Below are 61,168 nucleotides of genomic sequence, written 5' to 3' on the forward strand. Positions count from 1 at the left end.
TTAATTGGGCAGGAACAAACCAGTTTCAACGTTCAATCAGTCATTGCTGCACACGTGATTGTAAGTATTATGATCTAGTATTAATTTCACGAAATATTCGATGCCACCACCTGGATAGTCTGCTTCCATGCTACGTCTTTTTAAAAATAACAATTATTATGCTATATGTTGATCACATTAACACTGTCGTTGTGATGATGAGGGTTATTAAATAATAGATATTTTTATTTAAATAACGGGCAGTTTGCTATAAAATAAGAAATAAATAGCTTCGTTTTCCCAAGAATGTTGCTTCACAAACCAAGACCTAACAAAAAATAAATACTCCATGGGATCACAATACATTATTAGCAATATATTAGTAACTACTAACTATTTTACTGTTCTAAAGGAATTAGAAAAGTCCTTAATCTCTTAAAAATTTATATATTTTTTCAATTTCTTAATAATAACAATTAAAATTCAATTGCATTATTTTTTTAAAAAAGATAATAAGTAAAGTAAGGGTATAGTTAAAAAAATAATTATAAAAATTATTTAATCTTTTATATTTTAAACCAAGTATGATTTTTAAAAGATATCATATATTGTAGTTTAGAAGAAGTATATGTAATATGTGAAAAGGCATTAAAAAAATTACACACAGCTTAGTTAAATGTGCAAACAAAATGGAAAAATAAAGAACTATAAAGAGTCTAAAAAAATACATTACAAATAATGTGATATCTTGTAATTTTTATATGTTGTATTAATTTCAATGAATCTCTCTACCTGAAAGAATGGCATTGTTGATATCACAATTTGTTTTTCTCAAGATAAAGTACTCTTATCCTCGAATTGTTATCTTTCACAGAAATTATTAAATAAAACAATAATATGTTTTTAGAAAATTAGATGTAGATCAGAGTCTAAAAAGTAAAAAGGTAATTGTATATTAAATATTTATTTCTCATAATTTTAATAAACTTCAATTTTTGTCTATAATATTCTCCCCATCATTTTGCAATGGAGTTGACTCATGGAGAAGGTGGCTGTTACGGGACAAAGTGGGTGGCTATGGCTAGCAGACGCCGCGGTGCAGCGCGTAGCAGAATCCAGCAGCTATTAAACAGTAAGGAAATTTAACCAAGTCCTAAAAAAAAAAAAAAAAAGCGGAAAATAACAATTTGTTTTTTTTGGCCTGAAGAAAGCAACATGTTGGTTTCCCGGTGAAGGACTGAAGGTGTGATGGTATTAGGCGGCGCACACAAAAATATATAGTATATATGCGCAAAGCATCGCTTATTCCAAAAAGCAGCAAAAGCCGGTCTCTGACCCTCCCAATCCAAGCGCTCGCTCCCTTGCATGCGCATAAATTCCACAAATAGAGATATCCCTCTCGGAGTTCGCTGTCTCCGTCGGCCCAAAAAAAAAAAAAAGTTGCAGTCTCCGGTCTTGGTTTCTTCGGGGAAACCAGAAGTTGCTTCTTTGACCCAGTCCCTCATGGAAGTTCAAACCCACACCGTGTCCGGTTTTGACCTTCAGTCTAAGTCGCCATTCTCGTACTCCCTCAACTCCATGGGCTTACCCACTCCCGACATTCATGCCGACGAACTCAAGCCCTCCGATATTCCCGATTCTTCATGTCCGATCCGTCCGCTAACTGATAACTCTGAGCTTAAAGCCTCCCCTGTGGTTTCTCCGGCGCTGGATGATCTTAAACCCGACCGCTCTGAAATGCCTTTCGCCCCCAATGGCGGGAAGGCTTCGCCGGTGCCTGACGGGAGAACAACGGCCCCTGACGGCGAAGATGGTGTGGGTTTGGGAACTGGACCCACTCAGCTGTCGGTGTCGCCAAATGCGCCGGCGGGCGCGTGTCCCCAGACTAGTGCTGTGGTGAAGTTGCAGAAGGTGTACAGGAGTTACCGCACCCGGCGAAGGCTGGCGGATTCTGCTGTTGTTGCTGAGGAATTATGGTGGGTGCCGGGAGATTATTTTCCTTGCGCTTTCTCTGTCTTCCTTATTTTATCATGTAGAAAGTTAAAACCGAGCTTATTATGATGAAGGTGGCAAGCGATAGACTTTGTTAGGCTCAATCGCAGCACGATTTCATTCTTCAGTTTACCTGAAACTGCTGCAGCACGGTGGAGTCGGGTTAGATTGAATGCTGCCAGGGTATCGTTGGAATCCTTCCTCTGCAACCTCTGGTTTTAGTCTGCTATTTGTGGTTGCTAGGGCCTGTAGGGTCGTTTTTGGTGATATGCTTGATTAGAATCAATAAAAAAACGACCTGAGTTTGAGTCGGTTCGATTTTGGACTGTTTGACCAGGTGGGCAAGGGTTTGTACAAAGACGCTAAAGCACAGAAGTTGGCCTTTCAGCATTGGATTGAAGCTGTAAGTACTGCTCCTTATCCCTTCAGTATTTTCTCCCAGTTAGTTCTTTCTTTTGGGATGCTTGAACCCCTGATTCTCATTTTTAGTGGTATTGTACTTTTTATTGTAGATTGATCCACGCCATCGGTATGGGCATAACTTACACAAGTATTATGACGAATGGTGTAAAACTGATGCTGGTCAGCCATTCTTTTATTGGTGAGACTAATTTGCTCTTCTTTTTCCCTGGAGGATGACTGAGGCTCGATGAGACAACATAATTAGTGCTGAATTTTTCTCTTAGACGTTCCAGTGGAAATAACAGAGGCTGTTGACTTGGCATCCTGTTACCTACTCATGGAAATATTTTTCTTTTTTCTTTCTAAAAAAAAAAAAAGGATTGTTGATTTACAAATTGATTTCGTCTGGGATTGGAAGGTGAAGATTGGGTTTATCCTTCCTGTATTACGCGGCTTGTTTTAAAGGAAGTTTTAGCTTGTTCTATTAGTTAGTGGGGGCAGAACTGATTCAAAAGTTCAAGTTTTGCCAACGTTCTGCAGGTTGGATGTTGGAGCAGGGAAGAATTTTGATCACCCGGAGTGTCCCCGATCAAAGCTTCGAAAGCAATGCATTAAGTACCTTGGACCTGTATGTGCTTCTCTGGACTGAGCTGGTTTTCCTTTTCTTGTAATTCTGACCGATTTAATTGCTTGTCTTGAGTGTCACTGCATTGCTCCGAAGGTTCTGGCCGTTCATGCTCTCTTGACATGACCCCTTTTTTTGGCTCTTTCACATTGTTTCTTCAGCGAGAAAGAAAACATTACGAATACACTGTGGAGGAGGGCAAGATCGTCCACAAGCAATCTGGAGATCTCCTTCATACAAAAAAAGATTCTGAAAGTGCCAAGTGGATATTCGTAATGAGCACCGCTAAGAAACTCTATGCAGGCGAGGTAACAGTTCAAGCTCAGCCATCTTTTCCAGTTTCCTATATTCTTCGGCAGACGTCTTTCCAGAACCACTAATACATTTTGATATCGTTCCAGAAAAAGAAAGGATTATTCCACCATTCTAGTTTCCTTGCTGGAGGAGCTACGTTAGCTGCTGGTAGGCTAGTTGCTGAGCATGGTATTCTCAAGGTAGAATAATAATAATAATAATAATATTCTTGTTCTATTAAACTGTTGTTCTAATGGAACCAGCCGTACGATGTCCTTGATTCCACTTTGTTGTGCCAAAACATGACATTTGATTCTCAACGGCTTTCCCTTTTGCAGTCCATCTCTCCTTATAGCGGACATTACCGGCCAACAGATGACACTCTTGACAGTTTCCAATCGTATCTCAAGGAAAAAGGCGTTAAGCTTGATGAAGTTGAGGTGAGTGATTAGGATAAGGATCGTTTACTTTATGTACTACTTAATCCTAGTTTCATATGTTAGTAAAATCTTGGTTGTAGGGCGCAATCCTCTGATTAGGATATGGACAGGGTTGGCCCCTGCAGTGAACTTCGTTATTCTGCATGCACATACATTTTATATTTGATTATTAATTGGCCTTGATCCATGGTTTCAGATACACAAGGCAAGTGAAGACTCTGATATGTACGAGGATGGGAAGCTTATTGAAGGAGTAACATCTGAAGCATCAAGCACTGCTGAAACACCGGAGACCGAAATTTCCGAGGAAGCCGAGCAAGGAAAGGAAGAGGCACGACCTCAATCTGGAGGTAGTTATCAAAGGACCCTGTCTGGTGGCCTTCAGAGCCCAAGAGCCGAAGTGCCCGAGATAGCTATATTGCAAAGAATCAATTCCAAGAAAGCTGCAAAGTCCTACCAGTTGGGGCACCAAGTTTCTCTCAAATGGTCAACGGGAGCTGGGCCCAGGATTGGTTGCGTGGCGGATTATCCTATGGAGCTCAGAGTTCAGGCCTTGGAGATGCTCAACCTTTCTCCCAAATGTCCACCCACCCCTTCGTCTTGCCGGCGTATTGGAGCGCTTCTATCACCGCCACCTTGTCCCACGCCTCGCAGCACTAGAGGCAGCGATGATGCGACTTGTGGCGTTGGAGCCACCACTAAAGAGTGAAAAGACCTCAGTCACGCTTCTTCTTAGCCTAATAACTAATAAGTGCTTTAGGTTCACTGCTGTGGGGCTGTGGTAGGCAGGTGCTTTATAAATGTAGCAGATATATATGTCCTTGAATGCCACCTCAACTTTTAATGACTTTGTAGCCTTGTTCAGTTGTTGTTATCTTCTCTGTCGACGCTTGCCTCCACTAAAGGCAATGCAAGAAGGTATTAAATGTGATCACCAACCAGCAAGGGAATGTGGATGGAGCGAGATTGTGTTGGTGCTCACTGAGTTACTGTACTCGAGCTATGACCGGGATGGTGTAAAATCCACTACTAGGTCTCGTACACATTGCCGGGTTGAGAATACTAATACGGAAAATTACAGTTGAGAATTGTGCACAAACAACCATGCTAGAACTTAAACTCAAGCGACAGGGAGCGCAAAAGGCCATGTGTACTGGTTTCTTATTTTTGTGATTCTCACAAAAAAAAAAAAAAATCTGTTTTACGTGATGTTTCCTTTTTGAGATTGGGGTTTGAAACACGGAAGACTGCCTCACAATTATTGGATATAGCCATATAGGGCAAATCGTTAAAAAATCAAACACACTCTCAAACTTCTTTTAAAGTCATTTTTAACTAATTCATTAAAATTAAAGCGAGTTAGCTCAAATAATAAAATTATCTTCAAAAAATATTTTTTAATTTTGCTATTAATTTTTTTTAAAAGAAGTTTTCAAGAAAAATTGAAATATTGCATTTTTATTAAGAATTTATCGGAGGATATTTGTAGAATTTTGTATTAAAGGTTAAAAAATAATAATAAGGGAAAGTGACTCAAATAAAAGATTAATAGAACTTTTTAAAATGTGACTAATGGAAAGGATGGGGGAATAAACAACATGGGTTACTTTCAATTTCTATTGAATACATAAAACATGTCTTTATTTTCGAAATAAAAAATCGTACAACTATTTACTGTTTTTAATTAAAATTAAATTATTTTTAGACTGATATGTACTGTTTAACAACAGAATAATTCACCCTAATTTTTTCCTTTATTCACTTTTAAATTCATAGGAAAATCTTTTAAAATAAAACAAAGTAATAAATAGCTTAACAGCAATTTTTCATTTTCTGCTCGGCATCCTCTTGTGCGAGATGATAATTGATAGCCGACCGCCGTTACCTTGAGTAGATCGGTGACATTTGCCCAGTCAAACCTCCCCAGACACAGGAACAAATAAAAAGTCTTGTGTGTTTGGATTAACTCTCTAAGATTAGGGTGACCCAAACCGCAGTTAGAGAGATTAAAAGTTTTTTACTTAAATTAAAATCTTGTTTGGATTAAAAAAAAAAAAATCAAACGTGCGTTAATGGCTAAATGAGCAAGTTCATGGAAGCTGGGGGAGTAGTTTTTTAACGCAACGTGGGGGTGGTGCGTTGGGATATTGCAGATTATTTTCTCTCCCCTTCTGCTCAGCATCCCCATCTACACAAGCTCTGTTTCACCTCCTCCTCGCTGCCGTCCCTTGCTGCCGTCACCGTCCGAGGAAAGTTGAGGGCGTCTTGACTGCTTGTGTAGGTTCTGTCAAGATTGCTTTGTCCTTTATTTTCTTTGACTGTTTTGCTTGCTGTCAGTCATCATGTTTGCTGTCTCTTTGTTGCTTTCCTTCCTTTGTTGGGGTAGAGAGGGAGACAACAGATATGCTGGTGGTGGGAGAGGGAGAAGAAGATGTAGGGCAGGAGCGTAGAAGGGAGATGATGTTAGTTTGTGAAGACTCCTCCTACAAGATAAAGAAGAAGCATAGGGCTTAGAGGAGAGGAGGAGGAGGAAGGTGCTTATTGTGCATGTTTTTAAACGTGTATGTGTGACGCTCTCACCTCTGAAGATGATTATGTTTCATTATTTTATATTTAATTATAATTTGTGAATTAAGACAAAGTAAAGGAAGAAAAAAAATTAAAATCTTATTTCATTATTTAATTAAAATACACTTCATTTAATATAACTTTATTTGTGAAATATTAAATAGAGAGAGAAAATATAATATAGTTAGAGTGAAATGAAGTTTACGAGACCAAACTGCAGATAATATGAATTAAATATTTTATAATTTATAAATTTATTTTAGTTTTTTTAAATATTTTAAATTTTATTATGTAATTCTACCATTTTAAAAATTATAATTTTAATCTTAATATTTTTTCTTTAAAATATTAAATTAATCACAATGACAAAACTTATATTTATTTTTATCATTATATATCTCAATTAATTTTTAAATCTAGTCATCTAAATAAATTTTAATTTATTCAACTGACTATTAAAAAAAATTTAAACAAAATCATGTTATAATTACAAACTTTTCTACCAACTTCAATTTCCTAACCTCAGTTACAAATTTTCTAATCCAAACACTCACTTATTCACAGCATTTCTTAGATAAATTGGATTTAATACTTGGTTCTTCAGTAATATTACAAAACAGGATTAATTCCAAGTCCATCATTCATAAGTAATTTCTAAATATTCAAATATTTGTATTTTTTTTTTAAATCCGAATATCACATGCGTTGGAAAGTGAAATGTTTTCTCAAATCCTGTACATGAAAATCCCTCCCAGTTTAGAGATGGAAACAACGGCAGTAACTATGAAAACGAAAAATCGGAGATGGACAACGCACAGCGGGCAACTGAGGAAATTACAGACTGTATCTCCGCATTTGTTGGCCCCCCCAAGAATGGACGTCTCTGAAAATCTTAATTTCTTGTACGGATGTAGGAAGCGGAAGGTTTGCCGTGGGCAAGAAAAGAACATCGAAGATGCAGAAGATGCCCACCTAACCAGCCTCGTAGACCTCCAAAGCAAGTATTAACCCACCACAGAATGTGCAGCTATACACAGATCATGAAGGATGTAATCACCTTAACTCCCCAATTATATAGGTTGATAACATTACTCATCTCTTGGTGGCATATTTCTTATCAATATCAGACAAAACAATTTCCTGGCATCGAACAACTCCGCCTGCTCCTCCATAGCACAACCACCTCTCACTACCCTTGTTCATGTTCCATCTCACCCTATGCAAAGCTACTATTTTGGGAGGAAAAGCTTCAGGCACACTCCCTCCGCTAATTTCATTATCACCTTCTAGATCACCTCCACTCTCACCATCTATACACACTAAAGCTTGTCTATCTAACGGTTTTTTCTTATTGCTACCACTTGATTTTGGTTTGTTGGGCCTTTGCGTAGCAGTCAGTGCTTCCTCAGGAGCCAATTCCAAACCCGAATTGTCACCATTATAGAGTACTGAAACAAATTGAAGATTCCGTAAATATTCAAGTGAAACTATACTAGCTAATCAATATTTGTATGGAACCAAAATTTGCCAGGGGCATACCTAAAGCTTGAGAATCAGGATTAGAATTACAATCTGTCATCATCTGAGTATTCACATTCCCATTTACATTTGACTCGTATAAAAATCCCCGGAAAGATGATGCAGCATGCCGACCCTTGTCAAAAGACTTCTTCACTGGGAAAGGGGCATTTGATACAGGAGTGATAACAGTGAGTGCCGATTCTTCCTCTGAGAGTGACCCGCAAAGAAAGTGGGGGACCCGATTGCGGGCATGATCTGTCTCCACTTCCTTAGCAGTAAGCTGAATACATGAAAGCAAAGCTCAGAAGAAAGAAATCGGGGAGAGGCAGGGAAACAGAATTTTAATTTCAGCTTCCCTTTTATTCCATGCCAACAAAACTGCTCTCATAATATTACTTCTAGCTAAAAATTTAGTTACAAACGATTTATTGAAAGCCGTGCAAAAGTTTTGGCAAAATAAAGAAGTATAAGTATAAGCCATCTAAAAATCTATAGCCCAAAAGATGGAGTAAGAATTAGGCTTATCCTGCACTAAAATCATGAGCCAAATTATCTCAACCTTTTTAAGAAAATGTTCAAGCCAAATACGAGACACAAGCAGCCCTGAACTTCAACAATTGCAATTTCAGTACTATCTATAGTTAAGATTGGCTGCTAGTTTCTTTATTTCCTTTTTCCCCCCAACCGGATATCCATTCATACAAAAATCAACAGTACAAAGGCACGAGGAGCCAGTCACAACAGGCCAACTAAGCCTATCCCAAATTTACAAATAGTTCCATCTTGAGATGGTACATAGAAGAGGGGGTGGGGGGACACCACAAACAAACAAGCACATCCCCTTATCAGATTGAGTAGCTAGATTAAACTAAATTTATATAAATTATACTCTAGTAGTTACAAGACCAAATCATATAAACATCATCATTTAAAGATCATGAAGAAATGATGGTGGTAATTACAGGTGGAATCTCCTGAAAAATGTTTGACTAACCTGAAAACGGACGGCAGAACCATCTGCACCACAATAAGCAACCATACCTGCAATAAAATAATGGCAATACAGCTGTAAGAACAGACTAATAATTACACAATTTAGCTGCACTCTTAGAAGTTGAGTTGAGTGATGATACAAGGCTTTACTTTGCAATACATGATACAAGGCTCATGAGATACAATAATGAAGAAGTCACAAAAACAGTGCGTGGTAAACATGGTACCTGTTATTCTTGATACATGAACACTCCAAATAGCAAAGGATGAACGAGAGGAACTATGCAATCCGGGCTGTTTTTTTCCACTTATTCTTTTACCACTCACAGGTAGGTCATTTGCAGCCTTCATCAGGCTAAGGGTTCTCATCGTTCCATCTTCAAAAGTCATAATAATGCAACTACAAGCATATATAAACAAAATTATCCTGAGATTACCATAATAGAAAGACTGGATAGCATTTGATGCAGTTAAAATGATAAGCTACCTTGGGTTTGACAGCCAATCTAGACTATATATGATCCTTGGAACAGGATGGAGCTTCCGCAACGGATAAAATGGATCACTGCAAACAGCATAATTTTGAGTACTACAGATATTACCGTGACAGACAAGTTGAACCAACCCTAAGGCTAAAAAAATTCATCTCTAGGAAATGATGAAGTATCAATGTTTGTCTTTTTATACCCGAGGAAACAGCAAAACTACTCATTACTTTGCATATGGACATAAAGACAATATAATGAAACACTACCTTTCCGGTTAAACTTGTGCAATTCCCACTTCATTGCCAGAGAAGATTTTCAGAAAATAATAGCTTTGGAAATTCTTGTTTATTTCAAAACAATAGTTGCTACAAATAAGAGGATGTAGGCCACAGGACAACCGACCAATTAACCTAAATAAAAAAGGAAACTACAGGAACGTGAATTCAAAATAGACTAACAATACTGGAAGCTAATAAAGAAATGAAACCACTTGACTTCAGCCCATTAACATGATATGGGCTCGCTGACCTGGCACAAGTGTTAATTCAGCCCATAGGACTTTGCTCCAAGCGAAGCCAGGGAAGAATAGAAGTCCAAAGGGACAAAGGGTAGGCCATGGGAGAGTAGTGGAGGAGAGATGTTGTGTGGCCAAATGGTTGTGAAGAACCAAAGCAATAATTGGAGGGCTAAAAATCCTTTTTGGAAGCATTTTCCCCGGGGAGAGATTCTAGTCTCTCAAAAGCTAGAGATTATCTGTCATTATTCTTGGTGAATTCTGTGTCTGTTTGATTTTGTTTAGAGACTGCAATATGGAAGGTTGATTACCCTGTAGCTCATTCCTTTACACATCATGCCTACAGTATATTTCTAGTGCGTTCATAAAAATATGAAGCAGGCCAGGGAAATTTCAGCTTTGTTTCCGGCCAGACGCCTTCTGCACCTGAAATTCTATTGGACGATCTCACCCACAATAAATGTAATCACAAGACTGTCAAAAAAGTTCATGGACTATAATTTCTACAAAGCAATTCAATTTTTTTTCTTCAACGGGATATTGTCACTATATTTTCCATTTTGATGCATATCATTTGATCTTTTTTAGTAGCATTCTTCAGTGCGAACGACATATAATGGGGAAATTTGACACATAACTCAGTTCAACAATATTAAAAAATTATTTATTTCAGTACACAAAGCATTCTAAGAGATAATGCAACAAAATTATTTCAAATCTCTTTTCGTAAAGTAAAAAGAAAATAAAGCAATAAAATCAAGAAATCATACTTACCGTAGATCCCAAAACTTCAGGCCTTCATGCCCAGCAGTTAATATAATATTTGAACTCTCTGGATCGCTGAAAGTTATGACAAAATTAAAAGGCAAAAAAAAAACCCTCCTCAACATTAGAAATGTAAGATATCAATGAACAAAAGATGTACAAAAAGATAATTTCTGATATCTAGCTATTTTGCCAGCGTAGTAAATCATTGGCTTATTTCTTTGAGAAATCTTCCTTTTACTTTTTGGGGGATAAAAAAGCATGCATTGGACCATCAGTTTGCCAAACAACATATTCTTACAAGTTTTAAATAAATGCAGAATAAGAAATTATACTATCTGAGCAAATATAAACCAAAATGAGCAAATGAAGCTCCCCATGGATTTCGGAGTACATATTTGAGCCAGTTCTTGGTGATTAGATTGTATGTGGATGGAGCACAACTTCAAGTCAATTCCATTAAGCAAAAAGAAAAGAGTTAGAGAAAGGAACCAAAAGTAAAAAAAAAAAAAAAACCATAATCTGTAAGAAGTTAAGATGATTTTAAAATATAAATATATTTTTTTCAATTAAATCCTCTAAAGCTAAGAGATAAAAACACTTAAATATACTGAATGCAATTAAGTAACAAGCCTTGAAGTTTCAATCATCACTGACCCTTCAAATGGAGCCCATGCAACTGCTCTAATAGGAACTGTATCACCAGCAAAACAAAGCAATGGCTTTGTATCTGCAGATGAACATGAAACAATCAGCAATAAAGCTTATCTAATATTTGGCCAAAAAGAAAAAAAAAATGAAGCTTATCTAACAAGCTTGCTTCTCAACCAGAACCCATCATAACAAACCAAATCAAGGGAAAGAATGTTACCATCACATTTCGGTGAGGTACTTCTTGAGAATTTCCATAAAGCGACCTGGATATAATCAAATTGCACTAGTTGTGACGTACTGTCAAATGCAACATTCCAATGAAGATTTACTTACATGCCTTTAACTGATTGATGTTGCTGAAAACAAATATAAATTATATTGATGAAAACAAGAATCAGAATAACTATTGAGAGGAAACATTCTAGATGTTTTCTTATTACTCCCCTCTGACATAAATCTTCAAAGACAAATTTTCCTAATAGCTAAGTAAGATGGTCATCTATCCAAGAAGACAAGGCACAAATAACTCAAGAGCAGGCAATTAATGCAATGTAGATATATAATACCGTTCCATCGTGGCACCCAGCAAGCAGATAATCATGTGGTGGTGAAACAGACCATTCCACAGTCAACGGGATGCTGTCAGACATAGCAAATGGAGCAAATTTAACCACATACATAAATAATTCAAAAATATTATTAAAAAAACTGATGGATTGACCATAAAAGTTCAATAACAAGTACTGCTTAAGCATCACATATCATAAAATTTGTTTTATTCATCAATCAGGTTTATAAATTATTCACCTTTAACTTGTTTTGTTGATTTGTAACAAACAAAAATAATTTTATGCTCAGCTAATTCATGAGTTGGCTACAAAAATTTTGGTTAACTGATAACCCTAATGAAAAGCAAGAAGCAGGTTTAGCAGCATACCTTTGTAAGCAACCACGCTTCAACATTGAACATTTAAATACAGGCTCCAATTTTATAAACCTTGGATCTGTGGACTCTTCATGCTTATAAATTGCTCTTAATGCGAGATGACTAGGTACCTCCCACCTGAAAATGATAAAAATGAGGGCACAATACTTACGTCCAACACTGACTATTCTAAATGCCAAACACTAATTCTCTCTTTTTACTAAGTATCCATTATGTTTCATTCAACTTTTCATCGAACCTTTTTTAAATTTTAACACAGTACAAATCTAACATTCAAATCTGCATTTCCTTTGGTAAAATCAAATTTTAAAAATTGCAAATCTAGCAACGATATTCAGTACAAAAATACCTAAATTACCATGGTTACATTGCAAATCTAGCAATGATATTCAGTACAAACAGACCTAAATTATCATGGTTTTTTGCGGTTTCTAACTGCACAGTGAACGTAAAACAAGGATGCCTTATTCAAGCAATAGGAAGATAAATTGCAAAGCACCACTATGAACATCAGAATGAGACCCAAACAAACAAAAAAAAGTGGTTGGCAATTCATTTCAAACATCTTACACTTCTAGAGATCCACTGCCCAACAAGACAGCAAGATATCCCATTCTGTGCTTGCAAATGGAATCAGAAGGATTAGAAGGTCGCCACTTCACATCCCATGCTACCTTCCCATTATGTGCTAGGCATAACACAATTCTAGGCAAAGCAACATATTCTGGAATAGAACCAGTAGCTCTGCCAAGATGCACTTCTGAGCTACAAGTTGGTTGATTTACATCATCCTCATGCTGTGCCAACAGCGGGGGACTTCTATCATGGCTAAACTTACCTTCCCTACAATTAGTTTCGAACCTACTACTTCTAATGGGCTTTTCCATCATAGTGGTGCATGCAGATACAGATTTGTCAGAGCACTTGCACATGGCATTAGAGCCTGGTTGCAAACTATATTCTTCACAATTGCTAGGCACTCCATCTGCAAAAAATTCAGCAGAATTTTCAGGAATTTGAACTGCTAGAGCCTCCACATGTTGATTCCCATGATTCAGATCTCTCACTCCTACTTCCTTTGAATTCTTTTTAGGTCTTCCTCTACGCTTCTTTATTTGAGTCAATTTGTCATTTGTGACTCCATTCTTCGTATGATCTTGTTGGCCCTTTTCTGCAGGAGGACATACCTCATTAACATTTTCTAAAACTCCTTCTGGCACAAGAGCTTGAGCACAATGAATCCCGGCATTCAAATCACCCACTGCTCCTCCATTTGAATTCTTTTTAGGTCTTCCTCTACGCTTCTTTACTTGAGTTAATTTTTCATGTGGGACTCCACTTTTGGCAGGATCTTGTATGCTCTTTTCTGCAGGAGGACATATCTCATTAACATTTTCTAAAACTCCATCTGGCACAAGAGCTTGAGCACAACCAACCGCAGAATTCAAATCACTCACTGCTGCTTCATTTGAATTCTTTTTAGGTCTTCCTCTACGCTTCTTTACTTGAGTTAATTTTTCATGTGGGGCTCCACTTTTGGCAGGATCTTGTATGCTCTTTTCTGCAGGAGGACATACCTCATTAACATTTTCTAAAACTCCATCTGGCACAAGAGCCTGAGCACAATGAATCTCAGAAATCATATCAGTCACTGCTACTTCAATTCGATTTTTTCGAGCTCTTCCTCTTGCCCTTTTTATTTGTGTTGAATTGTCATTTCCAGTTCCCTTGTTTTTATGTCCTCTTTTACTCTTCCCTGGAGGAGGCCATGCTTCTTCATTGATTTTGCTGCTATTTAAAAGGCACCATATTTGTACAAGACCCCTACCAGTGAGTGGGCTACCCATCTTGTGATAAGAAGCTCCAGGTGGGTGAGCAGAAATAGCAAGAAACTAAAACAAACATCAGTAAGAAATTCATCTCAGGTATTTCAAGTAATTCTTTCTCAATAATTTGTATCAGAAGACCAAAGCTTAGGGTATCTCTATACCACATGCTAATAAAAGGCAGACTAAAAAGATACTGTAAAGAAAGATAGAAAGCATGTACCTCACATTTAACCGAACTATCAGGCTTCAAATGAATCTGAGAACACCAATCCAATGCCCACACAGGACCCCCAACATACAATACAGAATCTCTGCAGCAACAAGACTAGAAGTGTTAAGCTAAATTAGATGATGACTTGTAACTGAATAATAACACAGTAACTCACTAGCAGGATGAAAGATCATATACTTTAAAATTAGTGAAAGTGTATGCTATAACAGAATAGCAATGTCATTGACCAAACGACATGGTCAAAATCTCATTTATACCTTGATTCATGAGATCTGACATCGCCAAGTAGCCCCTCCTGCATATCATGCAAAAACAGAAACACAGGATGGACATAAATATTTGCAACACTAAAACTACACATAAAGACAATGTGAGTTGAAATGTAATTGAAATCAGGAATCTTGTGTAGCTAAGATCATTCTTAGGAAACCAAAAGAAAAGAGAAGGACAATAAAGATTAGCTTGTACCTTAGGAATGGCAGCAGATGAAAATTGAGGTAAGTTTATACAGTTGATTACATCTTTTGCCTCAGGGTTTCCAAATCCACGAGCAAACTTAACACTTCTAGGTTCATACTGAAAATGCCTCCATTCTCTGTTCATATATGTTTCACATTCTTTATGCAATAACAAAATCAACATTTTAAGAAGCAAAAGAAATAAAGGATACTGCCTTTGCTTTCAAATATAAGAGAATTTCAACCAACTCACACAATTTAAGAAAGCTAGTTATTCCTAATAATTATACCTAAAATTGAAATATTTGGACTAAAATGCCCTTATAATTAATGTTTACTTTTTTTTCTATAATTTAATGATGCTATCCATTTATGAGGGATAATTTGGACCCAAAAAAAAGAAAAATGTAATTAATGCCTCTTGAAATTTGTAGTTTTGCTTATAATAAAAAACAATGAAACATAGAGTAGTTTCTCTTATAATAAAAAGCAGTGGGGGTATAACAGAAAGCACACCCCTTCATCACATATAAATTAGAATAAAAGTGAAAGTTAAATGATACACATCCCTCTCTTAAGCTACACAATCGAGTCTTTCTTTTTTAATTTTTAAATGGGAAATGTAATTTGATAAAAGTAATCCACTTATTCCATCAAGCTGTAATTGCGATCAATTTATGACCACATTAGCAAGTACAACAACAACAAGCCTTATCCCACTAGGTGAGGTCAGTTACATGAATTATATAACACCATCATGCTATATCATTTATTAAGCTCTTAGAAATATTGTTTATTAAAATGTTTCGATTAACAACTTTCAAAAATGTTTTCTTTTGCCTTCCTTTACCCTTCTTGATAGAGTTCAAAATTATCCGTTCCGCTCCCCTCACAAGTGCCTCTTGTGGCCTTCTTTGTACATGTCCAAACCATCTAAAATGATTTTCCACCACTTTTCCTTCAACAAGTGCAACGTCCACTTTTTTCCTCACGTGCTCATTTCGAATTTTGTCTTTACGTGTATATCTGCACATCCATTTCAACATTCTCATCTTTGTTGCTCCAACTTTATGCTCTTACTGTTCCATTAAAACCCAACATTTACTATTATAAAATATTACTGCTCTTATAGTAATTCAATCAAATTTTTCTTTAAGTTTATTAGGTATCTTATGACTGCAAATAGCTCCTTTAGCCTTTCTCCAATTAAACCACCTAACATGATAATTTGTGAATATTATCATTTATCTTTATGGCAAGTGTGACTGCTAACATTTGAATAGGAAAAAACTTCAGCAACAATCTGTAACTATCTAGAAGGTTTAGACAAACTAGGGCAGCCCAGGCTTCCCTAATCTAAGAATCTAAGAAATGCAGCTAGAAGACGCCCCAGAAATTGAGCTGATTAAGTTCTGAATAGTCAGTGTATATAAAATTGCAGAGAAAAAAATTCATAAACAAAGAAAATATGATTCATACCACAAATAATAATAATAAGTTTAACAGAGCTCAGGTCGAACCATATCTTGGTGCAGCTAGAGAAGAGACAAGGAAGGAATTCAATATTAAAAAGAGAAAATACTAACTTTGGTCGGCTCATTCACAACTTTCCTATAGACGCTCAAGAAATGATAAAGTAATGCATAACTAGAATTCATGTATACCAAGTGTGCAGAATACTGAAACATGAAAAAAATTATAGCAATTATAACAATGTTAACGAGATAAATGAACCAGCAACTAAGACATTTATATCTCGTGCTCAGAGACAAATAATTACAGCTACTGCAAGACAAAAAAATAAAATAAAATAAATATTAAATGAACACGCACATAGAATTTACCTCAAGAAAGTGACAGAGGCAGAAAGTCTCTGAATCTCACTCTGCTCCAAATAAGAATCCACCTCTTCCCCACAAAGCTTATCAATCATGCCCATGGCTTTGAAAAAATTTTCCACTGAATAATCAAAAAATGAAATGCTAACCCTAGGATCACTTTTGTCATTATGAATTCTTGTTGAATCCTCTGCCTGCACATCAACTGAGTTAGCCTTCTTATTGAATGCTCTTTGGGCCTTCCTCTTCAAGGACTTCTTCCTGGAGAAGCCGAATTGCTGGGCAAGAGATGGCTCTGCAGACCCCTCATTTTGCTCTATCATTATTATTATTTTTTTTTGGCAGACTATTTTAATATTGGAACATACACCAGCAACCAAGGAGATTTGGGCTAGAGGGAAGGAAAAAGCAGACGATGGGGAGCCCCAAAAAAAAAAAAAAAAAGCCACCCAGAAACGAAACAGGACGGAGCCACTGAATGTTCAATAACTAAGGGGTCTAAACCAGTTAGGAAAATGAGGTTAACCTACGGAATTCAATCCAAGCGGAGAAGAAATCAAAGAGGAAAAGGGCAAGCAAAGAAGAGGATTTGGTTGCGTAGAGGAGGGTGAAAATAGAGTCACGTATACGGGTCTGTTTGGATATACGTTGCACTATCATGGTGTGCCACGATTTTGGTCTCCCATCGCACGTTTGATAGAAGTGGAATGTTGTAGCTTTTCCGTGCAGAAAAACCCCGTTTAAACGCATGTAGATTCGTTCTCTCCGTTCTGCCCTTCTCTCCAGCATTATACACATGCTTCCAGGGTCAAATGAAAGACCTGCAACATGAGAAGGAGAACTAATATGTGAATCTCTCTTCTCCAATCCCACAATCTTGTGTCCCGAACTCAAGCTCTGCTCTCTCTTGCTCCCTCTCCAGGGGAGGGGGCGTGGCGCAACTCCATCTGACCAGCCTTCCCCTCTCAGTCCCGCTATCTTCCACCAGTCCGGCCTTCCTCTCTAGTCTTCCCTGCTTCACCCACTCCGAATACTCTTTTTCCCAACGCCGACCTTGGGCCGCTTTCTCATATTTTCTTCTTTAAAAAATTTAATATTTTACTGCAGTTTTGATATTTATTTTCTTCTTTAAAAAATCACTTTTAAATTTATTTATTTATTTATTCAATCTTTTAAAGATATAGAGAGAATAATATTAAAGTTTAAAATTAATTACTATAAAATTAGTTAATAAGTGAATTAAGATCATTGACAACACAAACCATTAACAACTTTTGTTAATAACTTTTAATAAATTTTATAATAATTAATTTTTTTATTTAAAATGTGTATGTAATTCTCCTTTATAAATATTAGAATCTGACAAAATATAGGAAAGAAAGAATTTTGGAGAAAGACATAAGTAGAGCAAACTGATTTTATTTCGAACTTCAATAATCCTTACAGACCTCCTCATTCCTTTTATAGGTGTGACCAAAGCATACTGAAAAGCGAGAGCAAGACTAAAAAGCACGCCAAGTGGTGGCAATTGTCGAATAGCATCTTTTGTTAGCATTTCTTTGTCTTGTAAATACACTCCTGCCCTGATGATATATTGGAGTATCTTTTTTCTTTTTTAAATGCCACGCTAATGTATCTTCTTTCTACTCTGACTGTTTATCATCTAGCTCTTTATACTACCCTAGAGTAAAAGAGTCTCCTGTTTCAAGAAATTACTGATAAAATTAATACTCTATTTTACATGAATCTTGGATATTTGGAGGAGGAAGTTCCTTGCTTTGGGATGACTGGACTTTATGAGTTATGAAAACTTGTTCTATCTAGGTTAAATATCCATGTTATAAAGCAATATTTACAACTCATTTTGATAGATGAATTTTTAAGAGTAGAATATCATTTGGGATGACAGGCTAGAATGAAATTGGGCCAAGTGACATACACTTGAGATTAGGATTTGTGTATGCAAAGTTGTTTAAATGGCATTAAAAATTTTTTAACTTATTTAAGACTTTTTTTCATGTGATGACCAATCAAGAGAAGACTTCGATAAGTAGGTCTAATTAACAACACAAAGATTTTCATGTTGATCCAAATTGTAAGGGCGGCGGACAATGAAGATGAAATTGTAATGTCCACTTTGACATTATCAGCACAACTACATTTACATCATACAAAGAAAATTAGGAGTTATCTAACCCTTAAATTCCCATAATCAAAAAGGGTTAAAAATAGTTTAAAAACTTTGAAAACATTTAGAACCTTATAAACCTTTTGAAATAATGTTTGAGCTCAAACTATAGAGTTTTCAAATCATAGAAAGCATAAAAAGCACAACATATAACCATTCAAGATAACAGGGACACAATAGTCATTTTGTCCTAAAATGACTATTGTGCCACAGCTCAAGTGTCACGACAAATGACATAAAGAGCCATGCCTATCCTTTCTATGTCATGCATTGTGGTGTGCACACCTTGCACTGCAGTGCACAACATCAGTCGTGATAGCTTTGAGTTGTTATGACAGCACCTTAAAGACCAAATTTTGATATATGCCATTTCTTTGTCTAATATCTAATTGAAATAATTTCAATGCCCACACAAAACTTGTTTGATAATCTAACTAATGATATAAATTTTATCTCAATCCAATATCTTATTTGAAAATTAAACACCTAAATGTCAAATGACTACTTTTATGTTGTTTTCGTGCATCTAAATTTTTAAACCATCAAACTTGTGCCATTAACTCTATCTAAGACTTAAACCACATCCAATTGACCCATTTACACCTAAATGTATAGATATATTATCAAACATACAACTTATACAAAATTTAAGCAACTCGTTCCCCTGAATTCATTCAAAATGGGGTCAGACATATCATGCATCATGCTTTACTCAATTTGGCCAATTCATTATAGCACATCCTAATTGATATGCTAATCAATAAGCATGTACTTGTATCATTATCTTAGCATCACACTTCCCATGTATCTTGCAACATACATTCCAAGCTAAAATACCCCAGTCAACACACATTTCATACAAATGCAAATCCAAAATTATATGCAATCATAGTTGACTTGCACCATTTAACCTAAATCCGCTAACCTACGAGCTAACTCGCTTATAATTTTTTATTTTATAAATTTTTTATTTTTTAATTATTCAATCATTCCTCTTCCAAACTTTATCATTTTGTTCCAACACCTAATTAAATTAATCTTCCTTATTTGATTAGTATAACATATAGCTAGAATAAAATGGTAGCCAATACCGTTTATTTTAATTAGAGTAAAATACAATCTTCTCCCTCCATTTTTTTAAAATTACACAAATCTCTCTTTTGATTTTAAGGCCTACACTTTACTCCACTTTTTAGCCCCATTAGGAATATTCAATTAAAGATTTTAAAATACTTTGATTTTTAAATTTTAATTATATTAAACAATTTAAAAGTATTAATTTTCCCTTGTAATATATGTGTATATTCTCTCCCCTCCTCAAGTTAAGGAACTTTAAATAATTAAATGTGAAATTTTAAACTAAGTAATTTAGAAATTTTGTGATCAAACTAATAAAATTTAAACAAAATAAAGCATAAATTATACTAACTAACTTATTCTCATTATGCATTACTTCCCTTTTTCATTAAGCTTTTTGCATATACATATTTAAAATATTATTTTAGATAACTTGTTTATTTATATTTTAAAAAATAATTAAATAAATAAGTTTTAAAAACTAAAAAGTTTAAAATATGATTAAAATGTTTAAAAAATATGTGCATTAAATTTTTTTTAGATATATTAAATGATTGCTACAGAACATCTACATTTTGATCCAATATATGACTTAATTGTTAATTAATAATTGAATAAATGAAATTAAAAATTTTAAAATAGAAAGAAGATTTTTTTATAAATTATTAATTATAGGAAAGGTTCTTGTATGTTTAAAAAATAAAAAGGATGTATTTTTAATGAAAGTAAATTAGAAGAGAAGTTAATGTATTCTACTTTTTTAATTATTATAATATATACATGGATAAAAATTTAAATTAAAATTGACAATCTTTTCTAATCATCATATATTAAAATTTTAATTTATCTAGCTTAAAATTTCAAATTTAAACTTAAAGACTTTTTTATTAATAATTTAAAGTCTTTTTATTATTAACTACATTATATTGGCAATCCAAAATAGTTGAATATATTGACCAATATTATTAAATTATCCTAATCAAATTATAGCATGTCAAAATTTTAAATACTCCTCAAAGTTATGATTAATTTAGGAAAATTATTTTACCAAAGATATGTTTTAAAGGTAATTTTTTTTACATTTAATTGGTCAATGTGTTTTGCACTTTTAACTTATTTTGATAACATATTTGAATTTCAAATCCTAATATTTAATAATTAAATAAAATGGTTAGTTACATAAAAATATCATTAAATTAATTAATACTATTTTTACTAAGCATATATAAATAACATTATTTAATTGGAAAATATTAGCATTTTTAGAGTTTGAACTTTACAAAAGAGCCAATCAATATCTTAACCTTATGAAAATATTGAATTTTATGAAATTTCATCAAATTCTAATACTTCACAATAATTTAAGTTTTAAAGATTTAAATATACATGAAAATGGATAAGAAATTATTTTGTTAGAAGATATACTATAACCATCATCTTTTTATTCTGTATATATAAATACTTAAAAATTAAGTTTAAATATATTCACAAATCAACAATCAAACTTAATTTTTAAAGTACAAAATTATTAAAAGAATACTAAAATAAAATCTTACATTTATATGAATCAGTCATGCAAAAAAAACTCCAGGATTTTACAAAATTAATTAAAGGGTTAAATAACAAATTTATTTTTTGAAATATGGGTCAAAAAGCATTTTATACTCTTAATTTATTTTTAGTACAATGTCCTCCTTTAATCTTTGAAAATAGTATAATATTGTCCCTACAGTTAATTAATAATAGTTTTGATTGTCAGTTTACTAAAAAATTACCAAAAAGAATCTCAAAAATTATAGAAAAGAGACTAAAAAAATTTTCTTTGTTCTTTTGTGTATCTTTTAGTCATTTTCTATGTTTTTAAATTTTTTACAATGATTTCTTGTTCAACTAACATTCAAAATTAATTTTTATTAATGTTTAGAGTGACATTGCCCTTTAACCTTTAATTAAATTCATAAATGTGAAAAGAAAATAGTAAGTAACACCACTTATTTGTAATTGGTATGATATCTAAATGGAAGAGAAATTTGATTTGAATTTGATAATTTCATCTAAATTTTAGATCTTTATAACTATATTGGTTGAAGTTTTAAAATTCAAGTAGAATTTTTTGAGATTTATGAAATTATATTAAATATTGGCAACTATATTTTTTTTGAACTTATATAGATCTAAAAAAAGAATACATTAATTTAGAGTACTCAAAAAGAGACCATGTGTCACAATTTAAAACATACACAAAATGACATGTGGTATTCAAATGATTACATATTAAAATAATTATTGCATAATCAATTATACAACTTTCTCACAATATCTCATTAAAATATTCTATACTTGAGATTAATTTAAATAATTGAAATAACTTTCAAAATTTAAATTATATTTAGTATAAATAATTATTAGGAGTAAATTTAAATTTTAAAATTTGAAATTGAATACTTCTTTAAAATTTAAGTAAATACATCTTCAAATTAAATAAGATAAAATTTGATTACAAAAAATAAGATGTTAATCCATCAATGTAAATATTTAAAATTATATTTTAAAATAAATTTAGATATATAAATACATATGTTATATATATTTATACCCTTCTAGTTTATTTATAAATATTTAAAAATTTAGCTTGAACGTATTCACAAATTATTAACAAAGCCTAGATTTCTAACCACAAAATCATGTAAGAGATGTACATGAAGTTATTGATATGAATTAGCTACTCTTATAAACTTGGCCTTTAAGAACTCAAGCTCGTGAATTAACTTTTTTTAACTTTTTTTAAGTTTGACCTTTATTAATAAGATTTAGGGCTAAGCTCGAAGCTCATATAATTTTTTTATTTTTTTAAACTAAAAAATTAATTATACTAATATATATATATATATATATATTACAAAATACCTTAATTAAATATCTAAAAGACAATAATAAACTTTAAAGTATAATTAAAATAATGCAAACCCTAGACTATAATATAAGCTATATAAGTCCTAACTTTCTATCATCCAAAATGTAAATATAATATTAAAATATTTTAATAGAAATGTATTTATAACTAAAAATGTTAATATGATTTGAAATTAATTAGTTGTAATTTAACATATATTCAAAATTTAACTAAAATATTTTTTTATTTTGATATGAATCATAGAATTACATCCAAAAACTATTATTGGTAACTTTAAAAAATTCATATAATATTGCATACATAAAATAAAAATCTACAAACAAAAAGGCCATTTATATATATAATAAAAATAAATAAATTCAATTATTAAAAACGTGTCTTAATAAAATGATTTATTTTCAAAGATATTAATTTTAAAACAAAAATTCTTGTTTAAAAATAAAATAAAACAAATTAAATTGAAAATAATTTTGGAAAGCATGGTTAAAAATAATTAAATTTAAAAATATTATTTTGTAATATCTAAAACAACAAATATAAATAATATAAATAAAATATTTAAAAATTTAAAAAATCTTAATTGATTAGAATTATATAATGTATTTATGTATTTTATGAAAAATCTAAATTTATATAATTTTCACGTCCATTTAAATTGATTAAAATAAATAAATTTATATATTTCATTATTTTATTTTTCAAATCACACCAGTTACAATATAACTAAAATTCAATTTTTTATTGTGTGAAAATAAAAAATAATTTAATTAATCCACTTTAAATTGTTCAATTTTAAATTCAAATAGATAAATATAGTTAAAATAAAACAAAAAATAAATAAAAATAGTATGTCATCCCAAACCTAACTTCGCACTCCAAATTTATCAAATAAATTGGTTCAAAAGGACAAATATTTCTTTCAGACTTATTTATTTTATTTGATATGCAAGTCACACATGTTAAATAAACAATTTATTATTTTCAAAAACTTAACATATTAAATAAAATTGTCATTACTTTACTTTCTAATTGTCTTAAACTAATTTCATATATTATATAAGATAGTCGAGAACTTGTTATATAAAATAAGATTATTTAATATATGTACACAATCTTTATATGTTAAATAATATTGGACAATTCACAATTAAAGTTTTTGAATTGATAATAAAGAATTAAGATAAGGTATTATCTTAAGCATGTTAAATAGGGTTTTCAAATAAAAAATTTAAAAAATTTAAATACATACTAACAACGTAATTATCATTCATTGTTTCTTTATTTGTAAGTTCTGGAATATTAACAAAATTAAATTCAAAGTGATAGATGGATGGAATCCATCTCAAGATGCAATTTCACATAAAGAACATGAAGCTAATCCTGTAAGGATTATCTGTTGTCCGATATGATCAAGAGCATTGGGAGACATGTAATATATCTCCAGAATATCTCACAAAAGGCTTCCAAATGACTGTAGAGATTCGACCACCCTATAATGATGTTGTCCTACAGATGGGATAAGTATTATATATTGGATGTAATTGATGGGATTCAAATTATAAAAAACAAATACAAAAAATATAAATACTTACTCAAACATTCTAAAAGACCAATTCAATACCCGTTGGATTCTTCGAATATACAATCTCTAAACATGAATCACCCTAACCATAATGCGTCAATCCTTTTTTTGTTGTATTAATGATGCGAATTGCATGCATCTTAGAGGTATAAGCCATTGATAGTATGAATAACAGTTGAAAAAAAATAAATCAAACATGATTAGAGAAGTAAAACGGATGTGAAGGTGTGAAACGTGTTATTGACCTAATCTAAAAATTTATAATTGAACAAGGTTGAATTGGGAGAGAAAATTAAGGGGTAATTTTTAAAAATTAAAATGATAGATATTAAATAATTATTTTTGTGAGTATAGATATTTAATGTATTTGAATTTTAACAAACTTCACAAGGGCTTTTTCAACATATTAGTATTATTCAAAATTTAATATCTCAACATTCTCCATAAATAACAAATGATAGTTCTAAATATTTTATTGTTAAATAAATTAATATTTATATTATAAAATTTATAATATGTGAAATTTAACATCATGAGATTCAAATTATTAAATAGATTAATATCTATACTTTATCATATTTACAATTCTCTAAAATCATGATGATAGTCTAAATATTCAAGCACATATTCTTTTTTTTAAATATTTAAATAGATAAATGTTAGTTTAAATTTGAATACCAATATATTTACATTTATATACTCAATCATGTGAACCTAAATTTTTGACATATTTTTAGAGTGGATGAAAACTTTAAATATATAGATATTAATTTGAATTCAAATATGATGAGATTTGAATTTCAAATAGGTAAAAAATAATTTTTACATATATCTAAAAATTAGTAAGTCATCTCACATCTAACTCCAAATCTGAATAACATATTTTATATATATTAGAAAATAACAATTAACCCGAACCTAACCCCAAACCAAATTCCAGAGCACGGAATCACCAGAAAGATATCACAAAGTACAGAATTATAACAAATTTAAAAATGAACATATGACATTATCTCATAGCCTTTAACCCTACTTTTATATATATAATGATGCAAACTTAAAATATTTAATTTTTTAAAATTAAATAAAAATTTTATATTTACTTCTTATATTTAGATTCTTATATACATGTATAATTTTTTAATTTAATTATTACGTCAACGATTCGACTATTACCTTGAACTGCTAACCTTTTCGATTTAATGTCTAATTCAATTTTGAAAATATTGCAAAATATTATTCTATATAAACAAAAAAATAAAAATAACTTGAAATATTTGGGATTATTTTTTAATAAAAAATAAGGGAGAATGAAAAAATAATTATTTTTATTATTTTTTTATTATCAAAATATTTTTTTATAAATTACCGATTCTTAGGTAAATAGTTGGTGGATTATAAGCTAGGATTGATGGACTTTTCCAAACCTGCCACGTATTAGTCAAACTTGTTTCCTGAACGCTGCATTTCCGGTCAACAAAATTACTTTGTTATAGTAAGGACAACATTGCGAGGATGGATTTACCTCTTTTGCAGTCGGCATCGATACTTTTTAGAAAAGCAAAATGATATAGGAAATGATCGACGGCAGTCATCAAGCGATCAACACAAAGTATCGAAGGGCTAATAGAGGGAGGGAGGTCTTTCTATTTTTTTATTATTTTTTTTTATTTCTCTCATCTTCATCATTCAAATTATTTTATTAAATAATTTTTTTAAATAATAAAATTAATGAATGGTAAGAATGAGGGAAGTGGAAGGAAAAAAAGTGAAGAGACCCTCTTTCTACTAATAGAATAGTAACCCAAATTAAGTTTAGATAGCTTAAAGATACTATAAAAGTGATAATTTAAATTAATTTACAAATAGTTAAAGTCCTTGATTTGCACTAAGGATGAGTATTCAACCGGTTCAATTCTATTTTTTTTAAAATTAATGGACTGAATTACATAAAAAAATTAGGTTTAATCAAATCAAAGTATTTAATTAAACTAAATTGTATTGATTTGATTTGATCAATTTATTCAGTTCATAATCTTTGATTTAGGTGTATAAACTCTAATTGTTCATATTTTATTTTAATGTTGAAGGCCCAGCAAAAAAATAACAATCTTATATTATAATTCATGAAAAAATTAATAAAACTCAATACTGTTGCATTAAAAATTAAATTATAAAAGTAAAAAACAGAATATCGCTTTAAACAAAAAAATACTACTACTATAAGTGATAGACAAATATTTCTTATTTACCTAAATTAAAATTTATTCATCTTTTTAAAAATATAAAAAGAAAACTATATACATAATCGAATTGATCAATTAAAATTTTTATTAAAAGAAGATCAAATCAAACCACATAATTAAATTGACCAAATTTAATTCAATCTGATACAATTTTTAATTTTAATTTGGTTTTATTCACCCCTAATCTGCACACATAGCACAACACTGTGAATGACAACGACACTGTAGTTGTGATTTATGAGTTTCTCAGTCTAAAAGTGATCAAAGATAATTAAGATATATAGATTGATTTTAATTAGGGGATAAACTCGAAAAATAGTGATATTTTTTTTTCTCATTTAACTGTACAAGCCACTCTTAATTACTTTTCTCAAGCCTTGTAAAAACAATTAAAAATATCATATATTTTGGAGAAAGATGCAAGGGCGGGGGATTATTGATCACTGCTCAGGCACTGGGAATTCAATAGATCTATAAAAAGCGGAAAACTATTTATGCTGTCAGTACCACGTCATCACGCATCTGTTAGTTTAGTCCTAATTGCCACGTCTGTGTAGGGTGAAAAATACTCCCACCTATCTCATTTATAAAACATATTTTAAAATATTTATTTAATTTTATTTATAAATCATGATATAATTTTTTAAATAATATTTAAAAATATTTTTTAAATTGTATTTTATAAAAAATAATATAATATTATTTTTATTTTTAAATTTATTATATAGAGATATAATTAAAATTTTATGCATTTTATTCTTTATATTTTTTTATATTAATCCTGACGAAGATGATAAAAATAATTTATAGAGAGATTGGATGACTTACTCCTAATATATTGTCCTAACTACAATGCGACAAGACCTCATTCAGATTTTAAAAGTAGAAAGATGGATCAATCAATCAAATCGATTAAAAACTCTGTCCTGCCCTTGATCAGCTGGGATAGACACGAAATTCGTGACAGCAATTATAAAATTATTAATTAATGATCCACAGTGCTCGATAAAGACTAGAAATAATCAACATGCTTGCGTGCATGTTGGATGTGTACTCTGTGTGCGTGTGTGTGAATAAGCACAGCTAGAAATGAGCCAAGCGCTCGACCCAGCCCGGGCACAGGAATTTGATTGATACACACTTGTCGACAATTCACATGTACAATTTATTGTCCACAATAGAATATAAAATAATTAATTAAATAACATATTTTAATTATAATTAATTATATTATAATACAATATGTTTGAATACTTTTTTAAAATTAATTTTAATAAAATTAAAAATATTTAAATAATTTATTTAAAATTAATTTTAACTATATAAATTATCATAAAGGACATTAACTTTTAAAATTAAATTATTAATAAACTTGTATCTCATATTATGAAAGTTGTTATATTTTATTTAAGAAGTAAAATATATTATTTAAATTATATGTTTAATTAATTATAAAAATTTAAATTGTATTGATATTAATAATTTAATTTATGTAAATAAATAACTCAATATATTTTAATTTAAATAAATTTAATAAAATAAAAAAAATTAAATTTTTAAATATCAAACATTAATTTTATAATAACTAATGAAGATAATAATATATAAATTAATTTTATTTTATCAATTAATATTTTATTTGAATTGTTTCATAGTAAGTGATAAGTAGATGACAATGGTTGACAGAAACTTATATTAGTAACTTTTTAAAAATTTAAAGTTTAAATTTTACTAAGAGAAAAAAAAAAGAAAGAAGGGAGGATAAAGGAGTTTGGTTTTTTTTTTTATCAAATTTTGTGTAATTTTTATAATTTTTTTGGGTCTTTTTTTATAATTTTTCTCAACGCTTTTTGATTAACTTTTCCCATGAGCTCAAATTGCCAGCTTTTAAAAAAAATCAATTAAATTTTTGTTTGGATACCAATTCAAAAAATTAATTTTTTGAGTAAAAAAATTGATTATATATGTATCCATACACGCACTTAGTTATATTTATAATTTTATTTACTCTTAAACCCAACAATCTATAATGAATTAAATTATGAACAGATTTATGTAAATAATTCTTTAATAAGAAATGTCAGGTAAAAAAGTCAATTAAAATGTTATCAACCTGATCAATAAAATGATAAGGAGGTGATGTATTTTCATATTACATACTAAACTAGGATAATAAATTCAAGAGTGAAATGAAAAAAAAATAAAAATAAGAAATATCTCATATTTTGTATTCATGAACTAAAAAAATAATTTGGAGCGAGTATATTTTATTTAACTTTTGTAGTTAAGATATTGAACATATCCATAACTTTTCATCCACTTGAAATCTTCTCCCAGGTTTGTATAATAATAACATGACTTTCAAGAATGATTTTAGTTGGAATAATTGTCAAAGTAAATAAGTAATGAGAGAATGATTAATAAGACTAGTATTTTTTTCATACAAACAAGACTAGTATGAGGCTATAAGAGGCCCAATAAACAGAAGTGGCAGGTGTTTATATGTTATTATATATTGTGATGGTAAAGCAACACGCACATTTTATCATTAAAAAATAAGACGAATCTCCATACCAAACTATGTTGTTTGTGCTGGTTATTACTTATTACAACTACCTAAACTATTTGAGGGTATAATCCGTACTTTGATATATAGTCATTTTATGGAATTGCATTGATTTGACCCTTCAACAAAGGACAATAATCAAAAGTCAAAGCATTTCAAACACATTTCTAATTATTCACCAATTAAGAGCATTTTTGTTGACAACTAACATGAAATCAAAACTTATTATAATTTATATTATTTTGTATTTTTTTAATCAGTGGGCTCAACATAAAAGATATATATATATATATATATATTTAAAACAAATGTGATAATCGAGAGTTTTAATCTCAACGCTTGTTTGATTTTTGTTTCTAATTTTTGTATTTAAAAATTGTTTTGCAATTGTTTGGGTTAAAGTTGAAACGTCGTTTATAATAACTATAGCAAAAAATGGGCCAAATAATTGAATAGTCAGGCTAGTAAGCAATCCAACAATGGGGCTAGTTTAGATCATAATGGAACAACTTGATTAGATAAGCATTGGTCTTTAAATTCCTTAAGACTTGAAATCTTCAGCCAAACCGTGTTCTCAACAAGCCTTGAATCTCTCAAAATTATTGCCATTATCCATGAATATCTTGGAGATACGAGCTGACAATTACAACAAAATGCATTGCGAATAGGAAGATCATGTCATAAATCTCACGAACTGTGCATATTGAACCCTTGATATTTCATGAACAAATTTCGGATTTTATGAAAGCATCTGTCTCAACTAAGGCATTATAAAAAGAGGAAAAGGTCATAAAGAAAAAGGATAGAACAACAACCAATCACTGACACTCATTGTACTTTTAGCTTTGTACTCTATATTCTCATATAGTTTTTAGCATCATTTGTTTTAAGCATCATTTTTAGTTTCGTAACTTTTATGATTTTGTATCTTACACATTCAATTAATCAAATACTCATTATTTTATTTTCTTTGCATATTTTACATTCAAGTAAACTGTGATAAGAGAATCTTTTGTTATCATTTGAGACTAAACTTCTCTGATATGCCTAGTACTTTTATTGTTCACAATGAACAATAATATAGTTTTTAAAATTGTTTAAAAAATAAAAATTCATTTAGTTATGTTAATTTAAAAATAACATTACAATTAAAAAATAAGTTGATAGTGATAGTTATAGGTAATCAATAACAGTGATTTGTGATAAAAATTGATCAAAATGATTGTAATTTTTATTAATCAAATGTAGAGTAATTTTTATTTTGAAAAATTATTTTTTATTTTTAAAAGTATAAAAATTTAAAAACTTATTTGATTAGGTGTTTATTTTTTATTTTTTCTAGGGGCAAAAAATGTGTAAGCATGGGTTTCAATTGGAGCCTAAGGCCGGACCCTATCATCATGCAAATTGGCAGACGCGTATATGGGCATAGTCGTAGAGCTAGACTATCAAATTCATACATACTTGGATTTAGATTAGATATAGGTGCAGATCATGTGAGGCTAGATACAATCCCTCGTGGGCTATATATAAGGGTCACATGCTCGCGACTAGCGCAGTACAAAAGTCCTTCAGTCTTATTTAGTTTAATTCAATTCGAAATGGTCTCAGTTTTGTTCGATCTATATAGATACTAGTCCTTCAAGACTAAAAAGACTGAAAAGACCAAACTATTTTTTTAAGTTGGACTGGACAAGAGACTAGGCATTCAGACCACTTGGTCTAGTCCAATCGTATTAATTTTTTTATTATAATTATAATTAATTTATTTTTGATAAATGCTTCAAGTATAATTGATACTAAGGAGATGATTGTATGAAAATTTATTGAGTTTGTTTCTAAATTATTGTTATAATGTAGTGTTGTTGAATCTTATTAAGTGTTATTTTTGTTAAAGTTATAAATTTAAATTATTTGAATTATAACAAAAATACTTTTTTCTTATTGTTGGAAATTATTATGGATTTATTATTGTTGTTGTTGTTGTTGTTGTTATAAGTTTTTTTACTATCTTAATTGAATTTATTAGGTTAAAATTGATTATTGCCTCTCATAGAAGAAAAGGGGGGAAAAAAGCTAAGCGAATACTAGATTAATAGGACCAACCTCCTAATCTTATAGACCAAGTTTGATTCTGTTAATTTTTGGTTATTACTGAATAAGATTGGACTACAGGTTGCCTAACCTAATCCTTCTCATAAAAGAGACCGAACTTTGGGTTAGGTTGAAATTCAGTGTCATCCTATTCTTTGTACAGCCTCACTCGTGACTATCTTATTTTTCATCCATCCAAGGTATTCGCCCTGCATACGAATCACATTAAATATGGTAACATGTGTTTTTGTTCCCCTTTTATTACGACCAAGGTAGATTATTGTTCTCTGAAATTAAGCGACAATAATTATTTCTTGTAGCTTAATTAATAATATCATACAACTTCATGTGGGGAAAAATAACACTCCCTCCATCCTAAATTATAAAATATTTTTAAATAAAATCTCACATATCAATAAACTTTATCAAAAATATTTAATAATTTTATTTTTTTTAAAACAAAAATATAAATTTATTTAATATATTATTTACCTCTTTGAGATACACACAAACAACCCCCACAAAAAAAAAAAAAAAACACACACACACACACACACCTAAGTGAAGGTGATATCTTTGATATGGTTATGCAAGAGTCTTTTGATCCTATCCGACCTAAATAAAAACTGGTCCTTCGGAGATCAAGAAGATAAAAAAGACCAGACTCTTTTTTTAGATTGAACTAGACAAGAGATTGAGCATCTAGACTACATGAACTAATTTGGTCCTATAAATTTATTTAATATAATTATAATTTATTTAGTAATTATTATTACAATAAGTTAATTTATAATAATAATTAATAATTTTTTGTATTTTATACTTATAAAATTATGAATATTTGATAGAATTCCAACATTGACCGACATCAATTTTCTCCTTTTATTGGTGAAATTTAAGTTGACTTATTGTAATGGACTTTAGACATGTTGAATATTGTTCAATTTGAATCATTTGTATTGTAATTGAAATACTTTTTGGTTTTACTAGAGATTGTTGTGGATTTATAATTGTTGTTGTTGAGATACATTTTATATAATTATAAGTAATTTTATTATGTTAATTGGATTTATTATGTTGAAATAAATTGTTGTCTCTTATAAATGAAAAGGAAAAAACCAAATGAGATATTGGACAAGATCGAGACTAGTCTCCTAATTTTACTATATCAACCTAATCCTATTCGATTACGGGTTCTACTAGGGCCAAATCAAACTATGGGTTGCATAACTCAACTCTTTTTATAAAAAGGACCAGACTTCATGTTAGGTCAAAATCTTATCAATTCAATCTTTTTGTGCAACCTTACCCTTTGATAACCAAATTAATCTATTTTAAAGGCTAAAATTATGATTGTGTGAAAATATATTCAAACACTTCTCTTATATGTCAAAATTAATTATGAATTCAAAATCATGGCTTTTTAAAAAATATTCAAACATCTATATTATATATGACAAAATCAATCATAAATCTAAAATCATGAATTTAATTCTTAAAAATATTCAAACACCTTTATACATGCTAAAATCAATTATAAACCAAAAAACATGTTTTGCGAAATAGTTTATATAATTTTTAGAAAAGTATAACTAAAAAATTGAATTGAAGAAAAAATAATGGCAGTTTGTGAGATAGCTGGGACTTTAGATTTATAATTAATTTTGAAATGTATAACAAGTGTTTGATATTTTAAGGAAATCATGATTTTGGATTCAAAATTAATTTTAAATGCAACATGGGTGTTTAAATATATTTTTACAAAAACATGATTTTACATGATTTTCAATCCTACTTTTTCAATTTTAATTAAAATAGATCTTATTAATTAATTTTTTAAATTAATTATACATAACATAATTAATTATATTCAAAATCAATTATATTAATTAATTTTTTTCATAATCAATCCTTTCTAACGTAAACCTAAATGAGAGTATATCATTAAAGGACCCAAGAAGAAATTGATGATTAAGACTCTAAAGGAAGGGAAAACATCAAATGGAATACGATGGTACACATCACATTGGCTGGTGGTAATGGAACGAGATTGAGGCAACCTTATCCCATGTTTCATTTTAAAAAATGAATGAGAATTGAATTTTTATCTCATATCTCGTCTTCTCTTAAAAGTTATCACGTCTTGTCCGAGGTTGAGGCATCTCGACTAAGCAGAGAAATGTGAAAGAGGGGTTTGGATAATAGCATTTCACTACAACAAATTTGATAATATTTGATGGCTAATAATTATTATATATACATCCCTATATTTGATAGTTATTATAGCCATTAAATATGGCTATACTTGATAGTTATACAAATAGTTGTCAAATATTTTATAGCAAATTTTTTTTCTTAAATGTAGGAGCTGCTTCTTGAGTAGCCCCTTACAATAAAAGTTTCATATAACAAAAAAACATAATTAAATAAAAGAAATTATATTTATGAAATTATAAAATCTAGTGCATTATAAATAACAATCGTATAATTGAAAAGAGATCAATCACTTGGACTCTTTCTATGCAAAAGAATATCCTACAAATACTGAGTTCTAAAAGAAATTCTATTGATAACAAATTTTCAAATGTGACCATTTTGCATTACATTCAGATTAATTTCTTCATGCCCTAATGTTTCCTACATTTCAATCTATAGAATATTCAATCAACATCATTCCAAAAACTTTAAAAACAAATGAAAAGAGAGAGAATAATAATAGTAATACCTTGGATGGAAAATTGAAAAAAGTCCTCCTACTCATTACTTCAATGTGTATCTTTTCATATAGAGGCAGTAATTCGAGCCAAATCCAATGGACTAGCCCGAACTCATCCCAAAAAAAGTTAGGTATGAACTTGGCTATATGAGTTTTTTTAAGAAGGTACGATACTTTAAATTCAATCTGAATAAGTCCGACCATTGAATTTTTTAACTCTATATATATATAGAGTTGGTAATTTTCACTAAATCTAACGAGTCAGCCTAAACCCGATTGAAAAGAGTTAGGGCCGAACTTGACTATATGAATTTTTAAGAGGATTGGATATTTCAAACTCAATTCAAATAAGCCTTGCTCGAATTGAGTCTGACCGAAATGAACTGACATGCCTAAATTACCGGCTCTATTCTCGTGTAAAGGAGGTTCCTCCAGCATAAATGGCTGACTGAGCTTAAAAAATGGACAAGATATTTTACCATTTTTGTCTCACCCCCAAGAGAGCAATTTGCGACAGATGTTTACGGACAAGTTCTTCTAATTCTAGACAGCTGATTGCCATGACAAGCAAAGGAAAATAACATGAGGGGACAATGAGCAATGATATAGCAGATATAGCAACACGAAGCGATAGGAGTTGCCGTAAGGTTGAAGGAACAGTGGATCTAAAAACTAGGATTAGGAAGAACTTGAAGGAAAAAAGCACAATGAGATTCAGAGAAAGCGCGCAGGGTCAGAAGAAAAAGATGCAGTTATGAATTGCCAAAATAATAAACTAAATTAATTTATTTGATGGTTAAATAGCTTAACAATCAAATAAATTCTTTCTTAAATTTTCTGTATTTGACGTTTGACGGTTGTTATATTTAACTGTTCAATTTTTTCATCTAATATTTAATGATTTTATAAATAACTATCAAATATATATTTTCTCATCCTCTACCTTAGCTTATATGACATTTTTTAATTTAATTGTCAAATATTAAGTGTCAGATAAGATCATTTTTATAATAGTGTTTATTAAATTATATAGCTTGTTAATTTCAAAAATCAAACAGTGTACATAAATTCAACCACTGAGTTGCTTTTAAAATAAAAGAATACAATCACAATAATCATGATTCAAATCAAATACACAATAACTACAAATAACCCCATACTACAAGCATTATAAAAGCAACATAATCATTAAATTATATAACTTAAGTGAGTAAATGATTATGTAAAAGAAAATAAAATGAATAAATAAAAATATATATACCATGGCTCTATCTATACAAATAAAGTATTAAATATTACTGAAATAACATAAAATAATAATAATATATTCAGCATGAAATAAGACATTCGTGATAGTGATTTCATATCCTGTACCATTCCAAACATATTTTTGTCTCATCTTGCAAAATCTCATCCCATTTTTTTGGATTGGATCGAGACAAACCCAGTTTAATATGATTGGGATGACTACGGGCTCATTGAGATGTGAAGAAATATGAACACTTGCAGCAATAGCTGAGCAGAGAAACAAGTACACATAAACGCACGCGACGCATGCACTCCCAAGCTACTCATCGCTCACACATCAATTTGTATCCCTTTGTTGAGGGGGGAACAATAAAGAGAACAATTTTGTTCCCTCACTACAGTTTGGAGTTACTCTCTCAATATGTGATCCGCCGAGGCTGTAAATTGATCAAAGATCGGTTGAAAGCCTTTTAGCCACGTCAGAAACATTTTCATAATTAAACTCTCCCTTTTCTTTCTCTCTGTGCATTACTTATTTATGGGAAACAATTAAATGGACAACTTTGTTTCCGAGCTGCCATAGTTTTGATACTAAGGACCCGTTCCGTTCAATCCCATCACCGGCGTGTAATTGTAGTGTAGGGTGATTAAGATTGCATAACCACTCACGTGAGTGTATTTTAGATTTTTAATTAGTCAATTTCTGTTTTTTTTTGTAATGTACATATACATGTGTGTATAGCAGTTTTTTTATACTATTATACATATAATATACATGCAACAAATTAACTAAGTTTTTCATTGTATGTGAAACACGCAAGACACGAATACAATTTTGCATGTCAAACCAAATGAGCACCATGATATTCATCACTTTCTGATGAGATCTGAATCATCCAGGTTCAAAACTTTTAATTTGTAAATTTATTTAAAAATATTTGTTGAGAAGTGCCAATAAGGAAATTATGTTTATTTTTGATATTTTATTAAAATAAAAAATTATAGTTATTATAAAAATTATAAAAAAATTAATATCAAATCTATATCATCTATATTAAATATAGACCATCCAAATTATTGATGAGCAAATTTATTTAAAATTTTTGTAATTTTTTTAATAAATGAATTATCAAAAATAAAATAAATGATGCAGAGTAGGCTTCCTGTCTTAATGACCGTCGATCCACTAGAGGATATTTTATTTTCTGTGGTGATATACTAGTGTCTTGGTCTTCTAAGAAACAAAGTGTTGTAGCTAGATTTCGTGCCAAGTTAAAGTATAAAGCTTTTGCTCATACAGCTTTTGAGTTGATGTGGCTTCGATCTCTTTTCGATGAATTGGGACTATTCTCGAGTGACTTGGGTAATATGGTGTGATAATATCTTAACAGCTGCTTTGGCTTATAATCCTGTGTTTCATGCTTGAACGAAACATATCGATACACTCTTTATTCATAATTTAGTTCTTGCAAAGAAGATAGCTATTAGGTTTGTTCCAACTGAAGGTCAAATAGTAGATATTCAAACAAAGCCATTGACATCTTCACATTTTCTTTCTTTAAAAAAAAAAAACTCAGCTTATCAATAGTAACCTCTCGTTTGCAGGGGCATGACAAAAATACTAGTCAAGCCCAAAGCAAGGTCCAAGATCATACACAGTCCAATAACTCAAGATAATAAAAAGCCTGATAGATTTATTTTCTCGTATGTATTTCACTGTTGTATTTTCTATTCATTTATGTTTGTAATAGTATAGAACCAGTGACATGGCCTTTTTACTGTAACAACCTGCTCTATAAATGATGAGATTTTCACTGTGGCCGCCTACGTTGAGCGAGTCATTTCTCATGTTGTGATATTTTCTTGATTAGGAATCAATACGATGGTGAGAGGTTCTTGGTGCATTGGCGGAAACTTCAATGGGACTCTCTCTATACATGATCATCGATCTAATATGCAAACAAGTAGCTTTATTGATCGTGAGTTGAGTGTTTAGGCAGAGGAGTTGGCTTTGTCAGACTTAGGTTGTTTTAGGCCTTATTTCACCTTGAAGAGGAGATGTAGTGAAAGTAGGTTGGATAGAATTCTTGTTAACTTTGAATTCCTTACTACTTATCTGAAGGCTTCTATGCTGCATCTTCCTTTCTTTAAGTCTAATCATCAAACTATGCTGCTCCCTTTGGGAGAAGATGGTAATAGAAATGCTAGCAGGGAAGCTCCTTTTTGTTTTGTTGCATCTTGGAATCTTCATGAGAAGTTTTCTTGCTAGTTTTTTGGAAGAGGCATGGCGTGGTGATAAGATAATATTAGCCATACTACTTCATAATTGTGGGTTTGGAGCCGAGAGGTATACAGGCATTTGGGTTGAAAATGAAGACACCTTTAAACAAGCTTTAAGACCATAATAACTTATCCCATAAGCGATTCAATCAACAATCTATAGACCTCCTTCTCTAAAAACTTTGGCGTGAACTTAAAGAAGTTTTAATTCAAGAAGAGCTCATTTGGGCTCAGAAGTCTAAGTGTAATTTCTATGTTCTTAGAGATAGAAATTCGAAATACTTTCATGCTAGGATAAATGCTAGAAGACAAAGAAAAAAAATTGAGGCCTTGAAGAGTGATATGGAACTTGGATTTTTGAGAAAGGAGAAATTAAGGTTAATGCTTTATCATTTATCATAATTTGTTCCGAGAAGATGGTTGTAATTCTTATTATTAGTTTGGTCCCTTTTCCTATCCAAAAATTAGAGAATGTGCAGGAGATATCCTCTTTGGGGAATGCAGTAACAGGAGACAAAATTCATCAGGCTATCTTTAACATGGGTAATCTTCAGTCTCCTTACCTTGTGGTTTGAGTGCTGTCTTTTATTAGAATCAGTGGAATTTAGCAGGTACTTCTATTACTAACTTTGTTCAAGTGGCTTTCAAGAATCCTTCCATTATTGAAGAAGTTAATGGTACTTTCCTTGTCCTTGTTCCTAAAAAAGATCAAGCTGAAACAATCCATGATTTTCACCCTATTAGCCTTTATAACGTTATATACAAGGCTATAATAAAAGTTGCTGCTAATAGGATTAAGGGAATTTTGCCTTTCATTATTTCTCCTAATAAAAATGGTTTTGTTCCTGGTAGATTGGGCTTAAATAAGGTTATTCTTGCACTGAAAGTTGTTCACTCTATGAGGACAATAAAGGGTAAGAGGGGATTTATGACTATCAAGATTGACTTTAAGAAAGTTTATGTCAGGCTCCGATGGAGTTTCATTATGCAATGCGTTATGAACTTAAGCTCCTACCTTATATTTTAAACGTGGTTCGAAAATGCATCACATCACTTATTATGCAAAATCTGTGGGAAGAAAGACTCAAGATTTCTTTCCATTGTGAGGCATTTGGCAAGGTTATCCTATATCTCTGTATCTTTTTTGTCATTTGTATTGAAAAATTGGCTTACTAGGTACAAGAAGAGATTCATAAGAAAAATTAGAAGTTCATCAAACTCAACAAAGTTGGTCCACTTATTTTGCATAGTTACTTTACAGATGATCTTATTATTTTTGCGAAGGCTTTTAAGGACCACGTGGAAGTGATCAGGAGATGCTTGGATACTTCCTGCAATGTTTCTAGCCAGAAAGTTAGTCAAAGCAAGACACGTCTTCTTTTTAAATAATGAAAATCATATGCATATTGCCCAACTGCGTGAACAGCTTGGGTTTCTCTTTTACATCTGATCTCAAAAAATATTTAGGAGTTCCTTTGCACTATGATAGAATTAAAAAAGATACATATCAGTACATGGTGGATAAAGTCAAAACAAAACTAACTAATTTGAAGGCAAACTCTCTTTCACTAATAAGCAGACACACAATTGTCACCTCTGTTGTGCAAGCAATTCCTTTGTATCCTGTGCAGAGATGTGCGCTCCCTTTAGCTGCCTATGGTGATTTGGAGAAAAGTACTAGATGATTTCTTTAGGTATCTACTGATGAAAAAAAAAATAAGAATTCATCTTGTAGCTTGGCCTAAGGTTTGCAAAGAGAAGAGGAAGGGCGTAGATTGGGAATTTGGCATGTGAGACTTCAAAACAAGGCTTTTATGATGAGGGTAGGATGGGGATTAATGAAGAACAAAGATGCTTTATGGGCTCAAGTAGTTAGAAGTAAATATAAGTGTGGGGCTGGTTAATCCCAGAGATTGTGTGGAGGTTAAATCCATGCGGTTTTCTATCATCAAACCGAGTATTATCTCTAGTTTTTTTCAATTGTAATATGTGAAATTGGTGCTCTTTAAACATCAATGCAACAATGGGGTAGGAAGCAGAGAATTAGAAGGAATTATTTGTTGTTATGTGCTGGCTCCTTTGGAAATGAAGAAATGAGCAAATTTTTGAAAATATTAGTACTGTCGTCAACGACTTTATATGAAGGCTAAGGCTATTGTTTCTAGCTATCATGAGGCACATCTAAGCCTAAAACAAGTTAATCTCCAAGGAGCTATGACGAATGAAGGGAATCCTCCTACGTTACAAGAAGTTTGGAGATGGTTCGTGTTGATAGAGCTTATTCTCACTTTAGTGATGATACGAGTTGTGGGGTTATTATTAAAGATAATTATCACTCACCTCTGGAAACTTTTATGCTTAAACTTCTGGATAGAGATCCTCTTATTGGTAAACTATGAGCTTGTCTTATGGGGCTTTGGCGAGCATGGGACAGGGGGACATTGAAAGGTGTGCTTGAGAAATGACTCTTTGAAGGCCCTCAATCTAATTAAGGGTGGGAATAGCGATACTCATGGTAGTTGGAACTTGATCCTCCAATGTCACAATGTGTTGTCTCGTAATTGGGTTGTTGAGCTTGGCTTTGTTAGAAGAGAGCCTAATATGGACACTTATTATCTTACAGAGTGTGCTATGGCACTGTCGCCTGAGCTTCATTTTCTACCTTTAGAGGATCTACTACTGTTTTGTAGACAGGCTGTTTGCTTTTTGTATTCTTCGTTTATTAAAAAAAAACACAAAAGTAGAATAGTATAAAATCTGCATCAATAACAAAAGCCCCGTTTCGTTATTAGAATAGATTAAAAAATAAAATAAAAATAAACTAAATCACCCTTACTCTTATGATAAGTATAATAAAATTCATTAATGTATACTATAAATATGAGAATTATCACACTTTTCAAAATTTTATAAATCATGATTTCTAACCTATAAATTAAATTATCCTTTTCTTTTATGAATGTGCTCACCGATTGCCTTTAATCATATTATGTTTACTTTTATTTTTTTAATCTATTCCATTCAATTTATTTCTAATAAGCAAACAGGATTAAAGTGTTTGATAAACAGCTTGAAAATTCAGCCTTCCCAGTTCCTATCTGAGAGTCAAAATAAAACGGAAATTAAAATGTTAAAATAAAATCATTTGTTAATAGAAAGTCTGAACTACCCTTTGTCTTCCAGAATTAGATTTTCTCATGTCTTTGTCATGGGGCACTCTCCTGCATGCCCCATGACATTTTGCCCAAGTCCCAAAAAACACATGTGGTATGACGGTAAATTCTTCGTAAACACAAGTCCCAAAAAAACATTTTGCCCACTGGTGGAAAGACCAGTTGTCAGAGGACACTGGTGAGAAGATGCAACAGGAGAGACATTTTGCCCTTCGCCTCCTTCCACTCTCCCAACTATTGAAACTATCATATAAACTTTAACTTAATTTCTTATATTACACGCACACACTATATGCAAATTATTCTTTACACCTTTACACACATAAAGCACATATACATAAGAATAAATTAATATAACCTGTACAATATAGTATCTGCATTAATCATATATACAAGTTTCTTCATGAGCCATATATTCGCTCTCTCTCAAGTCTTAACTGAGGTCTACAAATACAATGCAAACATGAGTATTAACTGTTGTGGCGCACTAAACAAACTGTTGAATCAAAGGAGGATGATTATGCACATGCACAGTCAAAAAACAACAGCTACAGAGAGCTCCAACAACGTTTGTAGTCCATTAATTTAGAATAATCAAGAGATTCCACCGACACCAAGACATTCTGCTTCTGTTGCAAGGGTCCAGTGATATGGCCACTGCAATGCCTCCCCAGTCACTTTCCCCCGTCATCAATCATCAAATACACCCCACATGGTGCACGAAAAACAATGGCGTTTTCTCTGCTAGTCTTTTGTTTGATTCATGACACCCTCCTAGCTACCAAACTATGCTACATGGACCATATTATATGTAAATTAATTACCAGAGTACTATAGACTATGATGCTCAACTTCACGTACCAGTACGGGAAGCCCACATCTGAAAGTGGCCGTGAGTCCAGGAGAGAACCTTGGGGTGTGACTAGGAGACACCAATTCGATCTGGAATCGTCGGAGCAATGAAAGTGCCACGCTTTTGAGCTCCACCATGGCCATCTCTTTGCCCAAGCACACCCTTAGGCCGGCTTGGAAAACCGGGTACTTGAACGGATTTTCTGGGTAAAACTGCCCATCCCTCAACCACCGTTCGGGTTTGAATTCAAAGCAATCTGGACCCCAAATTTCCTCCAACCGACCCATGGCATATGGATGGTAAGTAACCCTAGTTCCACTTTTCACGGCCGTCCCATCGGGCAACACATCGTCTTTTAAGCAGAACTTTGAATCAAATTGGATCGGAGGGTAAAGCCTCATGCTTTCGTACGCTGCCGCTTGTAAATAGTGCAGTTGCCGCAACTGTTCCAGGCTCGTGAGCTCTTTTTGGGGTCCGATTAATTTGTCTGCTTCGCGCCGAATCGCTGATTCTACTTCTGGGTGTTTGGCCAGTAGCCAGAAGAAACTGGTCAGTGCTGAAGCCACCGTGTCACGACCAGCCAATAGGAAGCTTATAACAATATCTCTCAAGTACGTGTCGTCGTGTACAGTGGTCATGAACTGTGATAGCAAATCTTTTTGAGCGGAAAACCCGATTTTTCGCTTTTGCCTTATCACCTCTTTGGCTAACAGATTAATCATTCTGATCGCTTTTTTGAGTCTCTTCTCGCTGCCCAGATTGAGCATCCTTTTGATCTTCCACACCAAAGGGGAAACTGCCATCGCTCTCTCTGCTGATAACTTGGAAGCCAGGTCAAAGGAATCGGCGAACTCCGACATGGGCAGAGACAACTCTAGGCACTTAGGGTCAAGCCCGAAGGAGAATCGACAAATGCTATCAAACGAGAATCTTCTAAAAACATCTTGTAAATCCAAAACGCTGTCTTGCTTTGACAACAGAAGTGGGATGAGGCGATGTTGGATTTCACAGTTGACAATCTCAAAAGCGAAGGATCTGACGGAGGACTTGTTAAGCTCCAAGCTGGCCATCTTTTTCTGAAACTTCCATAGTTCGCCGTCTACGTTGAAAATACCTCGCCCTAGGAAATCGCCCAGGATCATGGAAAAAGTTCTCCCTTTTGGGAAATTATTAAATTTTGTCTTCAGCATGTACTCGACGTTTTCTGGGTTCGCGGTGATCGTGTTCCCAAGAACGTGGATGTGGATGGTTTTAGCAGGGGAGTTTCGAAGAAGGTGAGCCAACCAATCGCAAAGATTAGGAAAGTTTTTTGACCAGCTTGAAGTGAGATAAGACTGGCAAGTTTCGCAGCTACAGAGAGCGTTGAGCTTGGGAAGTAACGAATGTGAGAGAGACAGGAGCGAGAAAGTTAAGAAGATGATGGTGGTGGTTGAAAAAATAGGTAAGAGCTAAAGAAAACACAGAAAGGCTGAAAGGAGGCCCCAAGTTCCATAGTGATGGATAATATTTTGGATAAAGATAAACAGAGGAATTAGGGACGGAAGGATAGGGAAGAAGAGAAAGTAGAAGGACTGCCATTGGCTGTGATGTAATGGCTATATATACGTGGGATTGATTTCATATAGAAACTGTTTTCATCATTAAATATACAACATTATCATTATATTATAGTATTATAATTAGTGGTATATACAGATTATTACATACTGTATTAGTATAAGAGTATTACATTATAGAGTCCAGTATAAGGAGTAGACTGTAGAGCATTGTTGTAGTGTAATGAAGAAAGAAACGAAGAAACCGTGCACTGACTAGAAAGCATAGTTTCCAAGACCCATGATGTATTGTCCTGTGTGCTGCATCAGTACATCGATCATATATTTACCTCACGTGTTTTAATGTGAGGGTCAGCCTCTTACACACACACGCGCACACATTGGTTTGAATCTGTGGGATGCATTCCAGCCCCACCGCACGATCATTGATATTCGATCTCTGCCAATCACGAAGTGGGGAATGGGGCGCATCTGCTGTGAATAATGCTTTAATCCAGAGATCGACCAACCATATGGAATTTTTTTCCACAAAAAAAATAATTATACTTTGGAGTCATAGAGACATATATAAACGTTTTGAAATATCGTAAGAAATAGATTATGGCCCCACGTCTAAGCTTTCATATTTTATAAATAATGCAGTTTTTATATATCTGTTTATATATTGATGATTATTGATATTAATGATATATCCAAGAATACACAAATGATGATATCGATTACTATTTGCCAAACGAGGTGTGTACAACTGCAAAATTTACAACAGCGGTTTCCACTTTCATTTTTCTAACTAAGCTTTAATTTCAGAATTTATAAATCTTTCACGATGTACAACTGATTTGCATAGTATTTTGATTTTTTTTTTTGGTAAGTCGAAAATAAAGCTAATATTTTGATTTTTATAACGAAGCTCTTAGAATTTTCAAATTTTCAGACATTTTATAATTGTTTGATTTCTAATTAAATTATAGTATCATTAAATTAAGAAAAAATGACGGATTAATTACAAGAGCGTTTTATCCAGATATTTAATTTTAAACAATTATTATAATTAATTTTTTAAACTATGTGAGTTAATTAAGATTTACTTTTATTTGAAAACAGATTAAATACGTGCTAAAATGCACAAACACAATTTTATCAAGTTGCTTTTTTTAATATTAGTAGTCCCTGTCTGCGTGACTTCATAAATTATGGTCTTTTAATGTCATTTTTTTGGATTCTATAGTCCTCCAACGTCATTCTCTTACAGCTACAAGCTTCATTCAAGGCTGCAGATTTCCTTTTTTTAAAAAAAAAATAAGCAGATTTCCTTTAAATGCAACTTCCTCTTTCTTTTTTTTGACCACTAAATGCAACTTCCTCTTTAAATTTGTCTTTTATAAATGGACCAAAACATTCAAATAATGTAGCACTCGTGTACTACACAGGAACCCTAGTAAGATACTAAATCCTGAGTGATATGTACTGATTAGCCTTATTTCTTTTCTATTTTTCCTCAATTAAATGACTTTTTGAAAAGCGTATCCTATGATAACTTTTAGTCATTTTAATTTTAACATTATTATTTTTAAATAATTTTTATCAATTATTATTATTTTACAAAAAATTAAATTTAATAAGTTAACATTTAAAAATATTTTATCAATATTATTTAAAAGTTCAAGATAAATTTTTTTATGATAAAACTAACTGTGTTAGAATTAAATAATTAAAGTATGCAAAGATCAAAATAAAATATTGTATAAAGTTAAAAAATTAAAAGAATATTTTAGCACTTTAATTTTTATAAAGCTATTTTTAAAAAATAATTAATTATACCTAAAACCCTGAGCTAAGGCTTGCATCTAGGGGGACAAAATAAATGTAATTAAGATTTATAAACAGGAAATGACGGGGCAGTATATGTTTATGCGTGAGTCCAAGATTCCGAATTTCAAATTCAAATGCACGTTTCTCAGAATAATAGATCGACTAGGCTACCAAACTTGGAAAAAGTATTACTCTTTTTATTTAAAAATATAAAATATTTTTAAAAAAATTAAATATTTAAAAATATAAAATATTTTTAGTGTTTGAATATATAATTATTACATTTTTACTAAAAGTACTTCTAATAAATAAATTATTTTATATTTATTTTAGAATATAAAACCCTATTAAATAGAGATAAATATAAAAAGATAGTATTAATTTAAAAATAAATAATTACTTTAAAAATAATAATTGTGATGGAACTAAAATTGTAATAACATAAATAAATTTATCATCATTTTTCATTTTAAAAAAATTATATTGAATAAGTTAGTATAGTTTTTTATTATAAGTATGCTCTTCATATTTTATTTAAATTATCAAAATATTATATATCTAGTGTTTGAACCCAAATATTTTTATTTAGTTCAGAAGATATAAAATAGCAAGAGTAGAGGGTACAAAGTTATAAAATTTATATACCCCACTCATAATTTTTTTCAAAGTTTGGGGGCGCATTTGCACTCCTCAAGCTAATGTGGCTATGCTCTAACATATCTTTTGGATATGTTGAGTGATCAATATAAAAAATTTTTATAACGTAAAATATAATAAATCAGTCACACTGTACATTAATAATAAATTTTTTGTATATCAGTGTAAATCTACCACACTTTCAAATTTGTTAAATTTTGGTTCATATTTTTTGGGTACAATACTTTTTTCAACTAATGGACTAATTTATCTTATTATTAATTGTTGGAGTATTTTATTTTTAAAACATGTAGGGATATATTAAATGGAATAAAGTTAAAAATTTATTAAATTTTAAAATGTAATTAATAAAATTTAGTGCTTTTCTTAGTTCTGATAAAGCATGTTGAAAATGGCTAATACATATAAGGGAAAAGGGTAAAGTTATTTTCATATAGCTTCCAGCAATTTAATTCATGCAGTTGTTGACTTGATGCCTCTGTCACCGGTAACTGCAGACAATTCCAATTTAACTCTAACTTGGCTTAGTAGTTGTAATCATTAATCATTAAGTATACTGCCCTAGTGTTATGTACTCTCTTTAATTCTTTTTATATGTTATTTCTAATTGCTTTACCAAAATTAATGATAAGTGATTAGATTACTGAGATTGTCTCCAAATGAAATAAGTTTCCCTACTTACCCTTGATAAATGCTTTAAAAGCATTTGTTCTCTCGTATAACTTTTTATTCTCTACTCATCAAAAATTGTGAAAGGATATGTTTGAAAAAATTCATTAATAATTCATTTTTTTAATGCAGAATGGCTTATAGAAAGGATGATGAATTTCTTCTAAAATATTTTCCTCAACTTTTGAAAGTGGTATAATCTTGCTCCTATCATTAACAATTGCTAACTTTGACTGCTCATTAGCTAGAAATTAATAAGAAAAAATCTTTAAAATAACCAAAAAGTTACAATAAAGAATCCAGAAATTATAAAAAAATGACCAACTATTTTTGTCTAGTCATTTTCTATAATTTTTGAGATATTTTTCTATCATTTTTTGATCAACTAATGATCAATATTAACTTTTATTAACTGTATAAATCAAATTACACTATTTTCAAAAGTTAGGAAAGTAATTTGTGTAATAAATGAGTTCAAGTCCATAGTGCTATTGAACATAAAGTTTAATAAGTAATTTGATCATTTATTCTATATTTAATGTAGAAAAAATAGAAAATTGGTTTAATTTTTAAACAAAGTTAATTAATAATAACGTTTTTCTTCATTGTGGTAAAAATGCCAAGATTGGTTGATGGATAGAACTATAAAAAGTAAACTGATAAAATGCTTAATAAAAAAAAATTGGACAAGAAATGCTTATTTTAAAGAAAAAATATATGTGCAGGTCTGTATAGTTTCACTCAACTTTAAATTAGGTCCCTATAGCTTATTTTGTTTTAATTAAACTCTTATAATTTAATCAATTAAATTTTTTAATACTTAAAAGTTAAAATCCTTAAATTTTTCTTTAAAAAATAAAATTAAGAACCTTTATTTTTTATTAAATGATTATACGACTTTATAATTAACTACTTAATTTTTATAACTCAAATTTATATAATTAGGTTGTTTTCTAAATAATTACTACTAGAAAAAAAAGAAATTACTGATGAAAAAAATCAGTACAACCCATCACCAATTTTAGATTTGATGACCAATCATCCCTCACAATTTTAGTGACAAAAAGAATCTGCATTGCCTCATGTCAAACAAAAATCTCTATCTTTTCTTATGCATTTTTTGCTAATTGAGCTATAATTAATGACTTTTCAATTTTAATATGCAAAATTATATATATACACACACACACTACTTAATTCAATACATATATTTAAGTTAATATATTTTTAAAATATTTTTGTTAGTATTTAAATATGTTGACAAATATATTGGCATATATACACACTAACGCATGTAAAAATATAAATCAATATACATATTATTTAATATCAATTAATATATATTATGAAAAAAATTTTTTTTATATCAATTTATATCATCCATATTAAAATTAAAATATTTTCATATTATAAAATTTTATTTTTACAATAAAATTTACATAATAAAAGATAAAACTATTTGTTATGCTTTCATATCATTTTATATTGTGTATTTTATTATAATAAAACAAAAAAATACTTGTCTTGTTATTTAAATTGGTGATTTTTATTTTTTTTCATATAAATTATATATATATATATGTATATATTATATTTTTTATTTTTATAAAGTATTTAAGCATATTTTATTAATTTTTAAATTAAAAATACATGTCGCTACTCACTAGTATAAAGATTTAGTGATAGAAGCTGTTGACAAATTTAAACTTGTTATTAAATTTATGATATTTAATTAAAATGTGATGACATCCTATATCTATTACTAATTTATATAATCTGTGATAGATTTTAGCTTCTCACAAAATTTTTGTCATTAATTCTAATAATTAATAACAAATTGGAGATTCATCACTAATTTTAATTTCTTTAGTAGTATGTATTTTTTATACATATAGAATTTTCACAAAAAATTAATAATTATAAATAATGCATGAAATTGAATTTTTTTTAATTCTAGCAAAATATATTAAATTAAATTTTCTATAAACTCCAAAAATATTTTTGTTTTGTGTTCATTATTAGCTAAAATGGCTTGATTAACAGAAAATAAACTGTAGGGACCTAATTAAAAATTGAGTTAAATTATAAAGACTTACAAATATATTTTCCTTAATTTAGATGATTCCTGTTTTATTCCCAAATATATCATCCTTGTTTGAACCAAAACCAGAGCATTAGGCCCTACTACAAAATATTCCAAAACCTAAACCAAAGCAAGTGGAACTCAACCCAAATACAATTTAGCATGATGGAACTCCCTCTAGATAGTTATAGGTGAACAATTATTTGCTCCTACTAGCACTAAACTCAAGTTTAGAAAAAAAGTGTGCCACTATCATTTGTTATAAATAGGTAACGAGCATGTAACTCATCTCACTTGACACTGTCAAATTTATACCTGGCTTGCCTAGTGTAATTACTTAAGTCTCGACCTTGTGTCGTCTTCATCCTAACCTAGTGTGACTTTCTCTCTCCATGCAAACCCAGCTCTTCAGGCTAGTTTTCCAAACTTGATTGTGTCTATGCATTCATGAGGGCACCTCATTATATTATCCTTTCCAACAGGGGTGAAGTTAAGAATTTTTATTAGGGGAGGTCAAGATGACAAAGTATATATGATAATTAAAAAAAAGTTTAATATTACATCACTGATATAATATAAATATTTTAACATATATATTTATATTTAATTTTACACATGTATACCAATATATATTTATATATTAAGTTTTGCTCGTCGATTTTTTATGGTATAAAAATTATTAATTATTTTGTTCATGATAAATGTTTTAGCAATTTTCTTCTAAATATGAATTATTATTAAATTGATACAAATTTTATCATCCCTATAAACATTAAATGATTTAAATATATCATTAAAATTTAAAGTTCTGTTTCATGTATCAGGCTATATTATTTGCTTTGAATTTACTATTTAATTTTTTTAATTGATACATGTAGGAAACAAATATATCAACACATCAATAATGCTCAATTGTCATAAAATCTGTATGTCAATGAGATCAAAATATATCAGAGTAAAAATCATCAGTATTGTAAATTTTAATAGCTTGATTATTTCAAAAAAGGTAATTTTTTTAGAAGAATATCTTCACCAAACCTCTTAACTTCTGGCTAAGTAATTTTATAATAAATATCAAGCACCTAGCATTCAATATATCTTGAAATTTTTATTGTAATGTTTGACAAAGTTTATTAATAATAATTCTTACTATTTATTTTATTAAATATAAAATGAAAGCAAAATAAAAACAATATTAATACTTTAAGAACATGCATAATATTATCTTGTTAAAAATAAGTAGATCTTATGACAACTATGTCTTTAAACTACTGAAATAGTTGCTTTATACATATATAATTAAAATAAAAATTTTATCCAGTACTTCATAACTTCTATAATGTGCCAACTTAAAAATTAAAAATATATAACCTCTACATTTTACTAAGAAAAAAATTAAAAAGTTAGGGGGCTGTGGCCCTTACTAGTCCCCCTCCCTCCACCCTTGCTTTTCAATCAATGCTATTGAGCCCTATGTTCCTTTACAGAGCTCTTGCTCACAGGTCACTTAACTTTCTAAAATATTTGTGATAAAGAATATTGGGAACTCATTTCAATCATTTGACTGCAACTCACTCTTTTGATGACATGCTCTTCTAGTATGTTTGGCATATTTGAATATCCTAAGGGTAGCAATGCTCCGACCCTTTCACAAAAAATTGAACTAACAATTGTATAATAATATTGGCTTGGTAGTTACTCCCTTCGGATTAAAATATAGGATATTGGTAACTAATTCATGGTTCTAAAAAAATATTAGTTGAAACCTTAACTTCTTAATTTTTTTACATATTTCCAATTATACCCTCATTGAATAATCTATATAAGTTCCTTGATAATAACAATTAAAATTTTAATAAATCATTTTTTTCAAAAAGAATGATAAATGAAATGGGGCATAGTTGAAAAAATAATTATAAAAATTACCTAATGACATATTCTTTTCCTCCCTCCAATCCTTATCATAAGGACTTGTTAATTATTACTCCATCTGTTTAAAAATATAAGGTATTTTTTGAGGAGTTAAATGTTAAAAAATGTAAGGTATTTTTAGTTTTTTGATGTATAATCATTGCCTTTTTTTAAAAGTGCCTGTATTGATAATAACTTTATATTTATTATAAGGTGTTTAATAAGAGTAAATATAAAAATATAAGATTAGTTTAAAAGTAGGTAACTATTTTATTGAGAGTGAGATTCATTAAAAATAATTTATATTCTTGAACGGAGTAAGTACATAGATTAAAATATTAATTAAAATTAAATAGTTGTGTGTAAAAATATCCATTAAAATTACTCGCTTGATGAACAAATTGAAATAAGATTGATATGCAAGAGCAGTGAAGAAAAGACGTTTTTCATAAACGAGCAATAAATATTTTGTTAATTTTGTACGATGGGCCAATTCTCGTAAAAATCTATCCTGTATATAAGATTAAAAGCTTGACAGGAAAAAATAAAAAACAGGGACTAAAAGGATACTCCTTTCAATCTCATTTGTAAGATACATTTTAAATTATTTATTTAATTTTATTTATAAATCATGATGTAATCTTTAGGTAATATTTAAAATGTATTTTTGATATTACTTTTTATAAAAAAAGTAGCATAATATTAATTTTAAATTTTTATCTGAAGGTATATTTAAAATTTTATACACTTTTTTTTAATCTTTTTGCATTAATATTGACAAGGTTATCCGGAATGAATTAAAAAAAAATGGAGGAAGCATATATCCTGTAAAGGAATTGACTTGTAGTGGGGTGGGAGAGGCAATGCGTCATCTCCTTCAAAAATGCATGCAATAAACAGAAAAGTTCATTTGTAATTTCAAATTATCATCCTATGAGATGGATTAGGGACAACAAACTGGGACTGGCTTGGTTTCATCATATAAAAAATACTCACCAATAAGGGCCAGTCCAACTTACAAGGATTTGGCTCATGACCAAGGTCATAAAATCAAATTTTATTATTAATATAAGAACCTTATAAATGACTGATTTATAAATACTTTTATAAGTATTTTTTAAATTTCAAAGCATGTCTTGAATTTTGTGAGTCTCAAAATTCAACTTATCTAATTTTTTTTTATCAAAAGAAATATTCAAAACCAAACTGTACATGTAATTGGAGATTGGAGATGATGGATTAGCACCAGTTAAAATTATCAAGAGAATGACAATAGAATTTCAAAGGAGAAAACTAAGGACATCCAGGTCTCCGACAAAATTTTATGAAAAATGATTTGTAAATATTATTTTAGATAGTTGTAAAAAAGAATTTCAACTATAAATTAAAAGTTACACTTAGAATTTAAATATTTAATTGTCATTAGAATTCCTAAATTTATAATTGTCTTGTTTGGCAAAAAGAATTTGCCATTACTTGAATTAATTACTTACAATTTATCTGTCATAAAATCTAATAAAGAACTTAATTATCATTAATTTTAACTTTTAAAACTTAAGTGCTATTCTTTCAAAATTGTTTTGAACATAAGTCTTCTTTGCGGAAACCGATTTTGTAATGAATTAGGTGGGCTCCTCCATAGGATGAAGTTCAACGAATATAAGTTGTTCAAACAGACACTCGAGATTAGCCCAGCTAGGTTGACAATTCTGTTCCATCTCTGTAGTTAAATCTCCACAAATGGTTATTTTTCGTTACTTTTAACTAAGTTAAAATATATTTTAAGTTTTTTAACTTTATATAAAATTTTAATTTGTTCCTTTAATTTTGTAAAGTATGTTTTTAGTTATTTAGTCCTAATATTTTTAGTTTCAAATAATTATTTTTATATTAATTATTGTTATTTTGACAAAAATTAAACTTAATATGTCAATATTTATAAATATTTTGTCAATATTTAAAAGTTTAAATATAAATTTATTGAAATAAAATTAACAGTGTTAAGATTAAAGATTAAAAATATATTATATAAAATCAAAAGATTAAAAAGAAATGTCACGTAAAACTAAAAGATCAAATGTATATTTCAAACACGGTCCCTGCTATTTTCAGAAGATCGTTTTATTCCATCTCTCTGAAGCTTTCCCTTTTAAAAACCGTCTAAATATAAATTCGTACGTCTTGATGAGAGAAACCAATAATCCTTGTAGCGAAAATCAACAGGTTCAGTAAAGGAGCTAGGTCCAATTATATGCACTCCTTCGTTATAATTTATAAGACATTATTAAGTATATTTAACACAGATATTTTTGACAAAACAATGTTATGTCATCCATATCTTTTTAATATTACTTTTTTAATTGTATTTTTTATAAGTGAAATATTAAATGAAGAGTATTTTTTAAAATTTATATTTATATTTTAAAAAATAAAATTGTAAAATATTTTTAATAATTTTTATTAGTACATGTAATTTTATATAAAAATATTGTGTAGATTGTGAATAATGGAGTACCTTTAAATTATATATGTAAAAAAAACAGGATAGGATTGCAATAATTTACATCAAAAGTAGAGGTGATAATTTAGATGAACAGACTCGAGCTTGGCTCAAAAAGTTTGACTTCTTAAAAATTCAAATAATCAAGCTTAGCTTAAAATTCTTTTAGATTTGGACAGCCCAAATACCCGAATTGAAATTATTTTTAATTAAATTTTTTATTTAAAATTAATTATTTTATTAATATTTTTTTAGATACTTAAATGATCTATAGGACTCAAATATATGAAATTTTAATATAAAATAATTTAAAATTTAAAAAATTAATTAATATTTATGATATTATATATATCTTTTAAAGATATAATTTTTTTTATTCAGGGATTCAGGTTTGATTTTGGCCCAATTTTTTTTAGCCTATTTGGACTGAAAGCATCTTTTTTTTTTTTTTTGTTTAAAGCTTAGTCCTAAATATTTTTGGATAATTTTGAGCTAGTTTGTTAGGTTTAATTTGAATTATGTCAAAAGTTTATCATCTTTCATCTCCTTCCATTCCAGCATTTTAGGTTAACTGACGGTGTGTGTAAAATTTATACACACACTATTCTTATTTAATTTTGTGTATTTTGTATTATACTGCAGCTATAGTTAATTAATAATTACAGTCATTTTGATTCTATAGGTATATCACCCAGAATATTGTAGCAAAGTGATTTTTAATTGAAAGCGGTGGAGTCTGAAAATCACAAATGGGATCTTATGGAAAGAAGGCACACGCACGTTAATATAAGAACTTTAAAAAATAAAAATGGAGTATCAACCAAAGATACAAACATATGTGAAAAAACATAATCACTTGTCCCTATAATTTTATTACATTTTATTTTTAACTCCAGTAATTTATTTCTAGCGTTTTAAATTTTTATAGTCATTCTAATTTAACATCGTTAACAATTAAAAAATAAACATCATTCAATATTATTAAAACTATAAAAATTAAAAGCATTAAAAAAACAGAAGTTAAAAATAAAATTTAATAAAATTATAGGATGATTGATTGTGTCTTGTCCTTGCACAGACAGGGAAGCCAATATATAGTTTTATACAGTAGATCTGCGTCCCTTTGCATTCTCCATCCATCGGAACAAGACTAAGGCCACATAAAATGTGTGATGTTTGCACATACGTCAGTCCAGGCACCAAAAAAATAAAAATTAAGAGAAAATAAAACGTGACTCCTAGCGGGGCACCACGTCCATTCGACCCTACCCAACTGCCCATATTGCATGTCACTGATGATTACGGTCAGTGGCAGTACACAACTTTTGGAGAAAATATGAAGCGATCACATTCACTCCCCCAGCAACCTAGCTGTAAAGAGTTACCGGCGTTTTTGAATCCACTTTGCTATATATCATCATCAAGCAATGAATAATTACCCTCCTGGTCTTATATATTAATTATTTTTTAAAAATATAATCTGATTTATTTTATAAGTAATTAGTCAATAAAATTATTTCATTTTAAGTTAAAATTTTTAAATTATCTTTAAAAATAACAAAAAAATAAAGTTATCCTATTTGTTTGTTTTTTATTTTTTATTTAAGAGTTATATTTTAAATTTTACTTATTTTTATTTTAAATATTTTTATTATATTAATATTGATAAAGTTGATGAACAGAAATTATAAATAAAATTGAAGGAAGTAAAAAAAAAACATAAATTATATATATAATATAAAATTTACAACAACACGAAGCCCCGTCAATACGTAATGTGCAATCAGAGTGGCGAGCATGACGGACAGACGTAAAAGCTGAGCTGAAAAAGGTTACATCGTTGGGTGGGACTAGACCCGGAAATGGAGGGCTAAGCCTGTACGAGTCTAATCTTCAAGAGCTCGGCTTTTATAGATTTGGATTCATAGTTTTAATTCTTTTAAAATCAATCATTTTTTTTTTTAAATCTTAATTTTACTTATACAACTCAGCGTCAAGCCCACAAACCCATCTTTATTATTATTATTTTTTAAATATTTAAAATTAAATTTTTTAATTATAATATTTTGTATTTTTAAAATATAAATTAGAATCTTCAAAAATTTTAAATTAATAATAAAAATTATAGTTTTAAAGTATAAATACACATTTTAATTTAAATTAAATTTAAAAATTAAAAATATTTTACTTTTAAAAAGTAAAATAAAAATGAGCCAAAGCCAGCTGCGTAAACCCATTTCCAAGGGTTGTGAGCTGGGGTTAAAGATTGATTTAAAAAAAAAGTTATTTTTTAAGTATGGACCTTTATAAAAATGAATCAAAATGAGCCTCCTTTCACGCCAGAGTCCAGACTCCAGCTTTTACGGGACGCAACAGGCGTAGTGAAGGATATTAATATAAGGCCGCAGTGCATGAAGGCAAAATCAAAGGTTGTTTACCGTTTTTTTTTTTTTTTTTTTGGGTTGATGTCAAATGGCGGGAGGAGGGACGCCACATGCAGGTGGGTCCGGTGGGTGGGCATTGCAGTTGAGGAAGAAAATAAAAAAAGGGTGAAAGGAAAGGCGGGATTCACGATTGGAGCAGGTAGGGCCCCTGCAAAAGTTATATTATTGGAGGATTAAACTGTGAAATAATCATGATGACGAGCCTGCTCAGCAAAAGCGAAGGAGAAACAGGGTTGAATTGTGCCGATGGAGGAGGAATGGGCGTCATGCATCCTCCAGCCATACCCATAGAGCATTGCGGCCCCACTCTGCCGACTTGGTTCCGACGTCTGCCACAATACTAAATGTGCAAATCAATTAAATCCATCTTTTCATTCTGCCAAGGCAGCGCATCAACTTTTTTGGTGTGGCCAACAATTCCCCTCCTCTCCTCCATCATCCTCCGAAATATCATCTCACTATTCACCCCTCACCTCATGTACATTCAGCATGGATTCTTTTCTCACTCAATCAAAATTAATCTTCTTTTCATTTCTCTCACCCCATCTTATTGTTTTCTTTGTGTGTTTCATCCATATAATTATAATTTTATGATGTCATCACCATAAATTATAATTCAGATTGATACAGTGGCAGAGTCAAGGCTCAAAATTAAAAGTGCGATATATTTTAATTTTAAAATTAATAAATTTTAAAAATAAAAATTTAAAAATTAAAAAATAATAATTATATTATAACTAAAATTGTAATAGCATATATAAATAGATCAATAATATTTTTTTAAAAAAATTATATTAAACATGTTGTTCGACAAAAAGAAAGGGAGTGTCATAAAGCATGCTAGAGATGTAGGATTTTAAAATGGCCAAAGAATCTAATTTCCTAATAAAATGTAGGGGACTCGAGCTCCCTGATCACAATTCACCTAGGTGCTGAAATGTAAAGTAAAAAAAGTAATATAAATGCTGGGAAAGAGAGATATATTAATTAAAAAAATAAGTGATAAGCTATGGCGGCTGTATAATAAAAAAGTAAAGACTAAAACTGCATTATAAGAGGAAAAGAATAAAATAGTAGACATAGAGTCTATGAATTTGACTGATAATTTATTGATAATGATGGTCTTTTTTTTTATGAGAGAGGGTTCCTCTATTTATAAATGATCATGATTTGGTGCCCAAGTCTCATGATTGTCACTTTCTTTAAATTTATGAAGCACTTTCTCTATCGTGACCACTTATCATGAATGGAGTGTGGAGATAATGGCCTAGAAACAGTATTGATTTTGTGACTAAGGCTTTATAAGTATTATTTTTAATTATTTTAAGGCCTATTAAATTGAGTTAACCCTGGATCTTCAAATTTACAATTTGGGTGTAAACACATATTAATAGTCTTTTTATATAAATATGTTTTTTATATTTATATTGATCATTAAAAGATTACATGTCTACTAAGTTTTAAAGTTTGTTTATTTTTTTATTTAGTTGAAATGATGTAAAATATCAAAAGCAAGTGGTGTGAAGTTGTAAAATTTATACATCCTATTTATAATTTTTTTTTAAAGTGAGAGGGTGCATTTGCTCACCCTTGCTACAATAGATTGATGCCTCTGGGCCTATTTTGATTTTTGAGGTAACCTTGTAGGGAGAATTGTGTTGAAATTCTAGATAAGAAAATTAATTATAGCCTTATGTCAAATAATTTATTATTTTGCTGCGACTTGTATGTAATTTTTCCGAACTTGTATTTCAAAATTAGAAAAGGTCGAGCCCGTAAAAGACCTCTCTATTAGAGCATGACCATGACCATTCCAGGTGTTAAATCAAAGGTCGATGGCCTCCTCTTCTTTTTCTTTTTGAATATATGTGTGTGTGTGTGTGTGATCAGGAAAACTGACGTGGCGGAAAAAAAATTTGATCAGTAAATAATGCTCTTGTATTTATAAAGACTTTTTAGGCTCCAAATCATGCATGCATTTACTTTCTCGTTTAATTAATATGTATCTTTTGTAACTCCTCGATCCCTCCTGCTTAATTTCCTTGCGTTATTGATAATTATATTTGACCTTGCTCGCCATGCATTTTGATCAATAACTTCACATGAATTGAAAATTACGCGTGCATACTGTATACTTCATTTCATTCCCGGGTTCTCCAGCCACCTACTTCTATCTCTGACTCACGTGGGCGGCACGTTTCAAGGACACTCGTATTATTATCTGGTGCCATACAAGGCTAAAAGCATTGTACTGCTTGGGAGTAAAAAATGTCATGGTTAAATATTTTACAAAATTACTCAATTACTTAACCAGATATATAGTGCTCACAAAATATTGATTCTGTAAAGCTGGTTTCAACTTGTTGAACGGGAACAGTTTTAATTTTCAGAAAAGAATTATTAGAATAAATATATTCAGACTAGCTGCACGTGTTCTATTTTAAATCAAGTTTTCATTCTCATCATTGATCTTCCCATGATTATGTTAAATATGCATAATTAAAGTGATCCCTTCAGGTGGGAAAATCTTACGTCGTTGAGTATGAAGGTTTTTTTTGGCACTATACAGGCTAAAAGTCTAAAGCTCCATTGTTTTGTAGATAAAGAAAAACCATTATTTTAGTCTGCCATATCTGCAGCTTTTCTTTTTTTGTTTTAAAAAATAGCCTCTCATAAAAGTATATCCTCAATTTCGTTCCTAACATTAAATCATTTGTTAACAGAAGAATTATATTTAAAACCATTTAAAAAAATTATTCACAAGATAAAAATTAATATGAATGAATTATTAGAAAATAAAAATGTAATTTTTTAAATGAAATGTATTATTAATTGTTATATGTAAATAATTTATTTGAGTAATCTTTTTGAATGTAATTTTTTTTTTACAATTTGGTTTTTCCGTAGAATTGTCTTTTTAATTTAATTTGAATCTTCGATGAATTCCCAATTTGAGGCCAGCTCTTCACCTACGCGCACAAACACACACAGTAATATTGTTTTACCAATATAGTATAAATTGATGTATTGATAGTGAAATAATCACATTACATCATTTTAACGTGTACTTGTCAGCTTTTATTTTTTTCTTCTTTATTTTTGGGAGGGAGATGGGGCTGTCACACATGCATGTCAGCTTTTTTTTTTTAGGAGATTGCTATGATAATTGCCACGTTGTTTGACGGGCCAGACTTACCCAAGAGCGCGCGAGTCGCGAGGCGTGAAATCGAGAATGCAATTTTCAATAAAAGTCTTCATTAAAACGGCTTTATTTACGAGGGACAAATATAATAAAATAGATTTATAAAAGATTACTTACAAGAGACTAAAATATTCCACATAAATTTACATGCATAAAATAATATATTTGCGAATAATCAAAGTTATTTGCAAAAATGATAGGAAAAAAAGAGAGTAAACAATGCATATTAATATCTAATTTACGTATGTGGGTTGCATCTAATCCAATCAAATGAAGGATAGACGGAAATTGATATTATATGCAAGCCAGATATGGAAAGCGAATATGAGTCCAAAATTGTAAAAGGAGATACTGTACACCATCAACAAACCAAAGATTGAAGCCCCGCACATGCATAACCAGATTCAATTCCTTTACTTGCTGGTTTGTTCACAAGGAAGAAAATGGAGACGTACGTCAATATTTTTATCCCACGGATTCTGAGGTCCTCGTTTTCTTTTTGCTTTATTTCTTTATTTATTGCACGACTGTTGATCTATATACTTGCACATTATTTTACATGATTGATGGTTGATTGTGTATGAATAATGGAAATATATATACAAATATATACAAGGTGCCAATGAAGGACCCACACCGCGACATCAATGCGATAAAGAAGAATGTGATGTATTTGTTCAATTTATCTCACTACAAGTGATCGAAAAAGCACCTACGGCAACAATGAATCAACACGTAAATCCTCGGCTGATATTAATTTCTTTAGTGGTAAACAAGTGCCGATTACGGGTCGACTCAAAAGATAATGGCTCCACTGGCCATAACCTTGGAGACTCAAACATGAAATATCCAATCATATGTATGCACGAAGAAAATTAAATTTCACACGCCTGTCTTGAAAGACACTCGTTATAGTCATGTGGCTGTAGTCTAATGAGAGAACAGTGTCTCACGACTCGTGAAAGGCGATGACCAAATGCTTTCAATTCTATGGGATGCTCCTTTCAATCTGATTAAAACCACCACCGAGGGCAGAGAAAGTGATTCCTGTAATCATACGTGTGAAAATGAAACTGATCCGACAAAGAAAAAAAAAGGCGTGCTCTGTATATATTATGGGAGTAATCCAGTACTCGGCCATCAATTTGGAAAGTTACGTTCTGCAGCGTGAGTGAGTGCGTACGTGTGTTCCCTTCTTGGGTTAGTTCTATAACAGATTAATTAATTTGCTGTCCTGTGATGGAGCTGGAAATATTCGCGTCCAATGTGGAAACCTCCGAGCCGTATATTTAATTTATATATATATGTGGCAAGTGTTCGAATGAGCTTTATATATTCAAAAGGTACATAATCCCGCAAGTGCTTATAGTCGACCACCTTCGATGATATTCGATGCTCTCATATAGTGTTAAACTGGTAATAGTCACCATTGAACGTGTCCACCAAAAAATTAAATGCTCTCAATGCATTGGGCAATGTAATGATTGGTACTATCTATCGTGTTCATCCGCTGTGCTCCCTCTGCTTTTATCTAGATAAAAAAACTGTATCACATAATTAAAAAAGTCAATTAATTATAATAATTATATTTAAAAATAAAAAATTAAATAAAATATCTTGTGTTAATAATATAAGTGTGCATTAATTATTTATTGTTAATGTAAATTATGAAAGGTAATTTAAAAAATTATAATAAATGCTTATTGAAATTGGATAAATTTATTTATAAAAATATAAGTGAAAAGTGGTAGTTTGTTTAAAAAAAAATGGAGGGAGTATATTCTAATTATATAAGCCGCGGTATCAATTGGAGTCGAAGTTTGGAATTTGAATCGTTCCAGGTCCTCGCCAAAGCCTTGAGGAACGGGAGTTTTCCGTAGCTTCCATCTTATATGTAGGACACATTATTGATCGTCTCTATGGAACTCGGCTTTGGACTGTGGACATTTTTGTACGTTTACTTCTCAGTCGTCCTTCACATACAGGGATGACTTGGGGGGGGGGGGGGCGGGAGTGTTATGAGTATGATCTGTTTGAGTTGTTACTGGCTATTCTCTTTGATCTGATCTATCTTAAAAGCGAGTCCAAGACTAATCTGATAACCAAAAACATGGTTTAGATCCAAACAATTGATTCTAAATCAATATTCAAACAGGCATATAATTTTGTGTCCGCTACTTTTGTTTATTTCATGTCTAATTATAATGGCGATAGCATTCTTAAAGTTTGGTCGAATAATATCTTTTTAATTAAAAATAACCTTGGATTACTATTTTTTCGACCAACTTAAGACTTTCACGTTCTAATGAATTCAAGTGCTCTCTGGAATATCAATCAAATCAAATTAGATGGTTCAAAAAAAGTAAAATTTCTCGTTTAACCAATTTGATTTCATCCGCTGGTTTCATTTGGTCACGTACGCGAAATCTTATGCTTATGCATTCTTTAGTTTTTCGGAAGCCAATAATAATCGAAATGTTATGCATTTACGTTACATTTATCTGACTATACAAAATTGAACCTAATAGGAGGGATACAAACGAAAAAGGAACCAAAGAAAAAAAAAAGAAAAAGAAACAAAAAGCAAAAACATAATATTAAGGGCCTGTTTGGTTGTGTATTACAATTTTTATTTTTAAATTTTTTTGCAATATAATTTTTAAAATTATTTTTCAAAACAAAAAAACTTGTTTGATTGTGTTAATTTAAAAATAATTTTAGAATTAAAAATTAATTGATAGTAATAATTACTAATAGTTAATAGTGATTACCTGCTTGGTAAGGTGATTGTAATTTCTAATAAACAAGTGTAATGTATTTTGAAAATAAAAAGGGTAAAATGAAATTAAGCTTATTTTT

The 61,168-nt window shown here is 30.5% G+C and overlaps 3 protein-coding genes across 3 annotated transcripts; 1 reads left to right on the plus strand and 2 right to left on the minus strand.

The window, feature by feature from the left end:
- The first annotated feature begins 1,274 nt into the window (after positions 1-1,274).
- LOC129303943 (IQ domain-containing protein IQM3) lies at positions 1,275-4,579 on the plus strand. Its single transcript, XM_054943540.1, has 9 exons — positions 1,275-1,955; positions 2,046-2,154; positions 2,309-2,374; positions 2,484-2,572; positions 2,914-3,001; positions 3,160-3,306; positions 3,400-3,492; positions 3,631-3,732; positions 3,929-4,579. Exons 1-9 carry the CDS (start codon positions 1,345-1,347, stop codon positions 4,439-4,441), a joined length of 1,818 nt encoding a protein of 605 aa, XP_054799515.1. The 5' UTR covers positions 1,275-1,344; the 3' UTR covers positions 4,442-4,579.
- Positions 4,580-6,940: 2,361 nt separating this feature from the next.
- On the minus strand, positions 6,941-17,582 carry LOC129313686 (uncharacterized). The gene is made up of 15 exons (XM_054956998.1): positions 16,545-17,582; positions 14,711-14,837; positions 14,500-14,537; positions 14,231-14,321; positions 12,752-14,073; positions 12,173-12,298; positions 11,802-11,874; positions 11,453-11,498; positions 11,239-11,311; positions 10,591-10,656; positions 9,302-9,379; positions 9,042-9,214; positions 8,816-8,862; positions 7,840-8,101; positions 6,941-7,748 (listed from the first exon to the last, which is right to left on the minus strand). Exons 1-15 carry the CDS (start codon positions 16,859-16,861, stop codon positions 7,393-7,395), a joined length of 3,195 nt encoding a protein of 1,064 aa, XP_054812973.1. The 5' UTR covers positions 16,862-17,582; the 3' UTR covers positions 6,941-7,392.
- Positions 17,583-40,960: 23,378 nt separating this feature from the next.
- Positions 40,961-43,297, minus strand: LOC129302153 (cytochrome P450 94C1-like). The gene is made up of 2 exons (XM_054940832.1): positions 43,205-43,297; positions 40,961-42,923 (listed from the first exon to the last, which is right to left on the minus strand). Exons 1-2 carry the CDS (start codon positions 43,295-43,297, stop codon positions 41,454-41,456), a joined length of 1,563 nt encoding a protein of 520 aa, XP_054796807.1. The 3' UTR covers positions 40,961-41,453.
- Positions 43,298-61,168: the final 17,871 nt, after the last annotated feature.

Source organism: Prosopis cineraria, unplaced genomic scaffold (assembly GCF_029017545.1).
Source record: "Prosopis cineraria cultivar Desert tree isolate PC_DT_omini unplaced genomic scaffold, ASM2901754v1 PC1, whole genome shotgun sequence".
NCBI classification, from domain to species: Eukaryota; Viridiplantae; Streptophyta; class Magnoliopsida; order Fabales; family Fabaceae; genus Prosopis; species Prosopis cineraria.

Excerpts from the sequence above, each read along its gene's own strand:
- LOC129313686 (XM_054956998.1), bottom strand. The coding sequence starts at position 16,861 with ATGATAGAGCAAAATGAGGGGTCTGCAGAGCCATCTCTTGCCCAGCAA. Across the intron at positions 14,074-14,230 it reads ATAGTTCGGTTAAATGTGAG|TTTCTTGCTATTTCTGCTCA; the intron begins GTACATGCTTTC and ends TGTTTGTTTTAG. Across the intron at positions 9,215-9,301 it reads GATTGGCTGTCAAACCCAAG|TTGCATTATTATGACTTTTG; the intron begins GTAGCTTATCAT and ends ATATGCTTGTAG.
- LOC129303943 (XM_054943540.1), top strand. The coding sequence starts at position 1,345 with ATGCGCATAAATTCCACAAATAGAGATATCCCTCTCGGAGTTCGCTGT. Across the intron at positions 1,956-2,045 it reads GTTGTTGCTGAGGAATTATG|GTGGCAAGCGATAGACTTTG; the intron begins GTGGGTGCCGGG and ends ATTATGATGAAG. Across the intron at positions 2,375-2,483 it reads TTCAGCATTGGATTGAAGCT|ATTGATCCACGCCATCGGTA; the intron begins GTAAGTACTGCT and ends TTTTTATTGTAG.
- LOC129302153 (XM_054940832.1), bottom strand. The coding sequence starts at position 43,297 with ATGCTTTCTAGTCAGTGCACGGTTTCTTCGTTTCTTTCTTCATTACAC. Across the intron at positions 42,924-43,204 it reads CTTATACTGGACTCTATAAT|CTCTTACCTATTTTTTCAAC; the intron begins GTAATACTCTTA and ends TGTTTTCTTTAG.